General features: G+C 41.7%; 1 protein-coding gene across 1 annotated transcript; it reads right to left on the bottom strand.

Moving 5' to 3' along the window:
• Nucleotides 1-19861: 19861 nt before the first annotated feature.
• On the bottom strand, nt 19862-56043 carry LOC130848746 (pregnancy-associated glycoprotein 2-like). The gene is made up of 14 exons (XM_057727153.1): nt 55943-56043; nt 54708-54858; nt 53503-53620; nt 53286-53404; nt 51888-52081; nt 50849-50965; nt 49107-49248; nt 48922-49020; nt 24551-24668; nt 24330-24448; nt 23850-23981; nt 22933-23126; nt 20152-20293; nt 19862-20065 (listed from the first exon to the last, which is right to left on the bottom strand). The coding sequence occupies exons 1-14, from the start codon at nt 56041-56043 to the stop codon at nt 19862-19864; spliced, it is 1950 nt and encodes a 649-aa protein (XP_057583136.1).
• Between the last annotated feature and the right edge of the window lie 16046 nt (nt 56044-72089).

Here is a 72089-nt window from a genome sequence, read left to right as displayed (position 1 = left end):
AGCAAGGCTCTAATTTCTGCATGGCTCCAGGGCATGTACCTAGCACTGAGGATGGTTCACCTCCCCCATAATAGGTTTCTCCTTAAAGGGAGCTATAATCTAATCTGATATTTTATCCTCCTTTGCTGGGGAAAGGGGAGCAACAGGAGGTGGACAAGTTGGGAGAGAAAGAGAGAGACAATTCAGATAGAAGAAGATACTTGGGAGAGACAGAGTCAGAAACACAGTGCTAGCAGTCCTTCCAATTTAGAAGCTTTAGATACAAATCAAAGTAAGCATTCCACTCAGTCTGTTTCATATTAAGGTCTGTTTTTTTTTTTTTTTCCTAACAGTGGGTGCAAAATAGCAATTTTGGAATACCACAAAACACCACTAAAGTTGAGATATCCTTTAGTATAAATTCCCCACTATAGTAGGTACTTGCAAGTATAACTTTTTGAACATACATAAACCTGTCTGGATTTTAGAAAGAGGCTGGCCCTCTGGCACCCCTAATTTCTGTGAGAGGCTCTATTTCCCATTTTAAAGTTGAATTTATCTTGGATAAAACCACTAGTGAAATTGTGTGATGGGTCAGCATGCTGCTTGTGAGCTTAACTCCTCTATGCATCACCCTAGCGTCATTTCAGCTATCTTACAGGTCTCAATTTTTCCCTTCGTTAGTCTAAGAACAGAGCAGGTGCTTGGATCACTGAATGGCCAACTTTTATTGAGACCTCCAGTGAGCAAGTGTTTTAATGAGTGGGTTTCCCTGTGGGACCACTGATTGGTATGAGGACTGTGCCTCCACCACTCCCGTAAATCTCTCAGTCACTTGAGAGAAACATAGGCCCAGGAGAAGTACTTGTCCCTCATTTTCAGAGCAAAGTTCTCATGTAATGTCTACAGTTTTATCCTGAGAATTCAATTAAGGCAGCTAAATTGAGGAAAAGCATCAGATTGGCCTCTCACCTAACCATTCAGCCAAGATCACGTAGTCTCCTACAACTGCACAAACCCTAGTATCTTTGAACCAACTCCCCCCACCCCCATTATCTTTCACATAGGTGGGTATTCCCCAGTATTTTTCAACTGAGCCCCCCCCCCCGTATATTTCAACTGTATGGATATTCCCCTGATATCTTTTAAACAGGCCCCTCCAGGATCTTTCACTTGGGTGGTTTTTCCTTGGTATCTTTCTACTGAGCTCCATCCAGTAATTTTCCACTGGGTGGTTTATTTCTCTGGTATCATTCAACCAGTGTCACCCCCCTACCCCCAATATCTTTCAAGTGGGAGGAGGCAGATACCTGCTACATCACCAAATAAAACTCAGGATCATCAACCAATATGGAAGATCTGAGAACGGGGAGAGACATCCAAATTCATCTGGACTTTCTGAGGAGGTCGATGGGCAGAAGGGGTCTCTGCTGGTACCAAGGCTCCAGTTTCTCATAGAGTTCAAGTGAAGGAGAGAAGTCCACTCTGTGTCCATTCATGGTTATCAAAATGGTTGACTTAAAAAAATGCACAACATGAGAGGTGTGAATTAAGTTTTATTGGGGGCAAAATGAGGACTGCAGCCTGGGAGACAGCATCCCAGATAGCTCTGAGAAACTGTTCCAAAGAGTAGGGGGGAAGCTCATTACATATGTCATTTTAGTGAAAGGGAAAAACATTCAGTCAAGCACATATTGTTCACAGAAGGTTACTGCTAGTCATAAGGAGCAGTCATCACCATGAAGGATTTTACTGTTTTTCCTGATATGAGGAGATACAAGAATTGAGCCCATAAAGTTGGCTCCTGAAAATGTCTACCTATCTAAATACCTGTTCTGCCAGGTTTTTGTTTGTTTGTTTGTTTTGTTTTGTTTTGTTACAGAGCACACAGTGCCTCATTTCAGCTCTCTACACTGAATTCCTATCAGGGTGATTTTTAAAATCAGCAACTTCAGCAGCACATGATTTAATCCTTATAGAGGTAGATGGCAAGTGCCAATGGCAAGTGCCAATTGTAGTTGATGTGCCTGACTCAGGACTGAAATTTTGCAATGGGAACTATGAGGCTCCAGTGTTTGTTTCTTTCTGTGTACACATATGTACCTATGTGTGTTACAGATATATGGTATTGCCAAAAATTAATTGGTAAAAGAGCTCTATTTAATTGACTTAAAGGAAATTAAATGCTTATATAAATACTCAGAAATAGAAAATAATCTGGTCAGAATGAATTTCAGGTTTAGGTCATTTGGAAAATATTTAGTACTAAACTGATATGTGGTATTAAATGTGGCTTAAACTTGTTGGTTTGATTAATATATAAGTCTTTAGAGTCACCCATATTAAGTATAATACATCTGTTGTACCTAGGTTTACTAGAGGTCAAATAAAACCTTATTTTCTTTTAAATTTGTCAACAAGAAAAATAAATCAATGTGAAAAAAATAACTTTTAAGGAAAGTAAGATGTTTGTTTTCAGTAAATGAAGGTGGGAGGAATGAGAAAAAAATACTGAAAAGAGTTGTTCATGATTAGGATTTTATAAGATTGGATTAAATTTAGTTGGGTAAATGGATTTTCTTGAGAGCTGGCCTGGTGAGCACTGAGTTTACTTTCTCCCTCCAAAGTTATCTTGAAATGCTGTTTTTTTAAATTTTATTTTTATTTTTAGCTCTTTATTGGAATATACTTGCTTTACACAGTTTTGCCAGTTTTTCCTGTACAACAAAGTGAATCACCAGTATTTATACATATATCCCTATATCCCCTACCTCCCACGACTCCCATCCACACTCCCTATCCAACCCTCCTAAGTCCTAATCCATACTCAGGTTGATCTCCCTGTTTGATGCAGCAGCTTCCCACTAGCTATCTATTTTACATTTGGTAGTGTATATATGTCAATGCTACTCTCTCACTTCATCCCAGCTTTCCCTTCACACCCCACCCTGTGTCCTCAAATCCATTCTCTACATCTGCATCTTTATTCTTGCCCTATCATTGTGCTCATCATTACCATTTTTTTTTTTTTTTTTTAGATTCCATATATATGAGTCAGCATACAGTATTTGTTTTTCTCTTTATGGCTTATTTTGCTCTGCATGATAGACTCTAGGTCCATCCACCTCCCTAAAATGTCTCAAATTCAGTCCTTTTTATGGCTGAGTAATATCCCATTGTATATATTGCCACATCTTCTTTATCCATTCATCTGTTGATGGGCATTTAAGTTGCTTCCATATATTGGCTATTGTAAATAATGCTGCAATGAACATTGGTACACGTTTCTTTTTGGATGATGGTTTTCTCTGGGTATATGCCCAGTAGTGTGATTGCTTGGTCATATGATAATTCTATGTTTAGTTTTTATAAGGAACCTCCATACTGTTTCCATAGTAGCTGTACCAATTTACATTTCCAACAACAGTGTGGAGGGGTTCCCTTTTATCTGCACCCCCTCCAGCATTTACTGTTTCTAGATTTTTTGATGATGGTCATTTTGACTTATGTGAGTTGACACCTCATTGTGGCTTTGACTTGCATTTCTCTAATGATTAGTAATGTTGAGCATCTTTTCATGTGTTTGTTAGCCACCTGCATGTCTTCTTGGGAGAAATGTCTTTTTAGGTCTTCCACCCATTTTGGGATTGGGTTATTTGCTTTTTTGGTATTAAGCTGCATAAGCTGCTTGTATACTTTGGATATTAACCCTTTGTCAGTTGCTACATTGGCAAATATTTACTCCCATTCTGTGGCTTGTCTTCCTGTCTTGTTTAAGGTTTCTTTTGCTATTCAAAAGTGTTTAAGTTTCATGAGGTCTCATTTGCTTATTCTTGATTTTATTTCCATTATTCCAGGAGGTGGGCCAAAAAGATCTTGCTTTTATTTATGTCATAGGGTGTTCTGTCTATGTTTTATTCTAAGTGTTTTATAGTGTCTGGCTTTACATTCAGGTCTTTAATCCATTTGGATCTTCTTTTTGTGTATGGTGTTAGGGAGTATTCTAATTTCATTCTTTTATATGTAACTGTCCAATTTTCCCAGCACCACTTAGTGAAGAGGCTGTCTTTTTTCCATTGTATATTCTTGCCTCCATTATCAAAGATAAGGTGCCCATATGTTTATGGGTTTATCTTTGGACTTTCTATTGTGTTTCATTGATGTATATTTCTGTTTTTGTGCCAGTACCATACTGTCTTGATCACTGTAGCCTTCTCATATACTTTGAAGTCAAGGAGCCTGATTCCACCAGCTCTGTCTTTCCTTCCCAAGATTGCTTTGGCTTTTCTGGGTCTTTTGTGTTTCCATAAAAATCATAAAATTTCTTGTTATAGTTCTCTGAAAAATGCCATTGGTAATTTGATAAGGATTGCATTGAATCTGTCAGTTGCTTTGGGTACTATAGTCATTTTCACATTGTTTATTCTGTTTTTAATGAGTTTCTTTGCCTTTAAGTGATCTGTACTTCCTTTGGGAACTTTGGTAACTTTGGTTAAGGAATAAGTATTGTCTCACAGTGACCTATGATCTTATTTAACCAAGTGTTTTAAAACTTTTTGATAAGCTACCCACCTCTCAAATTTTAATTGAGTTTCTTTTGATTTCCAGCTAATTTTGGGGTACTTTAGAAGGCCCCTGAGGTATCTTAAATATAATTATTTAACTGGGATTATTTTGTATATTAAGTTAAATGTAATCATTCATAATTCTGGTTATTGTAACCAAATTTATTGGCTATACTGTGTCAAATAGAAATTGGCACCTGCCTTGGGCATGTGCCATCTACCTCTATTACAAGGGTTAAATTACACATGCTGCTGCGGTTGCTGACCTTCAATATCCCCTGAGGGAATTCAGGATGGAGACCAGGAAAGAGGTACCCTGTGATTTGGAAAATGAGTGGAACAGTTCCTCAGATAGTGAGATGTTTTTAGGAGCTTATTTTATGAGCCTAACCCTTGCATCTCCTCATATCTAGAAAAGCACTAAATCCCAACATGGTGACATCGGCTCCTTGTGACTAGCAGAAAGCCCCTACAAAAGTATGTGTTTGATTGCATGTACTTCTCCTTTACCAAGATTACATATATGCTAACCTTCCCCCCTTTCTCTTTGGAACAGTTTATCAGAGCCAGCTTGGATGCTGTCTCCCAGGCTGCAGTCCTCATTTTGCCCCAAATAAACTCAACTTTGCAACTCTCACATTGTGCATTTTTTTAGTTGACAGTTTTGGGCAACATTTCTCCCCTTCTCTCCTTTGTCTGAACTCTATGAGAAACTGGAGCCTTGGCACAAACAGAGGCCCCTGGTTCCCATCTGCTTCCTTGTACAGTCCAGGTGAATTTGGATAGGTCTTTCCTGGTTTTGAGATCTCCCATATTGGTTGATTATACTGAGATTTATTTGGTGGTGTAGCAGGTACCTGTCTCCTTCCATTTCAAATATACTGATTGAAAGATACCAGGGAAATATCCACTCAGTGGAAAGGTACTGGGTGGGGCTCAGTTGAAAGATCCAAGGAATATACACCTGGTGAAAGATCCTGGGGGGGCGGGGCTGGTTGAAAGGTAACAGGGGAATAACCACCTAGTTGAAAAATGCTGGGGGAAGCTCAGTTGAAAGATACTGGGGAATACCTAACTAGGTGAAATATCCTGGGAGTGGGTCTGTTTGAAAGATATCAGGGTTTGCTTAGTTGTAGGAGGTTGAGTGGTCTTGCCTGAGTGGTTAGGTGAGAGGCTGCTCTGATGCTTTTCCTCAATTCAGCTGCCTTAATTGAACTTGTTGGGATTAAAGTGAAGATATTACATGAGAGCTTTGCTCTGAAGACAAGGGACAAGAATTCCTCCCAGTGAGTACAGCTTTCTCAGGCAACTGAGAGATTTACAAGAATGGTGTAGGCACAGTCCTCATACCATGCAGTAGTCCCATAGGGAAACCCACTCATTAATTAAAACACTTCCTCACCAGGGCTTGCAAAATAAGAATTGGCCATTCAGTGATCCAAGCACCCACAGTGGTCTTCGACTACTAAAGGGAGGACTGAGAAATGTAAAATACCTGAAATGACTCTGGGGTGATGCCTTGAGGAGTTAAGCTCACAAGCAGCACACTGGCCCAGCACACAATTTCACTAGTGTTTGTTTGTTTGTTTGTTTTGTTGTTGTTGTTTTGTTTTTGTTTTTGTTTTATCCCAGACAAATTCAAGTTTAAAGTGGGAAATAAAGCCTCTCACAGAAACATGGGGCAACAAAGGCCAGCTTCTTTCTGATACCCAGCCAGGTTTATGTACATACAAAAACTTATACTTGCAAGTACCCATTTAATTGGCAAAGTAATAATAAGGGAGATCTTAACTTAAAATGATCAAATTGGGTTTTCTTTTTTGATAGTCCAAAGAATATTTTTGTGTGCATAGTTAAAAAAAAAAAAAAAGCCATCCATTAGATCAAACAGACTGAATAGAACGTTTACTTTGATTGGTATCTACAAGCTTCTAAAAGAAGAAATCATAGAGTAACTTCTTTTCAGGAAACAATTAATCACTTGAAACTAAAACAGACCAACTTTTCAAAACCATTAAAAAAAAGGGGGTATCTGTGAAATTTATGAACTTTCAATTATGTCAATTAAGTACACAATGCCAGTTGAAGGTTTAATTGACCCCCACTTAATTTCCAACCAGTAGAAAAAGCTAGCTTGAAGAAAAAAAAAAAAAAATATCTGCAGAATTCTGACCCTAAGGGAATAAGTCCTACTAAGGAGAACCTGATTTTTTCTCCCTCCACCTTGAGACCAGAGCTCTCAGGAACAAATATCTTATCTAAGACATATCTAATTCCTGTGACTGAAAGGGAAACAAACAAACAAAAATACATTCAAAAAACTGGAAGAAGCCCTTTAATTTTTTTTTCTTATTTGAACTGTTTATAAACTAGAGACTTTTAATATTGTGATATCTAATTCATGACTAAGACAGGTCTCTCATTTGTGTCTGTCTGGGTATATGTATGTCTAAATGTGGCTTTGTCTTCGGATATGCTTGCTGAGGTTAATTTCTAAATGAGATTTATTGAGTTAAGGGAAAACACGTGTTTACAAAGAGAACAATTGTAAGTACAAGAAAAATTAAGCTAAATAAATTTCAGGTTTACATGAACTAGGAAATATTCACTATCAAATGAATACCTGGTTTTAATTGTTCTTTGATCTAATTGTGGCTCCAAAAATAATACAAAGCCACAAAATCTTTTACTACTACCAAAACCTTCACTCTTCATCTTAAGAGACTTTTAAGTATTAAAAAAAAAAATGGGAAACGATGTCATCTTAATAGGAACTTGCTTGTACCTTTGAGATGTAAATGTCTTATCTGATCATCTTTGCTATACTTTTAAATACAAATTTGAAAAAGGAGGTAAAGTAATTTAGAACTTGACTTGTCAAGCATAAATAGAAACCTTAAGTGTCTTTTCTGTAAACAGTGGTAAAAGGGTTTAGCCATCTAGATGGGTGACCTCTAGATAGGTGACCTCTAGGTAGGTGACTTCAATATTCTGCATATACCAAAATGCAATTTGAATCCAAACCCTTGTAACTGATGCCTTTTATGTTGTACCTGACTCAGGGCTGAAATTTTGGAGTGGAAACTATGAGGCCTCTGTGTTTGTTTGTGTTTTCATATGCATCTATATGTGTGATGTAGGTGAATGACATTGGAAAACAAATTCATAAAAAAAATGCTTCTGGCCTCTAGTTAAATTTGGGATGCTTCAAAAGGCCCCTGAAACATCTCAAAGAGAGATATAAACAAGGTTAATTTGGTATATTAAGTTACATGGGAAGTATTGTAAACTGAGTGATAAATCTTAGGTTTTAGTGTATGGTAATTTTTAATAACATATATATTCTAGAAATTATATGGAGTTCCTAAAATTCTGTTATGTCCAGGTAAATGTTATCAGTCATCATTCTAGTTATCTTAAAGTGCTACATATGACATCAGTAACAGATTTCTTTGCCAATTACATTGCAACCTGATTTTAAATGTGGCTTCTTAAGCCTTATGTTATTATAGACAGTTACGGTTTTACTCTGATGTCTTTACAAAGATCTTTCCTCTTCAAGAGGATGTATTAAAAATACTTTTGGATAAACACAAGTTTCTGACTTTCAGACCATAAAGCTGAACTGGGGAAGAAGCTGAAGAATCCTAATGAGAAATGTGAAGGCTTCATAAAGCTGTTAACAAAAAGGATCAGTAACATAGGACTGAGGAAACTGGTGAATATGGTCATACATTTTATGATTTCTATCTGAAAATTTGCTGGTTTAAGTCTGCGTTTTCCAGGTGTAGGGAAAACCTTCCCCTCGACCTAACTGTGAGTTACAGTAATTTGGTAAATAATACCTTTGTAAAACAGGATTAAAACATTTATCTTTTCAATTCCTTCCTTCCAGACACTGGAGACTCTTAGGTTCCTGGCAGCTTCATCGGATACATTAGGAAGTCTACCTCACTACCAGGTATAGAAAACTCAAGGTATTTTGGAAACCTTGCAAAGGGAGGGATTCAACTACATCTGTTTGGCAAAAATCTGTGATAAGCCCAAGCCCGTGGCATGGCTTTGCTAGCCCTGAGTGGTCTTTTAAAAGCCCAGGCTGAGACTCCTTATAAGACTTTCAACAAAGCAAAAAGCCTATATATTTAATTATACTTACATAAATTATCAGGCCACATTTCTTTTGAGGCCAAAATTATTTTGCAAGCAAATTAGTCTCAATTTGGTTATATTTAGTGAAAAGGAGGGTAATTGTAGAAAGAAAAAAAATTCTGTTTCAATGAGTATTAAGTGCCAGTTTTGCTGATGGAGGTCTGTATTTACTAAGATTCACTCCCTGCATAGCTCCTTGCTGTTACGCTATGTTAAAGTCTAAATGAGTTTTCCAAAGGACACTCTAAGTATGTTTCTGAAGCTGGTCTCCGTAATCTATCTTTGGATGAAAATCAGATGCCCCATAACCTGCAACCAGGGGACTGTGCATACTGAGAAGGACATAATTTGAAGGACAATCTACAACCTAGATGGAAGGACACTTGTCAGAGGAGGAAATGCATCACATTAGGACAAGCAGAAGCCAACATCCGAAGTAGACAGCTAGCCCAAGATCCTGGACCTGACTCCTATGATCATTTATGATGTTTTCTTGACTTCTTGGATTTTTGTATATGAATCAAACGTTTTTCTATCATGGACATGATACAGTGCAACTTAAAAATAAAATCAATCCAATTGTTGGGTTTGTTGCCAATTACTTTCAACTAGTACTTCTGGGTTGCCTTGGTGTATTTCTCCCCTCCAAGGCTCTGATTGGATAACTCAGGTAATTTATTTTAGGAAAAAGAACGTTCAGTCCTGCTCAGGCTGCCCTTGGTATTACTGGATGGAATCCTCTCACCTGGCCAATTGATAATACCTGCTCTGAGCCTGGCCATAGATTTAAATTTTCTCTTAACATCACCCAAGCTCAATCAGAATGACGAGCTAAGTCTCAAACAAAAACTGTCACCTCTTGTGTATTGAAAGGAAACCTCCCCAAAATATGGGATGAATTTATGTGGTAAACAGCAGGCTATGATCACTTAAATTTAAAAACACCTGCATGTTGGAAATGATTCCATCATACTAAGGATGATTGGCCCAGTAACATCAGGAAATCAGGCCGAGTGCCTTATGAACAATGCCTATATGTTAGGAATAGTGACTGGTATGGAACTGATTGAGTCAGATGACCAGAGATTCACTGGGTTGCACCTAATGGAACTCATTGGATTTGTGGTACTAATTTATGGCCTTGGCTTTCATCTAGGATAGAAAGATGTACCCTAGGATTTCCATGGACTCAAGGTCATATATGTAACAAATTAGGCACCCCTGGCATGAGCTGATGGGGCAAGAGACCTGTATTCTGCTGGTATGACCATGCAGCAGATAGTTTTGCACCTTCTAATGGTCTGCATTGAAGGCTTAATAGAATTCACTCAACAGACCTTAAAATGATAGTAAGCAGGTTATTATCCTATTGAATTCTGAGGTCTCTATGATGAGAAAAGTAGTGCTATAAAACTGCATGGCCCTCAACATCCTTACAGCATCTCAGGGAGACACCTGTGCCATAATTCAAAACAAATGCTATGTTTTCATACCTGATGAATCCTCTAATGTAACACATTTAATGAAGTGTATGAAATATCAGATTTCTGCCTTAAGCGACCCACTTCCAAGACTTGGCAACCTCTACAGGGACTGGTTTGGCGTAGGAAGATCTTGGCTTCAATATTTACTTATAAGGCTGTTAATGTTATTCGCTATATTATTTGTATGTTTGCCTGTTTTACACAATTATTGTTTCTTGTATTACCAAATGTGTGACTGAACCGCTGACAAAATAATGATGACTAGGCTACTGGGAACAGCTGATCAAATATATAGTTCTGTATGCAATCAATGATTGTAATAGTGTAACTCTGGATATGGGAAGACGTAACATGAGGGAATTTTTCCTGGACTGTAACAGACTAGAAACACAGGTGGTCCAGAGGCTTTTGGCTTTCATTGAAAAGACCTAGTCCAGTGATAGCATATCGAGTGGCCTATCAGTGAAATCTTCACCAGACCTAGGAATGAGCCTTCCTAGAACTGTGGGATGAAACGGTCATGAAATGCCTCCCAAAGCATGGCCACATTTATGAGCATGAGGGGGTCCTGTCAACTATAAATTGGCACTTGCCATCCACCTCTACTACAGGGATTAAATCACACGTGCTGCTGTAGCTGCTGGCCTTCAACATCCCCTGAAGGGAATTCAGGGTGGAGACTAGGAAAGAGGCACTCTGTGCTTTGGAAACCAGGTAGACAGAACAGGTCCTCAGATAGCTAGATGTTTTCAGCAGCTGATTTTATGAGCCCAGCACTTTCATCTTCTCATATCTAGAAAGGCACTAAATCCCTACTTGGTGATGTCAGCTCCTTGAGACTACCAGAAACCCCCTACAAAAATACGTGTTTGCTTGCATGTGCTTCTCGTTCACCACAACTGCATATGTACTAATCTTCCCCCCTGCCTCTTTGGAACAGTTTCTCAGAGCTTTCTGGGATGCTATTTCCTGGGCAGCAGTCCTCATTTTGCCCCAAACAAACTCAACTCACAATTCTCACGTTGTACATTTTTGTAGTCAACAATTGTAATGAAATGTTTAAGCATGCCTTTTGAGTCTTTTGTAATTTATAGATACTTTTATAATCTGCTGCTGTTACAAAAAAATGCTTCATCAAGGATATTCATAGAAAAACTATGGAATAAATTACAATAATTCCACACCAAGATGATGGCTATGTGAGGATTCCAGCCTATACAGACTTAAAACAAGGAGGTTTCCTGCCCTGGGGGGCCCTAGATCAGGCATCCAGAATTTTTTTTACTCCCTGACAGGCAAGGTCAGTGCCTCTACTCATCCTTGAAGTGGTTACAGAAGATAAAATGTTGCAGAAATTGATCCCACGAGAAGCCAAGCACCACACTTGGAGGGTTGGAGAACTCAGGTTTATTGAGCTGGCAGACCCACATGAGCTAACACTCCAAAATTCTGGGCCCCGTTCCTGGTGAACTCTCTTCTCATATAGGTTAAGACACATAGCTAGAGTTGGCATTAGTTTATTGGCTACACTTGGCATTAGTTGCTTGGGCTACAGTTGGCATTAATAGATTGGATTAATTGATTGGCTACTCAGTTTCCATACGTTACAGGTGATTCCAGAGCACAGTGTTGCTAGGGGTTATATGCAAAGGGTTTGCAAACAAAGGCGAACAGGGGCAGGAACAGAGCATTCCATACTTATCGGATCATCTTTTAGGTTCCAGTTGATCAGTAAAGTATGTTGTCCTCACTCTAGTGCAGCAAGCAGGTTTTACAGAAGCAGAGCAGACATAAAGCTACTTTCAAGCTGTGTATGAACTCCAGAGTTTCCTCATCATTTCCCGCTCTTGGTGTCCCTAAAAAAATCTTTATAAGGTGTCAACTTCTTGATCATCTAGGCCCATGGGTTGATAAACTCTCAGAGCCAGAAGGGGTATGGTGGCTCTTCTACCTGCAATGGCTTCAGCCAGGCTGGAAAACACTCTCATGAAGAGTGGTCCATGTGATTCCCTGACCTGATCTAGTCATGCAGATACATGGAGTACACGAGGGGTCGATTTTGCTTTCTAATGCACTACAGCTTAGTAGGATATAAATCATTATTGCACAGAACATTTGATTCCCCTTCATTCTACTACTTTTGGGCAGGTTATAGACAAAATGACCCCTGTGCTTGGCCTATGGAGAACATCAAGGCCAGTGGTGAAACTAGTCTCTACAAGGCAGGGTGTCATCATAATCCTGATTTTCAGATGTCCCTCCTCAAACTCCTCAAGCTTCCACCACGCATAGACCAGTCAGCCCTGGAGTGACTGGAGCAGGGATGAAGACCTCCTATGGGACTTGGTTGTCTCCATAGGAAGACCCAAAGTGGCTGGTTCGGATGAGCCTTGGCAGTCCAGGGCCCTCACCCTTCTCGAGGTGCTGCTCTCTTCACCCGGGTGTGGTGGATCCACGGTGTTATTCCTTTAACTTTAACAGCAGTAGGGGTTGCCACGATGACCATATCAGGGCCTGTCCAGACTGGCTGAAGTGGTTCCTTTCTCCAGTCTCTTACCCATACCGCATCTCCTGGCTGATAGGGATGAACCCAATTGCCCCAAGGAATGGGAGTCCTTTCTAGGGCTTCTCGAGTAATATGGCAAAAGACCTTTCCCAGGGCCTGGAGATGTCAAGACATCAGCAGGTCAGCTAGTTGTTGAGGGTCTTCCTTCATTCTCCCTACCATGGGTGGGGCGGGGGGCCTCCCATGTAAGATTTCAAAGGGAGAATAGCCTGAGGACCTCATGGTGCACCGGGCTCAGAGCAAGGCTCGGGGCAGCATGTCAATCCAGGGTAATTGGACCTCCTGCCAGAGTTTAGCCCACATAGTCTTAAACTTTTGATTCATGCACTCAACTCTCCCTGAGCTTTGTGGCCTATAAGTGTCATGAAGCTTCCATTTGATTCCCAGTGCCTTAGACAAGGTCTGTACTATATCAGACACAAAGGCTGGCCCATTGTCAGACCCTATGGGGAGAGGTAGCCCGTATCTGGGGATGATGTCTCTTAGTAGGGCCTTGGCTACCTCTCTTGCTCGCTCAGTGTGCACGGGGTAGGCCTCAGCCCATCCCGAGCAGGTGCAGACTATCACGAGCAAGTACTTATAGCCCCGGCAAGGCTTAATTTGAGGAAAGTCCACCTCTAAATCTTCAAAGGGTAACATTCCAACTGTCTGTACCCCGGGGCCGGGTCTTAGACTTTGGCTGGCATTGTGGATGCACAAGTCATGCACCTAGCACTGATCTAAGCACACAGGGTTGGGAGCTCAGGAATGAAATAGTAGTGGGTCAGTAGACTTTCTAATGCAGTTTTCCCTAAGTGAGTTGTCTTGTGGTGTTGCTTTACTAGCTGAATGGTTATAGTACTAGGGACAAAAAGCCTTTGGTCTGGAAGCTTCCATCAGCCTGCCTTCCCCTTAGTTCCTCCCCCATTGGTGTTCTTCCATGGTATACCTTGGAGACGAAGGCAATTCTGGTGCCAAAAGGATTTCAGAGTTTGGTTCAAGGCTCACTGTAGGATTTGGTTGGGTTGCTGCCTCCTTGGCCGCCTGGTCTGCAAACCGATTCCCTCTGCTGACTGGGTCAGTTCCTCTTTGGTGGCCTTTGCAAAGGACGACTGCCACCTGGGAGGGCTTCCAAATTGCCTCTAATTACTGGAGGATTTCTTCTTTGTTTGTAATCTCTTTCCCCCCTGCTGTTAGTAGTCCCCCTTTCTTTGTAGATGGCTCCATGTACATGTGAAGTAGCAAAGGCATATCTTGAGTCTGTGTAGATGTCGGCTCGCTTCCCTTTGGCATGCCTTAGCACCTGGATAAGTGCCCGTAGTTCAGCCCATTGTGCTGACCACCCTTGGGGCAAGGGCTCAGCTTTCATTATTTCATCTGCTGTTGTTGTGGCATAGCCTACTCTGTGTTGTCCTTCCTGGACAAAACTGCTTCCATCAGTAAACAGTTCCAATTCTGAGTTCTGAAGGGTAGTGTCCATTAGGTCTGGTCTGCTCGAGTAGATTTCATCTACAAACTCTTCACAATGATGATCAGGGGTCCTGGCCTCCATAGATAAGAAGGTGGCAGGATTCAGTGTCCGCACAGTCTCAAGGTGGATCCAGTGGTCTTCACAGTGCAGTCCTTGATAGTGCATCATTCTAGTGTTGGTCAACCACTCATACCCCTGGCTGTTCATCCATGTAGTAATAGCATGGGGAAACTTTCCGTTTATATTTTGCCCCAGTGTAAACTTGTCTGCTTCCCTGTCCAGGGCTACTGTAGCAACTAATGCCCGGAGACATGGTGGTCATCCTGTTGCCACAGAATCCAGCCTTTTGGATAAATATGCGACTGGGTGCTTCCATGGCCCAACTGTTTGGGTAAGGATCCCTAATGCAGTATGACTTGTCTCATGAATGAAGAGATTAAAGTCCTGTGTCACATCTGGCAGCCCTAATGCTGGGGTGCTGTTCAAATTTCTTTTTATTCCTTTGAAAGCTTTTTCTTGTTTAGGTCCCCACTCTAGGGGGTCCCTTCCAGATCCTGCTGTGGCCTCATATAGCGACTTAGCAATTTCAGAGAAACCCGGTATCCAGATCCGGTAGAATCTGGCAGCCCCGACGAATTCTCAGACCTCTTTCTTAGTGCTTGGCCGAGGTATTGAGCAGGTGGTTTGCTTTCTTTCATATCTGAGCAGCTGACATTCCCATGAGATTACAAACCCAAAGTATCTGACTTCCTGTCTGCAGATCTGAGACTTTTCCAATGATACCTTGTACCCTTTGCTGGAGAGTGAGGCCAATAGGGCTTTGCTGCCTTTCCAGCAGTCCTCTCGGGTGGAACCGGCTAGCAACAGGTCTTCTACATACTGGAGCAGGGTGCAGTTCAGAGCCTCTTCGGGGAAGCCAGCAAGGTTTGCGCCCAGTGCTTCACCAAACAAGGTAGAAGAGTTTTTGAAGCCTTGTGGCAGTCAGGTCCAAGTCAGCTGTGTCTTCCTCCCATTGTGTGGGTCTTCTCACTCAAAGGCTACTTGTCAAGAGAGCCCTTCCCATCCGGGGTGTTGAAGTCCCAGTTGGGTCAGACATCTGGTGCGGCCCCCATGGCCCAGGCTGCTGGATCTACTGTACCAGCTGGTGCTTGCTCTTGGAGTTATCTCTGAGCCTCTGATAGAATCTGGCATCTTTCCTCGCTGTTGAAGAGTCAGGAGGAGATGGCAACAGTCATCCTAGGTAGGTTTGTGGGTGTGAAAAATGGACTCAAAGAGGTCAATTATTGCTCATGATTCCATGATGGCCTATATATGGTGTGGACACTTTGTGTTTAATGAACCTTGGAATGTCCCAGATTTTCAATTTTCTAAGAGGCTTTGAGGACTATATCCTTCCTTATTTAAGTTTTTGTCTGCTTTTGCTCACCACTTTAGCATAAACCTTAGAAGCAAATTTGCTGGGACAAAGGCCATACATATTTTAAGAACAAGTCATCTCCTGAAAGGTTGTACCAATATACACTCTTCTATGAAGTGTTCAAGATCTATAATTGTCCTGTTTTTTCTGTATCTATTCTCGCACTTGGCTATAAATCTCTTTGGTCTGCAGTGTGTAAAGGATAAAAGTGAAAGGTGGGAGATTGTTCCTTTGAAGGTCAGATTTTGGGACTTCCCTGGTGACCCTTTGGTTAAGACTCCAGGGTTTCAATGCAGGGGATGCCTGGATGGGTAACTAAGATAAAACATGCCATGCAGTGCAGTCAAAAATAAAATAAAATTAAATTAAATTAAAAAGTTGATGAAGATCAGATTTATCCTCATGTTGGTAGCACAGGCTACAAATACAGAGCCTGAAGAACAGTGGGCTCATTAACGGACACAGCTCCAGCCCTGGCCTTAGGCTCATCTGGAGAAAGAAAATCTGATTTTTCTGGTTGATATTATGGCAGTAAGCCCTGCTGACACCATATGTCTCCCAACATGGATGCAACAGTGTGTTCTAGTGGAAGCATCTATGAATTCATCCATTCATTTATTCAGTAGGTATTTATTGAGGGCCTACTATGTGCCTATCACCAGTACTGGGGCAAGAAGACTGGAGGAGACTTCCTTCAGCTCTACAGTGAGGGTCATACCCTGCAGGGGCTCATGGAGAGACAGGAAAATGTAATATGTAATTAACCCAAGCTATTATTATCATTCTTATTGGTGATTTCTCAAAACAGAGAGGCATTGCTTATGGTTCCATGAAGAACACTTGGAAAATGAGTTTGACAAACTGTTCACTTGAGTTTCCATTAAATCCAGATCATGATATTTGCTGTTAAAAAAAAGAAATACCAGTTCTGTTCTCACCTTTCCATCCTTTATCAGCTCTGCAACTAGTCCTCTTTCACTCACCTCAAGCTGATTGTGATCTGGCGCCATCCCAAAGGGACCAGGCTCATGTAACCACGTACATATGGCAGATCTGCACACACATGGGAACTGCAGGGCTTAGGGGTGTGTTTCAGGGTGGGGAGGCAAGACTGAAGTGAATGTCCCCCCCACCCTACCCCAGCCTTTCCCTGGCTCCCTGAAGAGGAAGCGCCTCTCTCCTTTGGCCTCCTATGCACATCTCTGTTGTTTTCTCCATCCAGCCCTCCCCATTGGGGGCTGTCTGTTTATCTATCTCCATGAGTTGATGGTGGGTTCCTAAAGTGGCCCTCTACCCCTGGAGTCCACCACAGCACCTGGCACACAGTAGGTACTCAGTAAAGTTGTACTGAATGAAAAGATGAGGAAGGAAGGGAGATGACCCTTTCACTCATGTGTCTTGCCTGAGTAAATGCCCATACTAAGTATTGCATTGGGGTGTGTTTTCCACCTTATTTACTCTTTCCTGGTCCTTTTCTCCTCTCAGTCTCCCACCACCTTTGACCTTTGCTGTCCCTAACCTGGGACTCTGCCAAGGGTTTCCAGGTGGGGAGAAGTGATGCTTCCACTCCGATTGTGCCAAATCATTGTGACTTTAACCAAATGTTTTGTCAATTTGCCCCTAGAGGAAGCTCAGAAAGGCTGAAAGCTTTCTGCACACTGGGTCCCCCTTTACATGAGTGGCATCTTCCTCCATAACCTTGGAGTTGAAGGAAAGGAACATGCTGGTCCCTGGAGGGGTGGGGCTGTCTCAGGGATCCACATGGGCCTGTCACTTCACAAGTAGGGCTAGAAAGGACAGCACATGTTTGGGTGGCTGATGACTGGGATGGGGGAGGGGGCGGAAAGGGGAATCATCTCAGCTTGAAGGACCTCAACCATGACCCCCCTGAAGGAGAAGACCACTGACAATGTTCCCTTGAGATGGGAAGAATAGAAAATATTTTTTATTACCCCACACTATCCCTCTTAATGAGGAGGTGGCAGAGTTTGTGGAGCTGTCACCAACTCTTCCATGGTCTAGAACACCCCCCTGCCACTTCTTTTGGAGCTGCCTCTCCCCAGCTTCATTCATGGGTTGTTGAAGGAAACTGTCAACATGTGGGGCAAGGCAACATGATCAAGTAAAGCCAATCATAGTACCCCATGTTCCTGCCAGGATGGATGGTCTAGGGCTGGGCACATGATGTGAGGTGGACCAATCAGAGCCCTCACTGGTACCATTATGTTTCCTGGTACCAGGAAACATCTTTCCTTTTGGGTTAGATGCCTTGGGGCATGTAGAAGCCTGATGGAAGAAAGCTATCAGACTAAGAGAATCAATGATGAGAGAAGGGAAAGAGTGAGGGAGAGAAAGAGCTAATTGCCTCTGATTTCTTCGGTCCAGTCACTAACATATTTGGATCTGTTCTGGTTTCTGCTTCCTGTATCCCCAGTGTCCTTCCAATGAGTCTCCACTTTCCTTGAAGCCAGTTTGAGTTGGTCTCCTTTCAACTGTGGTTCAGATGAGGTTCTAGATCCTGCCCGATTATGATGCACCTTCCCAACCCAAAGAGAGTCACCCATTCGTATTAGCACCATTGGAAATTGAATCCTTTATTCTTTAATGAAAATAGGGCTTTGCAGGTCACCAAACACAGTCGACCACCATCCCTGGGCAGAGGTGACCTACATGTGAGTGAGTGTGTGTTTGGAGTGGGCCTGATTGATTCCTGAAGCAGCCCCAGCATTTACACTGCAGGAGCCAGGCCAATCCTGTTGCTTCCTCGATCGTAAACTGAGAAATACAGCCTCAGGAAGACATTTCCCAGGACCCAGATCTCTGAGTTTGCCCCAATCTCTGATCCCCCTTGAAACAAGCTGAAACAGGTACCTTGAGGACCCTGAGGAGACAGAAATACACCCCAATCAGCCTGATCCATTACCTTCAACCCCCCTCAGTATCCAGAGCAGGCAGTTCTGAGTTTTATTTCCCTCCATTGGTCAGATACAAATTACTGCCTCAGCAGCTGGGGAAGTGGGGTGCTCATCCAAAAACAAGAACGGCCGACACATGTGGTTGCCCTGAGGTATGGGGGTGGAGAGGGAAGGTTTGGAGTTTGAGATTAGCAGATGCATACTACTATATAGAGAATGGATAAATAACAAGGTCCTACTAAATAGCACATGGTACTATCATAATCAATATTCATAATGGAAAAGAATAGTGTATATATATATATACACACACACACACACACACACATACATATAGACATAACTGAGTCACTTTGCTGCACAGCAACTATTAACACAACATTGTAAATCAAATATACTTCAATAAAGCCAAAAGAGAAAAGGGGGCAAGAATGGCCTATCGTTCTCCTTTTCTGTCCTTCGTACACATGTTCACTGCTTTCTCTGCAGAGAATGCCATTTCTTCTCTCTCATCATGAAAACCCATTTTTAAGGCTGTGTTCGGCCCCCCTAGGAAGACTTCCTGGACCCATGCTAATTCTTCCTGGCCACTCCAGGTTGAATTGGGTGACTTACCCTGGTGTTCCCCTTATCTTTAGCCCTCATCACCCCTAATCTGGACCTGGCAACACTTAGCACAGCCCCTGGAGGTGCCATTTGCATGGAGTCCAATGTAGATTTGTCTCCACCCAAGCAGGCCTCCTCATGCCTCCATGAGGCTGGGGCTTTCATATTACTGAAATTCCCTGTCTTCCTCAAAGCCTTCTTTGAGGCCATCAGCCTCCTCTAAATTCCCATAGGGAGGTGTCATTAAGCCTCAACCTTGTACCTGGGTTGTGCAGTCACTGTGCACCCTTTACTCACATGAGCATCCAACCTCCCCACAGAGGTCTCGTAGCCCAACTAACAGAGGAGGAACTGGGGCTTAGCAAGCAGAAGTTGCAGTTGATGATTTGGGGAACCATGTAATTGATCATCCAACCCAGACTCTTTCAAGATGGGAAGGGAGACTGTTAATCATGATGGTGGGACAACACACTGAGAGTGTCCCCAGCCAACCCCACTTGTCACTTGGCCTATTTCAGGGATTGCTAGAGGTGACTTTCCGTGTTCATGCATATTAGACCTCTGGTGGAACTGAAGCTCTTTGAGGGCAGAGGCCCTTAGTGTTCCCCTCTCCTTGTGCCTCACACCATGCTGGCACAGGGTGATGGCTCCATTTATTCCAGGATGATGGATTTCCCAAACTCCCCTTTACTCTCAAGGGGTTAGTTTTTTGGGAGGCACAAGCCCAGCCTCATGGTGTGGCTTGGCCTGCAGAGGGCTCCCTCCTCCCAGCAGGAACCCAAAGATTCCTGCAAGGCCCAGAGTTGAGGACCAGCCCCCAGGGTTGTTCCATCACCTTCCAGATGTAGGCTTCAGCGGGCACTGGATAGGCATTGCCATTGATGGTGAAGATGATTGCAGGCAGGTGTCTAATGTTGTCACATGGAACCACATACTGTTAGAGAAAGAGGAGAGAGGTTGGCCCAGCTGATGCCTGGTGTGTGGAGAGCCCCAAAGTGACCCTTTGGCCTGTCCCATCACCTGTTGACCAAAAGGACTGGCGTAGATGAGGCCATGAATGCCGAATATGTTTGCAGTCGGGCCAAGCAGCAATGGGGTCCCGGTATCCAGAATGGCCTGGCAGCCATGGAAACAACCAACAGCAAGCCCGTTCATTTTGATGCTGAGAGACAGTGGGACAAAATGGGCAGCAGAATCACTGTGAAGACTCCCCACATGGTGGCCCCTCTCCCTGACTGTCTGCAGAACAGCCCTTCAGCTCATGCTCTGGTCACCTAACCTTCTTGGATTTCCTTTGCGTTCTTGAATACAGCAGGCTTTTTTGTGTCTCATGGCATTTGCATGGGCTGGTTGCCATTTGTAGAAGACACCCATCCCCTTTGTCTAGCTAATTTCTCCTCATCTTCCAGTTTCTAGCTTAAATGTCCCTTTTTCAGGGAAGTCTTCACCCAAGACTAGATCAGGCTCCTGTCTTGGTCTCTCTCTATGAAGATTCTTCCTATTTGTAGCAAACACCGAAGTGGTAATTCATGATGTGTGTGACTTGTTTCATGTACATCTGCCTCACTAGATATAAGGGCAAGTTGTATCCTCAGTGCCTCATTCAAGTGCCCAGCACACAGTGGATGCACAATGTATCTTTGTTGAGTGAATGAATGAATGAATAAGTGAGTGAATAAAGAAACGCCTGAGGAATAACTTGTTTCTGGTGTCTGACCAATAATGGTTCAGTGCACACAATGAAGCTGGAGGTTCTCTTGAGCAGGGATATTCAGAGTGGTGGGGAGGGAAACACAGGCTACCCTGGGAGAAGTTGTTTCCCAGCATGGCCCCCACCCAGCTCAGACACTGAGGCTCCCAGCCAGGCGATGCCCGACCTAGCCCAGGGGCCTCCAAAAGACACATAAGAGTCTGTCTGAGGGTATCATACAGAATCCCATCAGTTATTTACCTTGTTCTCAGGCCACTCCTGGATACCCACTTCCTGATTCTCTCTGTCAAAGCCTCTGTTGCACTGTGTTCCCAGGATGTGGGGTTGGGTGGCAGTGGGTAGGGGGTGTGTCTCTTTGTATGAGTCCTTTCAGGTCTCAAGAATGCAGCTGACCTCTCTTCACTGCTGTTAATCTTTTCCCAAAGGAGACCAGTTTCCCACTTTGTCAAGGACTTTCCCTGTTTTTAAACTAGCATTATTGTCTACTATGAGCTCCCTTGGTCCTGTGTAGCCCTGGACATTGGTCATCTTATCTCAACCCTGTTTAGGCTGGTAAAATTCTCCCTGATGCTCTTCTCTCTGCACTTTGGGGTCCTCAAAGCACACCATCTGCCTCACAGCCCCTTGGTGCATCCCTCTCCAGGCAGCATGCACCTCTGAGGACCCTGTTTAGGATCCTGGTCAGGGCCCTGATCAGAATGCCTGGGGTGTTTGTTGAGCCCATGGGTGTTCTGTGTATCTGTGTGTTTATGTGCTTGAATGTGTGTTTGTATATGTATCTGTGTGTGTGTGTGCATGCTTGTGTGTCTCTGAGTGTGTCTGTGTACATCTGTGTGTGCGTTTGTGTGCATATCTGTGTTCCTGTTCATGTTGATATGCGTGCTAATGTGTGTATTTGTATGTGTCTCTGTGTGTGTTTATATGTGTATCTTTGTGATTGGAGCATATGTGTCTCTGTGTGACTGTGTCTGTGCATGCAGTTGTGTGTGTCTGCATGTGTCCGTTTGAAGGAGTGGGAGTGTAACTTGGGCTGGCCCTCAGAGGGAGAGGCTTACCTGGTCATGGTTATCTGCCAGAAGTAGGTTCGAGACACTGGTATCCACTTGAGCTCTCCTCTGTGGTAGCTGTGGTCCACCCCACCAAACATCACCACACTACCATTCTGTTTCTGGCTGAGGAGAGAAGGAAGAGGGAGAGCTCCTGGTCAGAAAATCATGCCACTCACTGTCTGAGGGCTGTGCTTATCCCCCCATCAGAGGCACTACTATGGTCCCCATTTTACAGATGTGGAAACTGAGGCACGGAGGGGTTGATTACCAGATCAAGGTCCATCACCTAGCAATGGATGGCACAGAAGAGGTTCAAAGCTGGGCAGCCTGGCCAGGGTCTTACAACCACCCTTCTGAAGAGAGCCTTTTCCCCTCCAGCTACCAGAGTGCTCAGATATACCCTCAGAGGACAGCATACTTGAGGTGTCTGGCTCCTTCTTTGTGTAGACTGCTATTTTTCAGACAATCTGAGGCCTAAGGGCACTAAGGGTGTGAGTTCATGCTCATTCAGGGTTGGCTTCATCAGCCTGTGAACCATCCATGGGGTGTCATGCTCAGCAGGGCCCCAGACCTCTGCTCTCCCTGTCTTGAAATTCCTAATACTTTTTGAACAGGGGATCACACATTTTCATTTTGCACTGGCTCCTCCCAATTGTGTAGTTGGTCCTGAGCTCCTGGTAAAATGTTAGTGAGGAAGAAAACATTCCTGCCACTCCCTCTCCTTCTTTCCATGTCAAGTCCATCAGCAAATCCTGTTGCCCTTTCCTCCAACCTGTAGCCTGACACCTTCTACTGCTCTCCCTCTTCCCTGGACCCCCCTTGACCAAGCAGCTGCCCTTGAGCCCAGGAGCATGTTTGTGTTCCAATAAAACTTAATTTAGAGGAACCAGGGGTGGGGCAAAAGGTGGACCTGTGGCTCCAGCTATGCTGGTCTAAACAGTCTCTCAGGAAAGTTCTGAATCAGGAGGTATATAAATTTTCATGTATCTGAAAGCATCTTATGGCTGATTTAGAGAGAGTGCTTCTCCAGCTTGGACTTACGTGCTAAAGTAGAAGGCAAAGACAGGCTGAGAAATGAGGCCGTGTGCCCTCAGGTTGTCGAAGAAGGGGGTGAAATTTTTTGTGCTCTGCCTGGGGTAGGCCAGGCCCAGGATACCATCAGCGATTGCATGATTCAATCCACTCTCTTTCATGCTCAACCCAAATTCCTGGCCCAGTTTGAAAATATTCATGATCTGTGGGAGAGAAGAGTGTTCCCACAGAAAGGTTTGCAATGTGGAGCTGGCACTGGGATGGGGTGGAGATGTTATTAGCATGTAAGAGGAGACCTGAGGCCTGGCTGTGCCCTGGGTTGACCTCAGATGGTTAGACCAATCAGGGACAGGAAACCTGGTTCCATTTGTGCAGAGCTATGGATTTTAACCAGCACCTGCTCCTCCTGCACACACCAGGTGAAAGGAGTCACGTTGGCCTCATGCCTTCTGTAAGGGTGGGGAAATGGAGACTCAGGACAAGACCAAATGTTTCCCACTTGCAAACAAAATGAGTAGAGAGCAGGGTAGTCTTCTCTTTGGCATCACTATGATCAAATGACAGAAATGGACTGAATTCATTGAAATGCATTTGGATTCTTCATCTGCCCAGGAAGACAGAAGCCCTTTATAAAATGTCAATCCCAGGGTTCTTATGAAAATTCTGTCTGGGAAACATGCTTTTGGAGTTGTCTGTGGGTAAGAGAGACAAAGAGAAAGAGAGAGAGAGAGAGAGAGTACTCAGGCCCTAATGTGAGGCAGGCCATAGATTTTACTAGACTCTCAAAGGCTCCCTACAGTGAAAACCTATTTATCAGGCCCTTCCCACATCTGTGGACCCCTGCTTTCCTTGCCCAGATACCTAAAGCCCTTGGCTGACTCCAAGAGCCCAACATCAGTTTTATCCTCTCCCCAAATATCTCATACCTGCATGAATCCTGACTGGCCACCCCAGATCCACCGCTTACTAAATGTTTGACTTTTACAAGGCCCTGGCTCTTTGCACCTCAGTTCCATCCTCTGTATAATGAAGCTCATCATAGCACTTGCTGTGTAGGGCTGTTGCAGGATTAAACATGTTATTACCATGAAAGTGCCCAGAACAGTCCAAGAATAGAAAAATGAGTGCTTTTTTCCCCTCTCCCTGTTCGCAGTGAAGTGAAACTTGAGCTGTTCATGGGCAAAGGAACTGCAAATCCACACCCTGAGTCACACTTGGGCTTAGCCATTCTGGGAGTTTGTGTGTCAACAGGGGCACTGTGTCCCCAGGGACGCTCCTGTGGGGAGGGCAGCCAGCTACTAGGGGATGTTGGGAAAGAGAGGCCCTCCCAGTTGGTCCTGCATCTGTTTTGTAAGCAGTGGTTGTTCCCAGGGCCAGCCCAGATACAGCTTCTGGTTTCCACTTACCCGAACGGTGTCATAGCCAACAATTCCAGAAACGTTCCCAGTGCCATATTTGACACTGAAGGAGTTGCTGGCAATCCGGAAGGTGGTGGACGAGCGAGGGTTGAAGAGATTGTATGTACCTGCAGACACAAGTAATGAGTGTCCCTCAGGTGCCAAGGAAGCAGTAATGGGTGGGAGGGGAGTATAAGATGGGCAGGGGTGGGGGTGGGGCAGGTACTCACGGCAGGAAGGACTGGAGCAGTAGATGGAGGGCACCCACATGAAAGGCGAGGAAGTGTCAAAGATGACCCTGAACGCCTGAGGGGGCGTTCCAATGGTGATATTGCCAACATAGGCCAGCTACAGGGAAGTGGGGATGGGAGGTGGGGACAGATGGTTAGGGCAGGTCCGGCTGCCCTGGGCACCCTTGACTCCAGGAGTGATACCTTCCTTGAGTTGCCCCATGTATCCTGAAATCACTTTCCAATCACCACACCTCACAGCCTCCTCTCAGAATGGTGCCTTCATTTGATTTTTTTTTTTTTTGGTCTGTTAGAGATCTTGTTTAACCAACCAGGGATTGAACCTGTGTCAGTGCAGTATTAGCAAAGACTCTTTCTTGGAAGTTTTTCATTTGAGAAGCTTTCCAATCCCCTCTTTAAGGCCCAGCTTCAGTGTTTTCTTTTCCAGGTGGCCCTCCTAGGTCAGCCCTGGCCACTTCCTCTAAACTTGGACCATGTGCTATCAACACCACACACTTGGCTCTCTTATTGGACATGCATTTACTCTTTGCCTATCATTCAGGCTGGCCTCTGCATTCTTGAAGGAGAGATGAGACCTTTTTAAAATCAATAACAAGATTGGGATTGCCAAATATACATTACTAATAAGAAAAAAAAATCAAAATGTACAACTTAAATATATATAGTTTCTTCTATGTGAATTGCATCCCAATAGAAGTTCTTAAAAAATTAAAAACAATAAAATAAAATCAATAACAATAACCAGAGTGTTAGATTTTTATGGAGTCACAGGCCATAGGGCTATAGGGCTCAGTAACATTTTTCTGCTATCCTTCTTGAATCTACTGCAGCTAAACTTCCTCTGCCTGGGATTTGAAACTTGGTGTGCAGTTGGCTTTATCTCTTGCTCAGACATGGCTCAACTTTCACCTGTAACTCTATGACTTGCTTAGTTCAGAAAGAACAATCTCCCTCAAACTAATGACATATCTTTGGCACAGAAATGCATGTTTACCTGCCTCCTGGTCATTGCTGGGCCCAGTCACCACAGACCAAGAGCTGAGGTTGAGAGTGCCTTCTCCTCTGGGAATGGGGTCCCTGTTCCCCAGTGTTTCTGCTTCCTGCAGGAGCCCCAGCCCCAACATCCAGCCTAGCACCTCCAGATGAACCCCTGTGCTAGAGCAGAGCACCAAGGGGTGTTGGGGAGCAGCATCCTCCCATCAAACTCACATCCTGTTGATTTCTCAGGGGTTGAAGAGGAATATTTGGGTCATCAGTAGCATTCTGCCACCTGTGGTCAGTGTTCTTCTCCAGGAAATTTCTCAGAAGGTTTTTTTCTCTGAAGGTTTGTCTCATGGTCTTGATCTCCATTAGAGGGATTCTTTCACCAAACATTGGGAAAAGGAAACAAAGAAGGGGCAACAATCAGCTGTCCAAGTTATTGTATGACTGACATACTTTGCATTGTAACAGCACTGTGTATTTTCCCAGCATTTTTATGAGTGTTTTGTTATTATCAGAATGCCATGCAAAGACCAGGGCAAAGACCTTGGTTTGAATACAGGGTCTGTTGTGGACTCTTGGCTAAATCATATGACCATTTGGAGAATCAGTTTCCCCACTGGTAATAAGGTGAATATACTAACCCCCAACCCACATATAAAATGGTGGGTATTAAGAGAGATGATGGATATAAAGTACTTGATATGTAGGAGGTCTCTATAATGACAGCCATTACCATTCCTTTGCCATTCCACTGTTTCTTTTTCAAAGAATCTCAGGAAAACAAGTAGAAGTTGGATCATTATCTTCTTTTTACAGGGGAGGAATTTGAAATGCAGGCAGTTTGTGACTTAGTTGTTTGTTAGAGGTAAAACAGCCTAGAAGTAGCCTTTCAGATCTTTCTCTAGGCTCCAGAAGAAGAGTGGGATGAGAGAAGAAGCCAGGAGATGGGGAAAGATTTAGGGAAATTAAGAGGCTAGAGAAGCAAGAAAGAGTCAAAACAGAAAACAAACAATCAAACAAACAAAACTCAGAGAGTTCTGCATGCACAATGACATCCAGAATGATGGAAGAGATGAAAGAGAGAGATACAGAGGTGAAGGCACAGACACATTCACACTGGGATTGAGAGAGAGCAGAGAGAAGACCTAGAAGCACATACAGGAGAAATGAAATGCTGTTCCATAGGACCACACTTACAGTTGCGGAGGCTATGCACTGAACAATTCCAAAGAGTGCCATTTTCACATAAGGCATGATGTGACTGCTACCCACAGAGTTGTGCAATGCTGCAGGGCCAGCCACCCCAAGACACTTGTTTCCATGGGAAGGTACTAATCAATGTGTGTGAGTTGAACTTTAAGACTGTCAGGGAATCATTATATTTCCTTCTAACCCTGATAGATGGAAGAATAAGAGGACAAGAAAAAACCCAGAAAGGGAGATGATTCCACTTACAATCCCCATACTTACATGACTAGGCACTCTGAGAGGGCTACCAGCCCGAGGATCCCAAGCCAGTTCATGCCTCTTTCCAGGGCTCAACTACTCAAGAAAGAGCGAGTTATGAGCATGCCATAGTGGCCAAGAGCTCCTAGTTATATATGCTCTGACCTGCCCTAATTGCTCCCCTTAGGCCACTCATGTATCAGAAAAGAAATATGAACCTATTGATAAAATCTTTACCTCCAACAATGTCTCTGGGGAGTGGACTTAGAAAATACTCATAATACAGAGATTTCAACTATAAGGTCTTCCTTGGGGCTTGATTGCAAAACCAAAACTGAGCCATGTGGACTAAGAAGGGGGAGACTCTTACCAACTTGGACACAAAATGCAGTACTAACATGATAAAAGTAAATGCTACGGGCCATGCTTGATATTCATGATCTCATGTGATCTTCCAAATAACTTCATGAGAAGTGCATTGCTGTCCTCAAAAGAAAGGAGATAGCTAGGAAGGAAAGAGGTCAAATGGCAAAGTGAAGACTTGAGTGGCAGCCCAGTGACATATGAATGAGGGGCTTTAGGTGGTGGGACAGATGGCACAGATCAAGGGCACTTATGATGCCAATCTGCTTCAAAAATCTAGGCTAGAGTAGTATTACAATTGCAGAGTTTCACTGTTGCAAGAAATGTGATGCATGCATCCACAGGATACTTTATATCATCCAACAAACATATATGGATCACCCTGTGTGCTTGGGTCTGGATTAGATGCTGAAAAGTCAAAGTCAGGTAAGAGATAGGGGGTCCTTATCTTCAGGAAGCTAGCAGTCTAGCGCAGTTCTCACAAACTCATGGCCTATCTGGCAAGTGAAAGGGATTGGTGGGCATCATGGACATGGGACAGTAAGAATATGCCCTACCACTGGGGACAGCCTCTTTTCAGCTCCAACCAGCCTCTGCCATGCTTGAAAGCAGCCTGGTTGGCCAAGTTTCAAAGGACGTCAGAAGTCTGGAAATTTATGAAAAATCCCCTGATTTTAAATGTTAGCAAATAATTATTTTTTCTTCACAAAACTTCATGTGAGCAAGACCTGAAACAACTCTGTGCTGAATTCAGCCTGCAGGCTGTGCAGATTTTTCTTTCTGGCCTAGAGGTGAGAGTAGAGAGGGAAAAGAGAGGGGGTTCAATTCATGTTGGTCAAATGAATAAGAGACTGAATGCATCTTAACAGTGTTAATTTTCCTTCCAATTGTAAGGGAAAATCACTAGGGTCTTAGAAATCAATAAAGTTAATAATATCCACTTGTTGGCATCTGATATAATTCCCTAATAGGATCCATGCCTTGAAATATTTTGTCTACCAAAACAAACATAGAAATAAATAAATTTTAAGTATATTATCTCTCAAAGAAGACAGAAAAAGCTACTCAGAGCTCCTACTCAGCCTGAGATAAATAGGCTGTATGTCAAACCATTATTCCAGCCAAAGTAAAGACAATGGAGTTTAATGTCTCTTTCCAGGATTCTCAGTGCCCCAGTGTTACTGTTTGAGATCTATTGAGGCCTTTCCTTTGGGTAGAACAAAGGAAGTCTGCCCTGGACACAAGGGATAGATGGGGTGCTGAGTCTTCTTACTTACTTTGGCCCATTGTTAAAATTCAGATTTGGTTGTTCAATCCTTATGGAGATTATTTGACAGCATCTAGCAAATGACACACACAAATACCATTTAGCTCAGCAATTCTACTTTTAGGGATTTATCACAAACATACCCTTGCAAAAATACAAAAAGACATATGAAAAAGCTAATCACTGCAACACTCTTCATAAAAGCAAAAGATTAGAAACATACCTGAAGTGACCATCCAGGGGGGAGTTTTGAATAAGGCATAGGGCATCCAAATAATTGGGTACAAAGGGGATGCAGGGACACATGATATGGGTGTGGTTTTCAGGCTATATTATTTATATTTTTCAAAAGAGGGATCACAAAATTGTTGACAGTTTGTTGTTTTTCCATACATACATATGTATATTTTCAATAACAAAGAGTGGAAGAATAAACCAAAAGCTAATAAAAATTGTAATTTATAGGGGAGGGACAGGACAGAAATGAGGTGTTTCTTGTTTTATATTTTGACTTTTCAACTATGTAAATGTGTTACAGAATCAAAAAATAGATGAATGCATCTGTCAAAATTGAGAAGTAAGACAAATGAACCTAATTCTATCAAGTTGGTGACACTGCTCCACAGAACAAAACACTACTTAAGTAGCTTTAAAATGCAGTCTTGACTCTGCATTCAGAGTGGGATATCTTCTAAGGAGAAAGACAAACAAACATACAAAACAATCTTTCCTCCAAAACAAAACAAAAGCCAAAGAATTCTTAAACTATACACAACACTTTACTGTTGGTGATATTGCTACTATGATTTTGAAGATATCATATGTATGTACATACAAGTTAAAGCAAGTAAGTAATTAATGCTGATATTGTTGTGAATCAAGAGTTTCCATGGAAGAGAGAAAAGAGATTTAAGGCTACAACCAAAAAGCTTAAGTAAAACCCTGTGGTCTTAAACCTTGAATTGTAAGTATGTTTGTAACAATGAATTATTTTCCTTCTATTTTAAATAAAATATGTATTTATTGGCTCTGACCACTGAAAAGCCTAGATGCAATGGCAACTTGATAACAGTGAGTATCCTGAGGCCTAGCTTGTGACCTCTAAATATCATTTCCCACCAGAGGATCCAGAGATTCTTGAGGAGATGGCTGATTTCAGGGCTGGACAAGAAATGCACAAGATAAGCCTGGGAATCTTGAAGGACCAGATAGTTGAACATCTTCAAAGACCACTGGGGGCCAGATAAGAAGTTTAGGAATCCATATGAAGAGGCCAAAATGGGACAATTTTGAAACAAGAGGGAAGGGGGCAGGGCACAACCTTTAAAAGAATGATATAGACTAAGAGCATGACAAACTGAGTAGAACCAAATCAGTCCAAGATGATGGACAATTTAACTTTCACTAGACCTTGAGCTTCAGTAATATAAGCATATGTATCAAAAGTGGGCTGTGGCAAAGTTCCTGTAAATCTCCATACCTTCCTGAAATAGCTGGAATCCTCTTCCCACTCATTAGCCTAAGGAAGTACCCACCCCTATAAATCCTGACAACCCTATACCCTGATGCCTTTCTCACTTTCTGAGATGGCCCACAGTCTGTCTTTGGAGTGTGTTTCTCTCTAAATAAATCCATTCCTTATCTTTCAGTTTGTCTCTCAGTGAATTCCTTCTGGGATGAGTCATCAAAAACCTGAGCTTCCATACATCCTGAAAGGAGGTGTGTGATCTCAGTTGAAAGACTTTGGGTTTTGGCTGCTTTGGAGTTTCAGCAATGTGGGTTTAAGTCCCAATCAGGGTTTTGTCTGGGTCTGAGTCCCAGTCACATGGGTTTGAGTCTCAGTCTGAGTTTTGGCTTGGTTTGATTCCCAGCTGTGTGGGTTCATATTTCAATCTGGGTTTTGCCGGGGTTTGAGTCCCATCTGACAGGGTTCCAATCCCAATGTGAGGTGCAAGTTTTCTATTTTAGCAACCCATCAAACTGATTGAAACAAATTAAATACATAAAAGGCCATGACTGGGACTTCACTGGTAGCACAATGGAGAAAACTCTATGCTCCCAATGAAGGAGGCTTGCTTTCAATCAATGGTCAGTATATTTCACATGCCGCAACTATTAGTTCATGTTCCACAACTTATTTCCTACATGTCGCAAATAAGATCTGGTGAAACCCAAAAAATAAATACACCTTTTTTTAAAATTCTGAATTATATTCCATTGTATGTCTCCACCACATTTTCTTTTTCCATTCATCTCTTGACAGATCCAACTTTTTTCTACATCTTGGCTATTGTGAATGATCCTGTGATGTACATTACAGTGATCTCAGAGAGACAGCAGTGAGCAGTCCTGAAGAGAGAGATTAAATTCCTTCCCAGGAATTGTACCTGAGTAGCCTGGATGAAAATCTGGGAATTCTAATCTCCAGATAAGTTGGGGTAGAGGCTAGAAGCAAAGTGGCCCTAGCTCTTTACATCATTTGAAACCAAGAATGTTTCAAGGAGGCAAAAACTGTAAAAACAGGTACAAAGTTTATTATTAGAGACAGCACAATGTATTGGAAAGCAAACAGAAGCAGTTTATTTATTTAAGACAGAAGCAAGGCAGAAATGCACACCCAGAGACAAAGGGCATGGGCTTCCTTTCTAATGAAGAGCAGCACATTGTCAGAAACTAGTTAGAGATACACACCAGAGAGAAGTGTGTGCATTTTGAACAAGGAATGTGATAAGTCAGAAACTAGGCAGAAATACTAGGCAGAAATACACAAGTGGAGGAGAGCGGGTGTCCTAAACAAGGGGTATAAGAAAGAAGTGATTTAATTTACTTATATAGGGTAGACTTTCCCTGTGTTTGTTTACATGTGGCCAAATATCTTGTTTCTGTTTTCACACCTGACCATTCCTAAGACTATCCCCAAGATGCGTGCACAATATTTTGCTAAGATGGATCCCTCTGCAGAGGCCTATGGGTGCATGTCCACACTTACTATGTGCAGACAGAGGAGTTTTCCATGATCTCAGGTGTGGGCACCTTACCTCTTTACTTCAGCAGAGCTCAGCTTCTGCCACTAGCTTTGTCCTTGGAGTGTCTGGCTAAGAACAAAGCTTCAGTTTCACTCCACTTGACAAACACCAGCTCTCCAGCCCAGAAGCACACGTATCTCCTATCTCAAATACTCCCTGAGAGACATGAACCCCAAAAAATCTTTAATGGGAGGATGAAGGGTGATGGTCTGTCTTCTGTAGTTTCTTCAGGCTGGCAAGGGCCTTGAAGACACTACCTAGATGGGGTCATTGTCTCTCACACTGTCTTATTAAGGGGCCTCAGGGTGACTTTTGTTGTTACTTCAACAGGATCTGTACTGAGCAGTGGATGGAATTTCTGTATCAGCATCATCTTGATGTGAAACTGTCGCAATCTGACAGAGACAAGTTTAGCAAGAAATTTCAAAAAGGTAGGGGCCAAAGATCAGTAAAAGAATTATTGAAACCAGGGTCTAAAGCAGGAATAAGAATCAAGTTACATTTGATAGCAATTTTTGGTCCTGGTCCAGATAGAGTCAGTGCTTGGGTTATCCTGTCCAATGGAACAGAGCCATTTAAAATGGCCATATATATTTTTATGTCTTTTTTTATTGGCCCATTGTGATTGATCTAGGTGTAACAGACTCAATTAGAGGTAGTTTGAAGATTGACTACCTGAAGTTTAATAGATAAAGAGATCTCATTTTGTCTACACCTGGAACTTTGAGGAGACCTGTAGCCACATAACCACTTGTCTAGTTTTATAAAAAGTAGGTTTTAACTTTTGATGTGTCATTAACACACAAACCAAAGCAGTTGTCACTGTTAATGTTTTTGGTGTTTCTCTAGGTTTGAGAACATGCAAGAAATTGGGCTCATAAAAATCCTTACCCAGAAATATCTAACTATCTGAAAGTCTGTTCTCTCAGTTTTTCCCAGAGTACAGAGTGCCTTATTTCTGATCTCCACCCTGAACTCCTTTCAAGGGGTATTGTGAATCAGCAGCTGCAGGGGCTCCTAATTTAATCTTTGTAGAGGCAGAGAGCAAGTGCCAGTTTCCAGTTGGCAGGAAACTTCATGGCCATAAATTCAATCTTGACTTGCAGCCATTTCATGTCCATTTTGTCCCACGGTGCTAGGAATGCTCCTTCCCAGGTCCAGCAAAGATTCCACTGATAGCCCACTCAATGTATTATTACTGGACTAGGCCTTGCTAATAGCCTAAAAGCTCTGGACCACATGCCTAAGTAGTTTCTTATGGCCCAGGAAAATATTCTGAATTTTTTCTTCTTCCCTTATCTAGAGTTACACTATTACAATCATTGATCTCATATGGGACCATATATCATCATTTTATCAGAGGCTCAGCCACACATTTGCTAAAGAAAGAAATAACAATTGTCTAGTCTATGGCCATACCACCCTAAATGTGCCTGATCTCATCTGATCTCAGAAGGTAAGCAGGGTCAGGCCTGGTTAGTACTTGGATGGGAGAAATAACAATTTTCTAAAATAGGAAAAAAGAAATTAAGAACTTTGATTAGGTGCAAACGCAGTATATCACCAGGCTGTCTGGCTTAGTATGTTTTCTACTAATCCTTATCTTTAAGGAAAATTGCATACACTGGCATTTTCCATGAGGCATTTAGGAATTTTCCTAGTGTGACTAGACTAGTTCACCTTGGCATAGTCTAATTGTTTATTTACACTTAAATGCATATAGCTTGGTGTTATTCTCCTGATTGTAGATCATGGTGCATCTGATCTTTATCAAAAGATTGACTACAAAGTTAGACTTCAGAAACAAATATAGTGTCCCTTTAAGGACTCAAATTCTGTAACAGTAAAATATAACAAAGAACTACCTGGGAAGTGAATCTTAGTAAATACAGTCGTTAATTAATGAAACAAGGATAATATTTAGTGAAACACAATTTTTAAAACATTACCCCATTTTTATCAAACACAGCCAAGACTAATTTGTTTTTAAAATAAGTTTGGTTTGTTGACTACTTAGGCTCCTCCACACTGACTCAGGAGTAATTAATCAGAAGCAATCTCACACTAAATTTCTAAAGTCCTCTCAAAGTGAAAAAACCATGAGAAAGGTCTGAATCAGATTTTGCTTAAGTGAATTTTTCTCTTCTAGAGGTCCCCTGGGGGGGACCTGAAAAGCCCCTGAAAAAGCCTGCCCATAACCCAGGTGTCTCCAGTTTCTGGAGGGCCCAGGCAGAAAGAAAAGAAAAAATAATAACAATTTTACCCACACATAAATTACCAAATTGTTGTAAACCACAAGCAGCTTAAGGAGAAGAGCTTCCCTATGTCTGAAAAACAAAGAATAGAAGTCAGTAATATGTCAGAGAAAAAGTCATAAAAATATAAACATATTTAGCAGTTCATTGAAACCCATGTAATGAATTTTTGTGCTGAGTGCAGTTTTTCCCATTACTTTTGTTGACCTTCCCTGATGATTGTTTGATAGAGACAGTGATAATCTTAAGACGTTTGTGAAGTTTTTGTTAAGGCTGTATGATTTCTCAAGAAATGGGTGTCTTGATCACAGGAGGCTGTAGAAAGTATACTCCAAGTGGAAGACACATTTTTAGTCTTTTTTTTTTTTTTTTCATTGTGAGGGCATCAGCCATACAGCTGGGAAAGGCTTTAACTCATCAAATAAAAATGAGTTTTTCCAGGGAGTGAGGAAAAGCCAAGTGGCTGTCTTGGATTTTCCATGGCCCTGCCTGTTTAATTTACAGTTATTCTTGATGCATTTGAATTTTCCTGATTTAGGAAAAGACAGCTGTTATGCTACAAGGATATAAGGTTGGCAAAAGTCTGACAATGAGGGGTTAATCCTGTAGAAACAGAATGAATTTTATTTACATGTGCCATTATCTTTATAGATCATTGTGAAAAAAATATTTACTTAACCACAGTAAAAAAAACATTTCAAAATGAAATATAAATCACCTAAAGGCAAATAAATTACACCATCTTTTATCAAAAACAGCATTTCAAGAATAGTTTGTTCTCTAAGTCAAAACAATCAAGAAAAAGATAAATGGTGGGAAAAAAAAGAGAAAACATTGTTCTCTTAACAGAGAGAGAAAACCAGATTTCAGTCTGGTATCAGTTCTCTATTAATAACAAAATTTATTTAGCAAATTAATTTTAGTCTAGTCCCAATCAGTCTTAATAGCATACAAAATTATTTTCACGAAGTTACTTTTCCACAAAACTTTTATCACTTTCTTGATCCATATGAACTTGTCCCGTTTTCCCCATCTATAAACAATTAACTGTAGGATAAATTTTATATCATCACTTTCCTCAACAACATCTCCAGCCTTTATATCTTCTCTCACTGACAACATATATCTTACTTGCTTCACACACCGAAATGCTTCTCTTGTCACTTTAGTAGTTTTGATTACATAACATAAATTTTAACCCTAAAAAAACCTTAACCTCTAGTGAAAACCAAGAAGACAGCAATTGTGAACTCTTTGTCACAAAGGCATTTTAAACTGATTAGTAAACTCAAGAACACATTTCATACACTTTAAAAATATGTATTTTTCTAAAGCTCAATTTCTTTTTACAATTTGGTATGAGCCATGTGTCTAATAATCCCAAAGATCTTTAGTTAATTTCTGGTATGTAGAGCTGTTTGATTTGCAAGTACTTACTTTTTTAAAGTGAATTAAAAATATCTCATTTACAAATTAACCTCGGCAATATTATCAAACAGCAAAGACACATACTAAGATATATATGTCCAGAGAGACACAGAACTCATACTTTCTCATTGAGGTTTACAATGTCTATTTATGACTTGTTTTTTTTTGTTTGTTTTTGTTTTTGTTTTTTGACTTGAAATTTCATTAAGTAACCCAAGGCTGAAGACTCAGGAAATTGGACTGTGTTTATATCCCAAGGACATATAAGGGTTAACTTCAAGCTTTCTCCTAGGTATATTTTGGTTCTTTCAGGGTCAGAATTTTGAGAAAGAAAAAAAAAATAATTAAGAAGCTAGCTTTCTCTAATTTCACATACAAAATGAACCAGTCTGTTAATTAAAAAAAAAACAAAAAACAAAAACAAAAACAAAAAAGCTTTATCTTAACCAATTTTCTCCAAAGTCTAAAGAAGATTGTGGCTATCCAGTGTCAACAAAAAAAAAAAATTTCATTTTTGTAGTCATAGTTTCATAGCTAAAATATAGACCAAATAGTGTGCAAGATGGCTCTAATAACAGAGGCAGACTGGCTGACAAAATGCTGTCCAATAGAGATTGTTCCTCTGGGGAGGTAGGGTCTGTGTTTGATCAGAAGAATCTAGAGGTGTAAGGGAACTTGCAGGAGTGGTGGAAACTTGGTTGCCCCTTGAGAGGTGGGAAAAAAAAGGGGATCATTTAGAGTGTTAGGAGAGTTGCTCTGTTTCCTCAGGCTTTTGATTATGGAGCCACATAGAGCAGGATTCTGAGAAACACATTCAACTCTTGAATATAAGGAAACCTCAGAGCATTTTCCCATCCTGTGGCAATAAAGATCTAATAATGAGACACATTTGCAGGCCATTTCCCATCTCCCAACTTAAATAAAGCCAAGTGCTGTTACAGTAAAAGTTTCCACTTCTTAAAGATATACTCCACAGTGTTTCTTTTGTCTTAGAAAAGCAATTTCCCATGTTGAGTAACCTGCAACCAAGAACAAAGAGTGCTCCTAGAAATGTAATGCAGTGTCCTGGAAGTACTTAGTAAGCACTTGAAGGGGATTCAGTGTGTCCCCCAAATTCTTTTCAATCTTACTGCTTGATGGAGTTTTGAGTATCCTCTACTCCCCCACCGATTTACAACCAGAGGCCTCAGTTTGTTCTTGGTATTGTACACATTGTGTCCTCATATCATACCTGGAGAGGACATTCAGACCAGTGCAGAGAGGTTGGCAGGTTTTTCCTTAAGCTTTGCAGGCAACAGATAAAGCCTGCGATGCAGGCTGCATGGAAGTGGCCAGCCCAATAAGTAGTCCATTACAGTTGATGGGCTGCCAAGGCCTGGAGTCAATGAGGGAACTCCTGGAGCAATTGGAATTGTCCAAAATTTAAAATGCCACAGGGGTCAGGGCCTGAGGATTTTACTTGACACTGAAAACAATGGGCTTGGCAGCAGAGAGACTGCAGTTACTCCTTCCCAAAGAGGGTGCTAAAATGTTAGGTTAAAAGAAAAGTTGCCATGCAAGTAATATGGGGAAAAAAAAAATCTTAGATCTATGGGAGAGGGTGTGAAAGTCAGCGGTCTTGAGCGAGAGGTTTGGGCAAGACTGGTAGATTACCTTGAACTCCCAGGTTTTGGCACCAAATGATGTCAGAGAGAGAGCACAGAGTGGTCCTGAGGAGAGATCTTCATTTCCTGCCCAGGAATTGACCCTGGGTAGCCTGGATGTCAAGCCAGAAATTCTAACCAGTAGACCATTAGGGGCTAGAAGCTAGAAGCAAAGTGACCCTAATTCTTTATAGCATTTGAAAGCAAGAATATTCAAGGAGGCAAAAACTGTAAAAAGTTACACAGTTTATTATTAGAGACAGCACAATGTATGAAGAGCACTCAGAGAAGCAGTTTATTTGTTTAAGACAGAAGCAAGGCAGAAATACACACCCAGAGAGAAAGGGTACGTGCATCCTCTCTAATGAGGAGGAGCACAGTACGTCAGAAACTAAATAGAGATACGCTCCCAGGGAGAAGTGTGAGCATTCTGAATGAAGAGTGTAGGAATTGGTAATTTAAATTATTTTCATAGGAGTGTCCTTCTGGGTCTTTGTTTCCATTTGGACACATATCTTGTTTCTTTTTCACACCTGACAGGTGCTAGGACTCTCCCTAAGATTCGTGGGCAATGTTTTGTTAAGAAGAATCCCACTGCAGAGGCCTATGTGTACATGCCCACCTTTATTGTGGAGTGGTGCCCCCACCCTTTTTGACTCCCATGGAGCCTTCCTTTGAATGTGCAGACAGGGAAAATTTATTGGACCTCAGGAGTGGGCCCCTTATCTCTTTACTTCAGCAGAGCTCACCTTTGCCACGACATTTGTCCTTGGAGTGTCTGGGTGAGAACAAAGCTTCAGCTTGACTCCACTTGAGAAACATCAACTGTCCAGCCCAGGAGTCTATCTATCTCATAACTCAACATGGCAAATATCCCTTTGAGATGATGATTTAAGGTTCTGGAAAAAAATACCCACATGTGGGATTGCTGGATCAAATAGAAATTACCTTTTTAAATTTTTGAGGAACCTCCATTATGTTTTGCAGCAGCTACACCATCTTACATCCCACCATCAGTGCACAGGGTCCACATTCTCATCAACATTTGTTATAATTTGCTTTTATTTCTTTTTAAGCTCTTTATTGGAATAGAATTGCTTTACACTCTTGTACCAGTTTTTGAGGTACTCCAAAGTGAATCAGCTGTATTTATACATATATCCCCATATCCCCTCCCTCCTGCAACTCCCTCCCACCCTCCCTGTCCTGGCCCTGTAAAGCATCACCCATCGCCGAGTTGATCTCCCATTGCTATACAGCAACTTCCCACTAGCTACCTATTTTACACCTGGTAGTGTATATATGTCAATGCTCCTCTCTCACTTCATCCCAGCTTCCCCTTCATTCCCCACCCCAGTCCCTTGTCCTTAAGTCCATTCTCTACATCTGTATCTCCACTCTTGCCCTGTCACTGAGTTCATCAGTACCATTTATTCAGATTCCATATATATGAGTTAACATACAGTATTTGGTTTTCTCTTTCTGGCTTACTTCACTCTGTATGACAGTCTCTAGGTCTTTCCACCTCATTACATGTAGTTCAATTTCATTCCTTTTTATGGCTAAGTAATACTCCATTGAATATATGTGCCACATCTTCTTTATCCTTTCATCTGTTGATGGGCATTTAGGTTGCTTCCATGCCCTGGGTATTGTAAATAGTGTTGCAATGAACATTATGGTACATGTTTCTTTATGGATTATGGTTTTCTCTGGGTATATGCCCAGTAGTGGGATTGCTGGGTCATATGGTAGTTCTATTTTTAGATTTTTAAGGAACCTCCAAACTGTTTTCCATAGTGGCTGTACCGACTTACATTCCCTTTTCTCCACACCCTCTCCAACTTTTATTGTTTCTAGATGTTTTTTATGATGGCCATTCTGACTGGTGTGTGGTGATACCTAATTGTCACTTTGAGTTGCATTTCTTTCATGATTAGTGATGTTGAACATCTTTTCATGTGTTTGTTAGTCATCTGCTTGTCTTCTTTGAAGAAATGTCTATTTAGGCCTTCCACCCATTTGTGGATTGGGTTATTTGCTTTTTTGGTATTAAGGTGCATGAGCTGCTTATATATTTTGAAGATTACTCCTTTGTCATTTGCTTCTTTCGCAAGTATTTTCTCCCAATCTGAGGGTTGTCTTCTTGTCTTATTTATGGTTTCTTTCACTGTGCAAAAGATTTTAAGTTTCATTAGGTCTCCTTTGCTTATTCTTGATTTTATATGCTTTTTTCTAGGAGGTGGGTCAAAAAGGATCTTGCTTTGGTGGATGTCATAGAGTGTTCTGCCTATGTTTTCCTCTAGGAGTTTTATAGAGTCTGGCCTTACATGTAGGTTTTTAATCCATTTGGAGTTTATTTTTGTGTATGGTGTTAGGAAGTGTTCTAATTTCATTCTTTTACATGTTGCTGTCCAATTTTCCCAGAACCATTTATTGAAGAGGCTGTCTTTTTTCCATGGTAAATTTTTGCCTCCTTTTCAAAGATAAGCTGCCCACATGTGCTTGTGTTTATCTTTGAGTTCTCTATTCTGTTCCATTGATCTACCTTCCTATTTTTGTGCCAATACCATACTGTCTTGGTCACGGTGGCCTTGTAGTATAGTTTGAAGTCAGGAAGGCTAATTGCACCAACTCCATCTTTCCTTCTCAAGATTGCTTAACTATTTGGGGTCTTTTGTGTTTCCATACAAATCCTAAGATTTCTTGTTCTTGTTCTGTGAAAAATGCCATTGGTAATTTGATAGGGATTGCATTGAACCTGTAAATTGCTTTGGGTAAGGTAGTCATTTTCACAATATTGATTCTTCCAATCCAAGAACATGGTATGTCTCTCCATCTGTTTGTATCATCTTTGATTTCTTTCCTCAGTGTCTTATAGTTTTATGCATGCAGGTCTTTTGCCTCCTTATGCAGCTTTATTCCTAGGTATTTTATTCTTTTTGTTGCAATGGTAAATGGGAGAGTTTCCTTAATTTCTCTTTCTGCTCTTTTGTTGTTAGCGTATAGGAATGCAAGAGATATCTGTACATAAATTTTATATCCTGCTACTTTACTAAATTCATCAATTAGTTCTAGGAGTTTTCTGCTAGAAACTTTAGGGTTTTCTATGTATAATAGCATGTCATCTGCAAAAACGGATGATTTTACTTCTTTTCCAATTTGCATTCTTTTTATTTCATTTTCTTCTCTGAATGCTGTGGCTAAAACTTCCAAAACTCTGTTGAATAATAATGGTGAGAGTTGGCAACCTTGTCTTGTTCCTGTTCATAGATGGAATGCTTTCAGTTATTCACCACATAAAACAATGATGGCTGTTGTTTTGTCATATATGGTTTCTATTATGTTGCATAATTTCATTCAATGCCAATTTTCTGGAGAGTTTTTATCAGAAATGGATGTTGAATTTTGTCAAAAGCTTTTTCTGTATGATTTGAGATGATCATGTGGTTTTGATCCTTCAATTTGTTAATATGGTGTATCACATTGATTGTTTTGCATATATTGAAGATTTCTTGCATTCCAAGGATAAACCCACTTTATCACAGTGTGTGGTCTTCTTAATGTGCTGTTGGATTCCGTTAGCTAGTGTTTTGTTGAGGATTTTGGCATCTATATTCATCAGTGATATTGGCCTGTAATTTTCTTTTTTTGTGGCATCTTTACCTGGTTTTGGTATCAGGGTGATAGAGGCCTTGTAAAATGAGTTTGGGAGTGTTCCTCCTTCTGCTATATTTTAGAAGAGTTTGAGAAGTATGGGTGTTAGCTCTTCTCTAAATGTTTGATAGAATTTGCCTGTGAAGCCATCTGGCCCAGGGCTTTAGTTTATTGGGAGATTTTTAATCACAACCTCAATTTCAGTGCTTGTGATTGGTCTGTTCATATTTTCAATTTCTTCCTGGTTCAGTCTTGGAGGATTGTACTTTTCTAAGAATGTATCCGCTTCTTTCAGGTTATCCAATTTATTGGCATATAGTAGCTTGTAGTAGTCTGTCATGACTTTTTCTATTTCTGCCATGTCTGTTGTTACCTCTCCTTTCTCATTTCTAATTCATTTGATTTGTGTCTGCTCCCTTTTTTTCCTGATGAGTCTGGCTAATGGTTTATCAATTTTATTTATCTTCTCAAAGAACCAGATTTAGTTTTATGTATTGTTTGCTATTGTTTCCTTCCTTCCATTCTTTCTTTTTCTTTTTCTTTCTTTCTTTCTTTCTTTCTTTCTTTCTTTCTTTCTTTCTTTCTTTCTTTCTTTTTCACTTCCATTTGCATGGAATATCTTTTTCTATCCCCTTACTTTCAGTCTGTATGTGTCTCTAGGCCTGAAGTGGGTTTCTTGTAGATAGCATATATAAGGGGTTGTTTTTGTAGCCATTCAGGCAGTCTGTGTCTCTTGGTTGGATCATTGAATCCATTTACATTTAAGGTAATTATTGACATGTACATTCCTATTATGATTTTGCTATTTGTTTTGGGTTTCTTTTTGTAGGTCTTTTCCTTCCCTTGCATTTCCTGCCTAGGCACTTTCCTTTAGCAATTGTTGTAAGGCTGGTTTTGGTGGTGGTGAATTCTCTTAACTTTTGCTTCTCTGTAAAATTTTTGACTTCTCCATCAAATCTGAATGAGACTTTTGATATATAGGGTATTCTTAGCTGTAAGGTTTTCTCTTTGAAGACTTTAAGTATATCCTACCACTCCCTTCCAGCCTGCATAGTTTCTGCAGAAAGATTAGCTGTTATCCTTATGGGTTTTCCCTTATATCCTATTTTCTCCTCTTCTCTTGCTGCTTTTAATATTTCTTCTTTGTATTTAAATTGCATTAATTTAATATGTGCCTCCCTGTGTTTCTCCTTGGGTTTATTCTTTATGGGACTGTCTGTGCTTCTTTGACTTGATTAACTGTTTGCTTTCCCATGTTTGGGAAGTTTTCCACTATAATCACCACAAATATTTTATCAGATTCTTTCCTTTCCATTTTTCTGAGATGCCTATGATTTGAATGTGGGTGTGCTTAATGTTGTCACCGAGGTCTCTGAGATTGTCTTCCAACCTTTTTTATTCTTTGTCCTTTTTCCTGCTCACTGATAGTTATTTCCACCATTCTCTCTTCCAACTAACTTTCTCATTCTTCTGCCTCAGTTATTCTGCTCTTTATGCCATCTAGAGTATTTTTAATTTTCATTATTGTGCTGTTCACTACTGTTTGCTCTTTAGTTCTTCTATGTCCTTATTAAATGTTTCCTGTATTTTCTCTATTTTGTTTTCTAGATTTTGGATCATCTTTACTATCATTGCTCTGAATTCTGTTTCAGGCAATTTGCTCATTCTGTTTTCATTTATTTGGTCTTGTGGATTTTTATCTTGCTCCTTTCACAAACTTTCTTATCACTTACTATATCTATTATTTATTTTCCATTCAAAAACAGCCTCCTGTAAATCAGACCTACTTTTTTTTCCCTAAAATGTAACTCCATTTCTCATCCCCTCTAGATAATGCACATCTTACTTTGCTTAAGCACTTATGAACTGTCCTTTATGATATCATTCTGTAGATTGGTGAACATAAATACCAGTGATAATTTCTATGATATTTGCTTACTTTAGAGCACATGACATCAAACATATTTATTAATAGTCCAAATCACCTTTTCTTTCTTTGAAAGAGGAAACAGTGTATGTGTTTATTTGCCTTTAAGTGATCTGTATTTGTTTTTTAGAACTTCTGTAACATTGGTTAATAAATAAGTAACATCTCACAGTGACCTTTGATCTTATTTGACCAAGTGTTTTAAAACTTTTTGACAATCTTACCAAGTATCAAATTTTAATTGTTTCTTTTGACTTCCAGCTAATTCTGGGGTACTTTAGAGGACCCCTGAGATATCTTAAAAATAAATATTTAACTAGAATTATTTGGTGTATTTAGTTAAATGTAATCATACATAATTCTGCTTATTGTAACTAAGTTTATTGACTATACTGTAATGAAATGTTTAACCTTGACTTCTAAGTCTTCTGTCATATATATGAGTCATATATATATATATATATATATATATATATATGGTACTCTGATGCTATTGTAAAAAGTGTTTCCTCATCAAGGAAAGTCATTGAAAAATGATGGAAGCAATTAAAACAATTCCACACCAAGATGATGGCTATATGCGGATTCTAGCCTATACTGACGTAAAACACGGGGGTTTCCTATCCAGGGAGCCCTACATCACACATCCAGAGATTATTACTCCCTGAGAGGCAGGTCAAAACCGCTACTAAGCCTTAAAGTTGTTACAGAAGATAGACCATTCTCCTTCTTCATCCCCTAAGAAAATGGGATTAAAATCTCTGAGGAGGGGAATGAAAAAGAAGGGAAGATGGCAGGGCACAACATTTGAAAGGATGAAATAGGCTGAGGACATGACATAAACTGAGTAGAGCTGAAAGTGTCCAAGATGGCAGACAACTCGACTTCCACTAGAGCTTGGGCCCCAGCATTAAAACCATAAGGGTCAAAAAGTGGGTGGTGGTTCAATTCCTGGAATCCTCACACCTTGCTGAAATAGCTGGAATTCTCCTTCCACTCATTAGCTTAAGAAATATCCCACCCCAGTAAAAACTGATAACCCCATACCCTGGTGCCTTTCTCACCTTTTGAGATGGCAAACAGTCTGTCTTTGGAGTGTGTTTCTCTCTAAATAAATCATTTCTTACCTATCAGTTGGTCTCTCACTGAATTCTTTATGTGATTAGACATCAAGAACCCAAGCTTCTTTAAATCCTGAAATCAGGAATGTGATCTCATTTGGAAGACTTTGGGTTTTAGCCTGGTTCGAGTCTCAGCAGCATGGCTTCAAGTCCTAATCAGTGTTTTGGCCAGGTTAGCAACCCGACCACGTGAGTCAAGTCCCAGTCCGAGATTCTGCTGGGTTTAAGTACTGGCTGCCAGGGTTCAGATCTCAATCTGAGGTGCAAAGTTTCAAGGTTAGCATCACAGGATATCCACTGAAACAAATTAAATATATAAACAGCCATGACTGGAACTTCCCTGGTGGCACAGTGAAGAACATTCCATGCTCCCAATGCAGGAGTCTGAGTTTGATGCCTAGTTTGAGAACTAGATGCCACATGCCACAACTAATTGTTCACATGCCTGAACTAAAGACCTTGCATGCCCCAACTGAAGATTCCGCGTGCTGCAACTCAGAGACGGCAAAGCCAAATAGTGGAATATTAAAAAAAAAAAAATAGCCCAGATGGTATTCCACTGTATGTCTCTACCATATTTTCTTTATCCTTTCAAGTATTGATGGATATATGTTGTTTCTACATCTTGTCTATTGTGATGATACTGCAATGTACATGACAGCGCCAATATCCCTTTGATACCATGATTTTCATTTTTTGGGATAAATACCCAGATTTGAGATTGCTGGATCAAAGAGGAATTCTCTTTTTAGTTTTTTGAGGAATCTCCATTATGTTTGCCAGTGGCAACACCAGTTTACACCCACACCAACAGTGTACAGGGTTCCACATCCTCATTAACACTTGTTATAATTTGTTTTTGATAATGACCATCTAATGGATGTGAGATGGTATCTTATTGTCATTTAATTTGCATTTTCCTGTAAATTAGTGAGGGAGGAACTATTTTTATCCCAAATTTATACAATAGGAAATCAATGTCCAGAAATGAACTTATCTAGGTCCCATAATTGATAGGACGCAGAGGTTGGATTTGAACCCAGGCAGATAAGCTCCAGGATGTACATGCCAGCAGGTGCGCAACACTGTCTTCCATGTGCTTAGCAAATGTGGGATCATGTTGTTTTGTATTCCGTTCTTTTCTCTCAATGTCATATTGGAATGATTTCTCATAACACTAAATATTCTCCTAAAACACAATTTTAAAGTGGATGATTGTATGATGGCCTATCTATGCTGTGGACTATCTATGTTTAATGAGTTTTGGAATGTCCCAGACTTTCCATTTTGTAAGAGGCTCCCAGGAATATATCCTAGCTATTTAAGTTTCTGGGTGCTTCTGCTCATTGCTTTTGCATAAACCATAGAAGCAAAATTGCTGGAAGGAATGCCATACACATTTTAAGAACAAGTTATCTCCAGAAAGATTGTACCAACTTACACTCTTTTAAGAAGGGTTCAATATATATCATTTTCTATTTTTCTCTACATTTATTCTCACCAGTGGCTATAAATATTTTTGGTCCACGGTGGGTAAAGCATAAAGTGGAAGGTGGGGGAAGATTGTTGCCTTGAAGATCAGACTTTGGGACTTCGTGGTAATCCTGTGCTAATATTCCAGTATTTCAATGTAGGGGATGTGGGTCTGATCACAGGATGGGGAAATAATATACAACATGTCATGCAGTGCAGCCAAAAATACAAACAGACAAACAAACAAAGAAACAAATGTTGATGAAGAGCAGAATTTATCCTCATGTTGGTAGCACAGGCTACAAATACAGAGCCTGAAGAACCCTAAGCTGATTAACAGACACAGCTCCAGCCCCAGCCTTAGGCTCATCTAGCGAAACAAAGCCAGAATTTTCCTGGTTCATATTATGGCAGTAAGCCCTGATGACAGTATATTTTTCCCAATATAGACACAGCAGTGTGTTCTAGTGGAAGCACATAAAATTCATCTATTCATTTATTCAACATGTATTTATTGAGGGCCTACTATGTACCTTTCACCAGTACTAGGGCCAGAAGGTTGCAGAAGACTTCCTTCATCTGTACTGTGGTGATAATGCACTGCAGAGGCTCATGGAGAGACAGGGAAATGGCATATGCAATTAACCAGAGCTACTATTATTATTCTTATTGGTGGCTTCTCAAAACATTGAGGCTTTACCTATGGTTTCTTGGAGAACACTTGGAAAATGAGTTAGACAAACTGTTGACTTAAATCTCCATTAAGCCCAGACCATGATATTTGCTGTTAAAAAAAAAAAATACCATTTTGACTCTCACCTTCCCCCCGTTTGTCAGCTCTACAACTGGCCCTATTACACTCCCCTCAAGTTGATCATAATACAGTTTCATTTTAAATTGATCAGGCATACACAACACTGGACATACAGCAGATCTACACACACATGATAACTGCAGGGCTTAAGGTTATGTTTCAAGGTGGGGCACAAATCTGATCTTAATGACCTCACTCTTGCCTACATCAGCCATTACCTGCAACCTTGAAGAGGAAGCCCCTCACTCCTCTGCTCTCTTACCCACACATCTGTTGTTTTCTCCACCTGGCCCTCCCTATTGGGAGTTGTCTCCTTATCTGTCTCCCTGAACTGGTGGTGGGTTCCTAACATAGCCCTCTGTCTCTGGGGTCCAGCACAGCACATGGCACACAGTAGGTGCTCAGTAAACTTGTACTGAATGAAAAGATGAGGAAGGAAGCAAGACATCCCTTTCACTAACGTTTGTCTTCCCTGAGTAAAGGTACATGCAATGCATTCCACTGGGGTGTGTTTTTCACCTTATTTATTCTTTTTTGCTTCTTTTCTCCTCTCAGTCTCCCTCCACTTCTAGCCCTTGCTGTCCCCAGGCTAGGCCTCTGCAAAGGATCTCCAACTGGGAAGAATAGCTGCTTCCACTCTAATTGTGCCAAACCATGGCAACATGAACTAAGTGTGTTGTCGATCTGCCCCGGAGGAAGCTCAGAAAGGCTGAAGGATTTGTGCACCCTGGGTACCCCTTTACATGAGTGACAACTTCCTCAGCAACTTTGGAGGCCAAGGGAAGGAACATGCTGGGCCCAGGAGGGGTGGGTCTGGCTAGGGTTCCACAGGGGCCAATATTTGGCAAGTGGGGCTAGAAAGGACACCCACTGTGTGCGTGGCAGAGAGCTTGTGACTGGGGTGAAGGGACAAAGGGGGACCATCTCAGCTTCAAGGCCTCACCCAGAACCCCCGAGGAGGAGAAGACCAGTGCCAAAGTTCCACTGAGACTGGGAGAAAAGACTCTATTTTATTACCCTTTACTATCCTTCTGAATGAGGACGTGGTAGAGTTTTTGGAGCTGTTGCCAATTTGTTATGGTCTAGACCAACCCACCGCCACTTCCTTTGGGGCTGCCTCTCCCCAGCTGCAGTTGCAGGTTGTTGAAGAAACCGTCAATCATATGGAACAGGGCAATGTGACCAAGTAAAGCCAATCATAGCACCCCATGTGCCTGCAAGGACGGATGGTCAAGGGCTGGACACATGATCTGAGCTGGACCAATCAGAGCCCTCTCTGGCACCACACTGTTTCCTGAGGTTGTTTCCTTATGGATTAGACACCTAGGAGACATACATGTAGAAGCCTGAGGGAAGAAAGCTGGCAGGCTAAGAGAATGAAAGATGAGAGAATGGAAAGAGCTAGGGAGAAGAAAGAGTAAGCTGATGGCTTCTGACTTCTTGGGTCCAGTCACTGAGATGTTTGAATCTGCTCTGATTCCTGTGTCCCATATCCCCAGTATCCTTCCAGTAAGTCTCCTGTTTCCTTGGAGCTAATTGGAGTTGGGCTCCTCTCACATTCAGGAAAGTTTCTAGATCCTGCCCAATTATGATGCAACTCCCCAACCCAAAGAGGGACACCCATTCATATTAGCACCATTGGGTTGGAATCTTTTATTCTTTCCTGAGCATAGGGCTTTGCAGACCAGCAAACGCAGTCCACCACCATCCCTGGGCAGGACTGACCTATGTGTGAGTGAATGTCTGCTTCGAGTGGGCCTGACTGTTTCCTGACGCAGTTCCAGGATTTATACGGTGGGAGCCAGGCCAACCCTGTTGTTTCCTCGATCATAAACAGAGAAATATAGCCTGAGGAAACCATCACCCAGGACTCAGACTGGTTCCAGGTCTCAGTGCCCCCGTAAAACAAGCTGATACAAGTGCCATGAGGACCCTGGGGAAGACAGAAATACACTGCAGTCAGCCAGATCCCTTACCTGCCACCCCCCTCAGTATCCAGCGCTGTTGGCTTCTCAGTATTATTTCCCTATTTTAGTAAGAGCCAAATTACTGTCTCAGCAGCTGGGGAAGTGAGGTGCCCATCCAAAAGCAAGAACGGCCAACGCATGTGGTTGCCCTGAGGAACGGGGGTGGGAGAATGAAGGTTTGGAGTTTGGGATTAGCAGATGCATACTACTATATACAGAATGGATAAATAACAAGTCCTACTGTATAGCACAGATTTCAGTATCCTGTGACAAATGGTAATGCAGAGACTAGAAAAAATATATATATATATGCAAAACTGAGTCAGTTTCCTGTAAAGCAGATATTAACACTACATTGTAAATCAAATGTACTTAAATACAACCAAAAAAACAAAAACAAAAACAAAAACAAAAGGGACAAGAATGGCCCATATATTCCCTGTTCTTTCCCTCTGATCCAGGCCCACTCTTTTCTCCACAGAGAATGCCTTTTCTTCTCCCTCTTCCCCACATCCTGTTCTTTAAGACTGTGCTCAGCCCCTCTAGGAAGACTTCCTGGACCCAGCTTCACCCTCCCTGGTCACTCCAGCTCTCCAGACTGGGTTGGGTGACTTACCTTTTTGCTCCTCTTGTCCTTAGACCTCATCACTCCTAATGCAGACATGGCAACACTTGGCACAACCCCTGGGGGTGTCATTTGCATGGAGTCCAGTATAGATTTGCCTCACCCCAAGCAGGCCTCCTCATGCCTCCATGAGGTTGGGGCTTTCATATTACTGAAGATCCCTCTCTTTCTCAAAGCCTTCTTTGAGTCCATCAAGTGATTAATTTTGCAGGAGGCACTGGCCTAGCCTCTGGGGCTCAGCAGCATCTGCAGTGGTTTGACTTGGCCTCCAGAGGGCGCCCTCCTCCCAGCGGCAGCCCAAGGGTTCCTGCAAGGCCCAGAGTTGAGAACAAGCCCCCAGGGTTAGCCCCTCACCTTATAGATATAGGCTTCAGCAGGCACTGGATAGTCAATGTGATTGATGGTGAAGATGATTTTAGGCAGTTTTCTAATGTTGCCACATGGAACCAGGTACTGTTAGATAAAGAGGAGAGAGGTTGACCCAGCTGATCCCTCAAGTGTGGAGAGCCCCACAGTGACCCTGTGGCATGTCCCTTCACCTGTTGACCATAAGGCATGGCATCAATAAGCTTCTGGATGACGCTGATCTGTTTAGTTGGGCCAACCAGCAACACAGTCCCAGTATCCAGAATGGCCTGGCATCCATGGTAACAAGCAAAAGCCATCTTGTTCATGGTGATGCTGAGAGACAGTGAGAAAAAGTGGGCACCAGGATCACTCTGAAGTCTCCACGATTAACTGCCCCTCTCCCTGACTGTCTCCAGAAGAGCCCTTCAGCTCATGCTCTGACTGTTTCCCTTTGCTCTGGTCACCTAAACTTCTTTGACTTCCATTCAGTTCTTGAATGCACCAGGCTCTTGTGTGCCTCAGGGCATTGGCATGTGCTGGTTGCCTTTCCTAGAAGACTCACATCCCCTTTGACTAGCTAATTTCTCCTCATCTTCCAGTTTATAGTGTAAATGACCCTGTTTCAGGAAAGACTCCCCCACCCCCCCAAACTAGATCAGGCTTCTGTCTTGGTCACTCTCTCTGAAGACTCTTCCTCATTTGCAGCAAATACAGAAGTGCTAATTCCTTATGGGTATTACTAGTTTCATGTATGTCTACCTCACTAGATGTAAGCAAATTGTATCCTCAGTGCCTCATTCAAGTGCCCAGCACAGAGTGGATGCGCAATGTATCTCTTTTGAGAGAATTAATGAATGAATAAGTGAGTGAGTGAGACAATGCATGAGGAATAACCAGAGACTTGTGCCTGGTGTCCAACCAGCAATGTGTCATCCAACACAGTGAAACTGGAGGCTCTCTGGGGCAGCAGATGCTCAGAGTGGTGGGGAGGGAGACACAGGCTGCCCTGGGAGAGGTTGTTTCCCAGCATGGGCTCCTACCCGGCTCAGACACTAAGGCCACTGGCCAGGGGATGCCCAAGCTAGCACAATGCCTCCCAAAGGACCCATATGTTTCTCTCTAAGGGTATCACATAGATTCCCATCAGTTATTTAACCTTGTTCTCAGGCCACTGCTCTATCCCAGCATCCTGATGCTTTCTGCCATAGCCTCTGCCCCACTGTTTTCCTGGGACGTGGGGTTGGGTAGCAATGGGTAGGGGGCGTGTCTCTTTGTATGGGTACTCTCAATTGTCAAGAATGCAGCCAACCTCTCTCCACTGCTGTTAATCTTTTCCCTAAGGAGACCAGTTTTCCTAGTTTGTCAAGGACTTTCTCTGTTTGTAAACTAGCATTATTGAGTACTAAGAATTCCATTGGTCCTGGGTAGCCCTGGAGAGCTGGTCACCTTATCTCAACCCTGTTCAGGCTGGTGGAATTCTCTCTGACCCTCTTTTCATTGCTCTTTATGTTCCTAAAAGCCTGCCATCTGCCTCACAGTCCAGAAGGTGCAGCCCTCTCTGGGCTGCACACACCTCTCAAAACCCTGTCCAAGTTCCTGGTCAGGGCCCTCCTCAGGAGGCCTGGTGTGATTTTGAGCCAATAGGTGGTGCATGTATATGTGTGTTTCTGTGTTTCTTTGGATGTGTGTTTGTATATATATCTGTATGTGTGTGCGTTCGTGTGTGTATCTGAGTTCCTGTGCGTGTTTATATGTGTGCCGATGTGTGTGTTTATATATGTCTCTGTGTGTGTTTATATATGTGTCTTTGTGATTGGAGCATATATGTCTGTGTGTGACTGTGTGTCTATGTAAGCATTTGTGTGTGTCTGCATGTGTCTGTGTGTACCTGTGAGAGCGTCACTAGGGGTGGCCCTCAGAGGGAGAGGCTTACCTGGTCATGGTTATCTGCCAGGAGTGGGTTTGGGACACTGGTATCCACTTGAGCTGCCCTTTGTGGTAGCTGTGGTCCACACCGCCAAGCATCACTGCACTGCCATTCTCCTTCTGGCTGAGAAGAGAAGGAAGAGATAGGCCTGCTTGGTGGAGAATAGCGCCACTCACTATCTGAGGGCTCTGCTTATCTAACCCATCAGAGACACTAACAGGGTCTTCATTTTACAGATGGGGAAATTGAGACGTGGAGGGATTGATTACATGACCATGGTGGGTCACCAAATAATGAGTGGCACAGAAGAGGTTCAAACCTGGGCAGCCTGTTGCGCTCCGACCAGCACCCTTCTGAAGAGGGCAAATTCCCCTCCAGCAACCAGAGTGCTCAGAAATACCTTTAGAGGACACTGAACTCGAGGGGTCTGGCGTCTTCTTCATGTAGGCTGTGATTTTTCAGAAAAGCTGAGGCCCTAGTGCACTAAGTGCATGAGTTCAGGCTCACCCACGGTTGGCTTCACCAGCCTGTGACCTGTGCCATCCATGGGGTCCCATTCTCAGCAGGGCACCACACCTCTGCTATCCCTGTCTTGAAATTCCTAATACCTTTTTAGCAAGAGATTGTGCATTTTCATTTTGTATTGACTCCTGCCAATCGTGTAGCTGGTCCCGGTCTCCCAGTAAAATGTTCATCAAGAAGAAAACATTCCTGCCATGCCTCTCCTTCCTTTCATAGCAAATCCTTCAGCAAATCCTGCTGCCTTTTCCTCCAGCCTGTACCCTGACACCTTCCATTGCTCTCCCTCTTCCCTCAGCCCCCCTGGACTAAGCAGCCATCCTTAAGCCCATGAGCATGGTTGTGTTCCAGTAAAACTTAACTTAGAGGAATCAGTGGTAGGGCCAGTGGTGGCTCTGGTACCATAGTTACACTGGGCTAAAGAGTCTCTCAGGAAACATCTGGATTAAGTGGTCTATAATTTTTCATGCCTCTGAAAGCATCTTACATTTGATTTAGAGAGAGGTCTTGCCAGGCTCAGACTTACGTGCTCAAGTAGAAGGCAAAGACCGGCTGAGAAATGAGGCCTCGTGTCTTCAGCTTGTCAAAGACAGGGGTGATCCCTTTGGGGGCGAGGCTGGGGTAGCCCAGGCCCAGGACACCATCAGAGATTGAATTACTGAACCCAATCTCTTTTACAAACAGCCCAAATTCTTGGCGCGTGTTGACAAGGTTCATGATCTGTGGGAGAGAAGAGTGTTTGCAGAGAAAGGTTTGCAATGTGGATCTGGGACTGGACTGTGATAAAGAAGCTATTAACACCTCAGAGGAGACCTGAGACCTGGCTGTGCCCTGGTTGACCTCAGATGGATAGACCAAGCAGGGACAGGAAACCTGGTTCCATTTGTGCAGTGCTATGGACTTTAAACAACACCTGCTCCGCCTGTACACACCATCTGAAGTGGGTCACATTGGCCTCATGCCTTCTGTGCAGGTGGGGAAACATGGACTCAGGGCAGGACCAAATGGTTCCCACTTGAGGACAAAATAAGTAGAGAGCAGGGTAGACTTCTCTTTGGCATCACTATGACCCGATGACAAAAATGGACTGAATTCACTGCAAGGTACTGTGGATCCTGTATCTGCTCAGGAAGATATAAGCCTTTGTGCAGTGTCGGTGCCAGGGTTCTCATGAAAATTCTGCCTGGGCAAATGCTTTTGGGGTTGTGTGTGTGTTAGAGATAGAGAGAGACAGAGAGAGAGAGAGAGAGAGAGTACTCAGGCCCTTTGCGGGAGGAAGGTCATAGATTTTATTGATCTCTCCAAGGCCCCCTACAGTTAAAACCCATTCATCAGGCCCTTCCCACATTTGTGGTCCCCTGCTTTCCATGCCCAGATGCCTGAAGCCTTTGGCTGACCCCAGGGGCCCAACATCAGTTTTATCCTCTCCCCAAATATCTCATACCTGCATGAATCCTGACTTCAGGCCAGCTCCACCACTTACTAAATGTGTGGCCTTTACAAGGCCCTGGCTCTCTGCACCTTAGTTCCCTCTTCTGTATAATTGAGCTAATCGTAGTACTTGATGTGTGCAGCTGTTGCAGGATTAAACATGTTATTACCATGAAAGTGCCCAGTACACTTTGTGAATAGAAAAGTGGGTGCTTTGTTCTGCTCTCTCCCTGCTCCCAGAAAATGAACCTTGAGCTGCTCATGGGCAAAGGAAGTGCAAATCCACAGCGCAGGCCACTCTCTGGGTCAGCTGTTCTGGCAGTCTGTGTGTCAGCAGGGGAGCTGTATCCCCAGAGACATTCCCTGTGGGGACAGTGGACAGCCACTAGGGGATGTTGGGAAAGACAGGCCCTCCCAGTTGGTCCTGCTTCTCTTTCGGAAGCAGCAGTTGCTCCCAGGGCCAGCCCTGACTCACCTTCTCCTTTCCACTTACCCGAACAGTGTCAAAGCCAAAAAATCCAACAATCCTCCCAACGCCATAGTTGATGTTGAAGGTCTGGCCTATGAGCTGGAAGGTGGTGGACAAATGAGGGTTGAAGTGATTGTGTGTACCTGCAGACACAAGTGATGAGTTTCCCTCAGGTGGCAAGGAAGAAGTAATTGGGGAGAGAGGAGTATAAGATGCAGTGAGGGTTGGGGCAGGTACTCACAGCAGGAGGGACTTGAGCACTGGATGGAGGGCACCCATGTGTAAGCTGTGCTGGTGTCAAATACGACCCTGAACTCCTGAGGGGGTGTTCCAATGGTGATGTTGCCAGCATAGACCACCTACGGGTGTTGGGGATGGATGGTTAGGGCAGGACTGGCTGTGCTGACCACCCTTGATTACTAGAATGCTGCTTTCCTCGAGTTGTCTCAAGTGTCCTGAATTCATTTCCCAACCACTGCACCTCACATCCTTTGCTCAGAATGGAACCTTCCTTTGATTTTTTTTACCTGTTTGTGATCACTTTTAACTGACCAGTGATGGAAGCTGCATCATTGCAGCATTAGCACAGAGTCTTAACCACTATACATTCAGGGAAGTCCTCATGCCTTCATTTAAGATCCTCTCCAGTCTCTCCTTCAAGGCCCCGCTTTAGTGTTTTCTTCTCCAGGTGGCCCTCCTAGGTCACCCCAGACCATGTCCTCTAAACTTGGACCATGTGCTATCAATACTGCACAGTTGGCCCTTTTATTGGACATGTATTTACTCTTTGTCTATCATTCAGGCTGGCCTATGCATTGTGGAAGGAGAGATGAGACCTTTTTAAAATCAATAATAATTTTGAGATTGCTATATATACATCACCAATAAAAAATATCAAATTGTACACTTTAAATATAGACAGTTTGTTGTATGTCAATTGAATGTCAATAAAAATTCTTAAAACAAGAAAAAAATAAATAAAACAAAATCAATAACAATCACCAGAGTGTTAGACCTTTATAGTATTACAGGCCATAGGGCTCAATAATTTTTTTCTGGTATCTTGGATATAAAGGTGCTGAACTGCCTGGGGTTTCAAACTAGATGTGCAGTTGGATTATCTTTTGATCAGACAAGGCTCACGTCTCACCTGTCTCTCTGTGGCTCAGTTCTGAAAGAACAATCTCCCTTGAACTAATGATATATCTTTGACACAGAAATGGAGGTTTACCTGCCATCTGGTTATGACTGGGCCCAGTCACCACTGGCCAAGAGCTGAGGATGAGAGTGCCTCCTCCTCTGGAAATGGGGTCCTTTTTCCTCAATATTTCTGCTTTCTGCAGGAGCCCCAGCCCCCAAATCCAGCCTGACCCCTCCAGATGAACCCTAGTGCTAGGCCAGCGCACCAGGGGGCACTGGGGAGCACCATCCTCCCAACACACTCACATCCAGGCAGTTCCTCAGGGGTAGAAGAGTGATATTCGGGTCATCAGTGGCATTCTGGGAGCTGCTGTTCGTGTTCTCCTCCAGGAAATTTGTCCGCAGGTTTTTTACTCTGAGGGTTTCACGCATGGTCTTGATCTTCGTTAGAGGGATTCTTAAACCAAACATTGGATAAAGGAAGCAAAGGAGGGACAACAATCAACTGTCCATGCTATGATCTGACTGTCATACTTTGCATTGTAATGGCACTGTGTATTTTCCCAGCATTTGTATGAGTGTTTTGTTACTATCAGGACACCATGCAAAGACCAGGACAAAGACCTTGGTTTGAATACAAGTTCTGTTGTGGAGTCTTTGGTGAGTCGTAGGACCATTTGGAGAAATCATTTCCACATCGGTAAAAAGATGGAATATAATAACCCCCATCCCCCATATAGGATGTGTTGAGTATTAAGTGAGATGATGGATATAATGTACCTGATATGCAGGAAGTCTCAACAATGACAGACATTACCATTGTTATTGCCATCCCATGCTATCTGTTTCAAAGTAGCTCCAGGAAGCAAGTGGAAGGAGAATCATTTTCTTCTTTTTACAGGTGAGGAATTTGACATTCAGGGAGTTTGTGACTTAGCTATGGTCACACTGCTGAGTAGAGGTAAAACAGCCTAGAAGTTGCCATCCTGATCTTTCTCGAGGGCTGAAGAAGAAGAGAGGAATGAGAAAAGAAGCCAGGGGATGCCAGGAAATGAAGATGCTAGAGAAGCAAGAAACAGTCAAAACAGAAAACAATCAAACACATAAAAACTCCGAGTGCTGCATGCACAAAGACATCCAACGTGATGGAAGAGATAAAAGAAAGAGATACAGAGATCAAGACACAGACATATTCACACTGAAATTGAGAGAGAGCAGAGAGAAGACCTAGAAGCAAATACAAGAGAAATACTGCTCCATAGGAGCACATTAAGAGTTGCAGAGGTTGTGCACTGAACAATTCCTAGGAGTGCCATTTTCACATAGATCATGACGTGACTGGCATCCCGGAGTTGTGCAACCCTGCTCTCCCTCCCCAAGACATTTTGTTTCTATGGGAAGGTACACATCAATTAGTGGGAGTTGAACTTTAAGACTGCCGGGGAATAATTATATATCCTTCTAACCCTGATGACAGGAAGAATGAGGAGAAGAAAAAAACCACAAAGGGAGATGATGCCACTTACAGTCCCCATACTTACATGACTAGGCACTCTGAGAGGGCCACCAGCCTGAGGATTCCAAGCCACTTCATGTTTCTTTCCTGGGCCCAAGAACTCAAGAAAGAGTGAGTTCTGAGCATGCCATGGTGGTCAAGATCTCCTAGTTATATATGCTGTGACATGCCCTAATTGTTCCCTTTAGGCCACTAATAGATCAGATAAGAAATATCAACCTCTCGATAAAATCTTTACCTCAATCAATGTCTCTGAGGAGTGGACTTAGAAAATTTTCAGAATACAAAAATTTCTACTATAATCTCTTCCTTGGAGCTTGGCTGCAAAACCAATACTGAACCTTGTGGACTAAGAGGAGGGAGACTCTTGCCCACTTGGTGACAAATCACTGGTACTAACCTGACAAAAGTAAACACTTGCTGCCATGCTTGCTATGTGCGATCTCATGTGGTCTTCCATACAACTTCATGAGGTGTGCATTGGTGTCCTCAAAAGAGAGGAGATAGCTAGGAGAGAAAGAGGTCAAATGGCAAAGTGAAGACTTGCACGGCAGCCCAGTGACATACGAGTGAGTTTTGTGAAGAGAAAAAAACTAGTCGCTAACATTTTAGGTAGTGGGACAGATGGCACAGATCAGGGCACTTATGATGCCAATCTGCTTCAAAATCTAGGTTAGAGTAATATTGCAATTGTAGAGTTTCACTATTGGGAGAAATGTGATGCATACATCCACAAGATACTTAATATCATCCAACAAATGTATACGGAGCACCCTGTATGCTGGGGTCTAGATTAGATGCCGGAATTTCAAAGTTGAGGAAGAGACAGGTGGTCCTTATCTTTAGGGAGCTGGCAGTCTATTCTCACAAACTCATGGCCTATCGGGCAAGATGAATAATCGGAAGGGCTAGGTGGGCATCATGGTCAAGGGGCAGGCAGCAAATGCCCTACCATTGGGAGCAGCCTCTCCTCAGCTCCAACCAACCATGGTTGAAAACAGCCTGGTTGGACAAGTTTCAAGAGAAGTCAGAAGTCTGGATATTTATGTAAAATCCCCTGATTTTAAATGTTAGCAACTAATTCATTTCTCTTCACAAAATTTTGTGTGAGCTAAACCTGAAACAACTCTGTGCTGAATTCAGCCTGTAGGGTGTGCAGTTCTTTCTTTCTGAATTGAGGTGCCAGTAGAGAGGGAAAAGAGAGGGGTTCAATTCATGTTGGGTGAATGAGTAAGAGACTGACTGCATCTTAACCATGTTAATTTTCCTTCCATTTGTAAGGAAAGATCACCAGGGTCCTATAAACCAGCAAATTTAATAGTGTCTACGTGCTGGCATCTGATATAATTCCCTAGTAGGATCCATGCCTTGAAACATTTTCTCTCCCAACACATAGAAAGACATAATTTTTAAGCCTCTTATCTCTCAGAAAAGACCCCTCAGAGCTCCTGCTCAGCCTGAGATGAATAGGCTATCTGTAAAACTGTTATTCCAGCCAAAGTAAAGACAATGGAGTTTAATGGCTCGTTACAGGAATCCTGGTGCTCCATCCTTCCCATTTGAGGTCTATGGAGACCTGTCTCTTTGGAAGAACAAAGGGAGTCTGCCCTGTACTTGAGGTGAGAGGTAGATGGAATGCTGAGTCTTCTTATGCATTTTGGCACATTGTTAAAATTCAGGTTTGCTTGTTCAATCGCTCTGGAGGGGATTTGACCGCATCTAGCAAATGACACACACAAACACCATTTAGCTCAGCAATTCTACTTCCAGGGATCTATCTCAAAGGTGCCCTGGGAAAAATACAAAAAGACATATGCACAAGCTATTCATTCCAAACTTGCTTGTAAAAACAAAAGATTAGAAACATACCTGAAATGAACATCCAGGGTGGAGTTTTGAATAAGACATATGGCATATGAACAACTGGGTAAAATGGGGATGCAGGGAGGCATGGAATGGAATGGGTGTGATTTTCAGGCTATACTATTTAGATTTTTCAAAATTGGGAAAAGAAAATTGCTTATAGTTTCTTGTTTTATATATATATATATATATATATATACACAGACACACACACATATGCAATAAGCAAAAGTAGAAGAATAAACCAAAAGCTGATAAAAATTATAATTTATGGGGGAAGGACAGGGACAGAAGTGAAATGTTGCCTATTTTATACTTTGACTTTGCGACCATGCAAATGTGTTACAGAATGAAAAAATAGATAAATAAAAACATCTGTCAAAATTGAGAACTAAGACAAATGAGCCTAATTCTATGCAGTTGGTTACATTGCCCCAGAGAAGAAAACATTACTTAAGTAGCATGAAAATGCAGACTTTTGACTCTACATTCAGAGTGGGATATCTGTGAAGGACAATGACAAACATACATACAAAACCACCTTCCCTCTAAAACAAAACCAAAAACAAAAGCCAAAGAAATCTGAAAGTATATGGAACTGCTTAAGTTGGTGATATTGCTACTGTGATTTTGAAGGTATCATATACATTTTCAGACAAGTTAAAGCAAATAAGTAATTAATGCTGATGTTGTTATGAAGCAACACTTTCAGTGAAGGAGAAAAAAGAGATTTAAGATTATTACCAAAATCTAAAGTAGAACCCTGCTGTCCTAATCCTTGAATTGAATGTGTAAGTTGTACCAATGAATTCTTTCCTTTTATTTTAAAAGAAAATCTGTACTTTTTGGCTCTGACCACTGAAAACTCTAGAAGCAGTGGCAGCTTGATAACAGTGACTATCCTGAGGCATAGCTTGTGGCTCTAAATACCATTTTCTACCAGAGGATGTTGAGATTCTTGAAGAGATAGCTGATTTCAGGGCTGGACCAGGAAATGCACAAGATAAGCATAGGAATCTTGAAAGACCACATAATTGAACACCTTCAAAGCCCAACAGGGGCAGACAAAAAGTTGAGGAATCCATTTGAAGAGACCAAAAGTGGGACACTTTTGAAACAGGAAGGAAGGAGGCAGGGCACAAATTTGAAAGAATGGCATAGCTTGAGGAATTGACATAAACTAAGTAGAACCGAATGGGTTCAAGAAGGCAGACAAGTTGACTTCCACTAGACCTTGAGCTTCAGTAACATAAGCATAATGATCAAAAAGTGGGTAGTGGCCCATTTCCTATGAATAGTATGCCTTCCTGAAATAGCTGGAATACTCTTCCCACTCATTAGCCTATGGAAGTACCCGACCCTATAAAAACTGACAGCCCTATACCCTGGTACCTTTCTCCCTTTCTGTGTTGGCACAGTCTGTCTTTGCAGTGTGTTTCTCTCTAAATAAATCCACTTCTTACCTTTCAGTTTGTCTCTCACTGTATTCTTTCTGGGATGAGACACCAAGCACCTGAGCCTCCTTAAGTCCTGAAACCAGATGTGTGATCTCAGTTGGAAGAATTTGGGTTTTGGCTGGGGTGGAGTCTCGGCAATGTGGGTTCAAGTCCTAATCATGCTTTTGGCTGGGTTTGAGTCCCAGTCACATGGGTTCAAGTCTCAGCCTGAGTTTTGGCTGCGTTTGATTCTCAGCCACCTGGGTTTATATCTCAATCAGGATTTGGCAGGGTTTGAGTCCCAGCCAACAGGCTTCAAATCCCAATGTGAAGTGCAAGGTTGCTATTTTAGCATCATATCAAATCAATTGAAACAAATTAAATATATAAACAGCCATGACTGGGACTTCACTGGTCATGTAGTAGAGAAAGCTCTGCTCCCAAGGCAGGGAGCCTTGAGTCAATCAATGGTCAGTATACTATATTTCATATTCCACAACTAATAGTTCACATTCTGCAACTAAATCTCCTGCATGTCACAACAGAGGATCCTGCATGGTGCAAATGCCACCCAGGGCAGCTAAAAGAATATATGTATTTTGTAACTTAAATCTGGAATTACATTCCATTGTATGTCTCCACCACATTTTCTTTTTCCATTCAACTGTTGATGGATCTAAGTTTTTATCTACATTTTGGTTATTGTGAATGATCCAGCAATGTACATGACAGTGATCTTGGAGAGACAGCAGTGAGCAGTCCTGAAGTTAGATCTTCATTTCCTTCCCAGGAATTGTTCCTGGGTAGACTGGATCAAAAACCAGGAATTCTAATCTCTAGATAACTTGAGTTAGAGACTACTAGGAACGTTGCCCTAGCTCTTTCCCCCATTTGAAAGCAAGAATGTTTCAAGGAGGCAAAAACTGTAAAAACAGGTACAAAGTTTATTATTAGAGGCACAGCACAATGTACCAAAGAGCACATAGAGAAGTGGTTTATTTATTTAAGGCAAAAGCAGGGCAGAAATACACACCCAGAGACAAAGGGTATGGGATTCCTCTCTAATGAACAGGAGCACATTAAGTCAGAAACTAGTTCGAGAAACACACCAGAGAGGAATGTATGCATTTTGCACAAGGAATGTAAGAAGTCAGAAACTGGGCAGAAATACACACCCAGAGGAGAGTGGGGGCCCCAAACAAGGAGTGCAGAAATGAGGGGATTTAAATTACTTACATAGAATAGTGTTTCCCTCTGTTTACATGTGGCAAAATATCTTGTTTCCTTTTCAATACCTGACCATTCCTAAGACTATCCCCAAGATGCATGTGAAATATTTTGCTAAGATAGATCCCTCTGCAGAGGCCTCTGGGTGCATGTCCACACATTATGGAGTGGAGTTCCCTCCTTGTTTGACCACCAAGAAGCCTTTCTAAGTATGTACAGATGGGGAAGTTTTCCTTGATCGAAGGTGTGGGCACCTTACCTCTTTACATAAGCAGAGCTCAATTTTGCCACTAGCTCTGTCTTTGGAATGTTTGGGTAAGAACAAAGCTTCAGTTTGACTCCCCTTGACAAACACCAGCTGTCCAGTGCAGGGGCCCATCTACCTCCTATCTCAAATACCCTCCGAGAGACATGAACCCCAACAAATCTTTATTGGGAGTATGAAGGGTGATGATCCACCTTCTGTACTTCCTTCAGGCTGGCAACGGCCTCATAGACCCTACCTTGCTGGGGTCATTGTCTCTCACCCTTTCTTATTAAGGGGCCTCAGGGTGCTTTCTGTTGTTAGTTTGACAGGACCTGTACTGAGCAGTGGCTGGAGTTTCGGTACTAGCATCATATTGATAGGAAACTGTTGCAATTTGACAGAGAAAAGCTTAGGAAGGAATTTTGAAAAGGAAGGGGCCAAAGATCAGTAAAAGAATTATTGAAACCAGGGTCCAAAGCAAGAGTAAGAACCAAGTTACCTTTGGTAACAATTTTTGATCCTGGTCCAGATGGAGTCAGTGCTTCGGTTATCCTGTCCAGAGGAAAGGAGCCATTGGGCATGGTCATGTATATATTTGATATCTTTTTTTATTGGCCCATTGGGGTTGATGTAGGTTTAAAAGACTCATTTAGAAATAGATGGGGGAGGACAACCTGAGGAATAATAGAGAAAGAGATCTCATTTTGTTTTTCAGGAAAATAGGCCTGAATCCCAGTTGACACCTGGCGCTTCGAGGAGACCTGTGGCCAGATAAGTACTTGTCTAGTTTTATAGAAGTAGGTTTTAACATTTTTAATTTTTATTGCAGTATAATTGCTTTACAATGTTGTGTTAATTTCTTCTGTACAACAAAATGAATCAGCTATATATATATATACATGAATCCCCTCCCTCTCAGACCTCCCTCCCATTCCTTCCCATCCCACCCATCTAGGTCATCACAGAACACCAAGCTGAGCTCCCTATGCTATTTAGCAAGTTCCAACTCACTATCTATTTTACACGTGGTAGTGTATATATGTCAATCCTAATCTCCCAATTCATCTTACCCTCCCTTTCCCCCCATGTGTTCACATGGCTGTTCTTAGATCTGTGTCTCTATTTCTGGAAATAGGTTCATCTGTACCATTTTGCTAGACACCACTTATATATGTTAATATAGGATATTTATGTTTCTCTTTCTGACTTACTTCACTTGATATGACAGACGCTAGGTCCATTCACTTCTCTACAAATGAGCCAATGTTGTTCCTCTTTATGGCTGTGTAATATTCCACTGTATATGTGTGCCATGTCTTCTTTATCCATTCATCTGTTGATGCGCATGCAGGTTGCTTCCATGTCCTGGCTATCATAAATAGTGCTGCAATGAACATTGGGGTACGTGTGTCTTTTTGAATTATGGTTTTCTCTGGGTATATGCCCTGTAGTGGGATTGCTGGGTGGTATGCTATTTCTATTTTTAGCTATTCAAGAAACTTCCATACTGTTCTCCATAGTGGCTGTGTCACTTTACATTCCCACCAACAGTGCAAGAGAGTTCCTTTTCTCTGTACCCTCTCCAGCATTTACTGTTTATAGAGTTTTTTGATGGTGGCCTTTTGGACCAGTGTGAGGTGATGCCTTACTGTAATTTTGATTTGCTTTTGTCTAATTAGTGATGTTGAGCATCTTTTCATGTGCTTCTTTGGTATCTGTATCTCGTCTTTGGTCAAATGTCTATTTAGGCCTTCTGCCCATTTTTTGATTGGGTTGTTTGGGTTTTTGATGTTGAGCTGCATGAACAGTTTGTATATTTTGGAAATTAATCCACTATCCATTGCTTTGTTTACAAATAATTCCCCCCTTTCTGAGGGTTGTCTTTTTTTCCTGTTTATAGTTTCCTTTCCTGTGCAAAGCTTTTAAGTTTCATTAGATCCCATTTTTTTATTTTTGTTTTATTTGCATGACTCTACAGGGTGGACCAAAAACCTTGCTGTGATGTATGACAAAAACTCTTTTTCCTATGTTTTCCTCTAAGAGTTTCACAGTGTCCAGTTTCACATTTAGGTCTTTAATGCATTTTGAGTTTATTTTTGTGAATAGTGTTAGGGAGTGTTGTAATTCCACTGTTTTAAGTGTTGCTGTCCAGTTTTCCAGCACAATTTGTTAAAGAGACTGTCTTTTCTCCATTGTTTATTCTTGTCTCCCTTGTCATAGATTAGGTGACCATACATTTGTGGGTTAATCTCTAGGCTTTCTATCCTGTACCATTGTCCTCTATTTCTATTTTTTGCCAGTAACATACTGTCTTGATTACTGTGTCTTTGTAATATAGTCTGAAGTCAGGAATCCTGATTCCTCCAGCTCCACGTTTTTTTCTCAGGATATCTATGGCCACTTGGGGACTTCTGTTTCCATAGAAATTCTAAATGTTTTTGTTCAAATTCTGTGAAAAATGCCATTGATAGTTTGATAAGTATTGCATTGAATCTGTAGATTGGTATGGGTAGTATAGCAATTTTCACAATATTGAATCTTCCAATCAAAGAATATGGCATGTCTCTCCGTCTGTTTGTTTCATCTTTGATTTCTTTCATCAGTGTTTTATAGTTTTCTCTTTTTTTTCACATTTTAAAGCTCTTTATTGGAATATAGTTGCTTTACATTGTGCCATTTTTTGCTATGCAACAAAGTGAATATCTGTATTTACACACACATATATATATATATCTCCAAACCCACTCCTTCCAGTGACTCTCTTCCACCCTCTATATCCCATCCCCTCAACTAGTCACATCATCATCAAGTTGATATCCCTTTAATGCAACAGTTTCCCACTAACTATCTGTTTCATATATGATAATGTATATATGTCAATACTATTCTCTCCCTTCATCCCAGCTTCTCTTTTGTCCCCCACCCTGTGTCCTCAGGTCTGTTCTCTACAGCTGCATTTTTATTCCTGCCCTGTTACTGGGTTCATCAGTACCTTTTTTTTTTTGTATTCCATATATAAGAGTTAGCCTATGGTATTTGTTTTTCTCTTTCTGGCTTACTTTTCACTGTATGAATGATGCTAGGTCCATCCACCTCACTACAAATTACTCAATTCATACCTTTTCATAGCTGAGTAATATTCCAATGAATATATGAACTCTGGAGACCAACCCACATGCGAAAAAGGGACCAAAACCAAAACTGATCACTGAGGACTGAAGGACCAAAGATGAGAAGGGGAAACAGCTGCAGGAGGAGCAGATTTAATACCCACAGCAGTCTTGAGAGAAGCTGAAGCTGTGGATCACCTGAATAGATGAGTGTTTCTACAACAGAGAGTGTAGACATAGGGGCTACTGGGGACTAGGGGACAAATACACACAGGAGAAATTCCAAGTCACATTCTGAGCTCTCCACAGTCTTCTCTACAGCAGGTGCAGAGCCCTACCTAGAAGTATTGGAGGACTTCTTGGTATGTCTGTCTTGTTTCTGGTTTCAGGTATTTGTTAGTTAAACCTTTACTGTATATATCTGAATGTAGATTTGCTTATAATTGGTATGAGTACTCCCTTTTTTCTTTTTCTTTTCTCTCTCTTTTCTTCTTCTCTTTGGTTTCTTTCCCTTTTCTGTTTTTGCAAGTGCAAGTGTGCACATCTCCTTGTGTGATTTTCACTGGTTAAAGTTGCTTTTACCACCAATATTGGGGCTCTGTCTGTCCTTTGTCATTCTTTCCTTTTTTTCTTCCTTTTTTCCTGTGCTCTCCTTCTACCTCCTTTTTATCCATCCTGTGCAGCTTCTAGGTTCTTGGTGTGCTGGCAGAGGGTCAAACCAGGATCTATGGACAGCAGAGCAGTGTCCAGGACGTTGGGCCCCTGAGAACTCCTGACACCATGGACCATTAATTATCAAGAGCTCCCCCAGAGTTCTCATTCTCTTCACCAAACCCCAAATCAAACCAAAGGCCAGCAAGCTCTTGCATGTTAACTTGTGATGTGGTATTAACACATAAACCAAAGCAGTTGTCACTCTTAATGATTTTAGTGTTTCTCTAGGTATGAGAACAGGCAAGAATTTGGGCTCATGAAAATCCCTACCCAGAAATATCTAACTATCTGAAGGCCTGTTCTTTCAGTTTTCCTGGTGCACAGAATGCCATATTTCTGATCTTTGCCCTGAACTCCTTTCAGGACGTGTTGAGGGTCAGCAGCTGCAGTGGCTCCCTATGTATTCTTTGTAGAGGCAGACAGCAAGTGCCAGTTTCCAGGTGGCAGGAAACTTCATGGCCATACATTCGACCTTGACTTGGGGCCATTTCATGTCCATTTTGCCCCATGGTGTCAGGAATGCTCCTTCCCAGGTCCAGTGAAGAGTCCACGGATAGGTCACTCAATGAACTATTACTGGACTAGGCCTTGTGCGTAGCCTAAAGTCTCTGAACCTCCTGCCTAACTAGTGTCTTATTGTCTAGGGAAATATTCCCAATTGCTTCTTCTTCCCTTATATAGAGTTACATTGTTAAAGTTATTGATCTCATATGGGACTGTATATCATCATTTTATCAGAAGCTCAGTCACACATTTTGTAATGTAAGAAACAACGATTTTCTACAACAGGCAAAAAAGAAAAAAAAAAAACAATCCTTAGCTAGTAGTGTTAGTAAAGTCCTAACCAAGAATTTAAGGACTTTGACTATGTGCAAACCCAGTACATTGCCAGGTTGTCTGGCTTAGTGTGTTTTCTCCTAAGCCTTATCTTTAAGGGAATTTGCACACATTGGCATTGTCCATAAGGCATTTAGCCAATTTCCTAGTATGACTAGGCTAGTTCACCATGGCATAGTCTAATTGTTTCTTTACACTTGAATGAGTACAGCTTGGTGTTATTCTCCAGGTTGTAGATCATGGAGCAGCATATCTTTATCAAAGGATTGACTACAAAGTTAGGCTTCAGAAAGAAACATAGAGTACCCCTTTAATAACTCAATTAAATTTTCTAACACTATGACATAAACCGGAAAGAGCTACCTGAGAAGTGAGTCTTAGTAAACACAGACCTTAATTAATGAAACTACGATAATATTTAGTGAAGCAGAATTAAAAAAAAATTTTATCAAACAAACAAGACTAATTTGTTTTTACAACAAGTTTAGTCTGTTGACTACATAGGCCCCTCCATACTGTCTCTGGACTAACTCCTCAGAAGTAGTCTCACACTAAATTTCCCAAGTCCTCTGAAGGCCAAGAAAAGCATGCCAAAGACCTGAACCACATTTTTCTAAGTGAATTTTTATCTTCTAGAGTTCCCCCAAATATTTTATGATTTCTGTACATCTCAGGAGTCAGTTTTTTATTTATTTATGTGAAATGGCTGGCCATAACCCAGTGGTCTCCATTTTCTAGAGGGACCAGGCCAACAGAAAAGAAAAAAAAATTAATTTACCCCACATATAAATTACTGAATTGTTGTAAACCATAAGTAGCTTGATGAGAAGAGCTTCCCTATATCTGAAAAAAAAAAGATAGGAAGTTAGTAATAAGTCAGAGAACAAGTCATAAAAATATAATCATATTTAGCAGTTCATTTAATCGCATGTAATAATTTTTGTGCTGAGTGCAATTTTTTTCCCATTCATTCTGTTGACCTTGCCTGATGATTCAGGATGATAGAGACAGTGATAATTTTAAGAAGTTTTTGAAGTCTTTTTCGAGGGTGTATGATTTGTTGAGAAGCAGGTGCCTTAATCACTGAAGGATGTAGAAAGTATGCTCCAAGTGGAAGGCAATTTTTGGTCATTTTTTTCACTGTGAGAGCATCAGTCATATAGCTGGGAAAGATATTATCCCATCAACTAAACATGAGTTTTGCCAGGGAGCCAGGAATAGCCAAGTGGCCGTCTTCTCTGGCAATGAGGGGTGAGTCCAGTAAAAGCAAAATGAATTTTACTTAAATGTGCCATAATCTTTATAGGTCATTGTAAAAAAAAAAATAATACTTATTTCATTAAGCAAAGTAATAAAAAATTTCAAAATGAAATATAAATCACTTAATGGCAAAAAATTCACACCGTTTGTTATCAAAAGCAACATTTCAAGAAAAGTTTGTTCTCTAAGTGAAAACAATCAAGAAAAAGATAAACGGTGTGTGGGGGGAAGAGACAGAGAGAAAAAAACTTGTTCTCTTAACAGAGAGAGAAAACCAGATTTCAGTCTGGTATCAGTTCACAATTAATAATAAAATTTATTTACCTGATTAATGTTAATCTAGTCTCAATCAGTTTTAAGAATGTACTAAATTCTTTTCACTATTACTTTTCCACAAAACTTTATCACTTTCTGGATCCATATGAACTTGTCCTATTTTTTCCCAACTACAAACAATTAACCATAGGATAAATTTTCTATCATCACTTTCTTCAGCAACATTTCCGGCCTTTATGTCTTCTCTCATTGACAACATATAGCCTACTTGATTTACACACTGAAATGCTTCCCTTGTAACTTTACTTGCTTTGATTGTATAGCATACATATTACCCCTTAAAAAACCTTAACCTCTAGTGAAAATCAAGAAGACAGCAGTTGTGCACTTTTTGTCACATAGGCATTTTCTGATTAGTAAGCTCAAGAACACATTTCATAAACTCTAAAAATATATGGTTTCCCAAAGCTCAATTTCTTTTTACAATTTGATATGAGCCATGTGTCTAATTATCACAAACATCTTTAGTTACTCCTCTGGCATTTAGAATTGTTTGATTTGCAAGTGCTTACTTTTTTTTAAAGTGAATGAAATAGAGTTCATTTACAAATTAACCTCAGCAATATTATCAAACAACAAAGACACATACTGAGAAATATATATTCAGAGAAACAGATATGTTATATTTTCTCACATGATGTGTAAAATGTCTCTTTAGCTCTTTCTCTTTTCTTTCTTTCTTTCTTTGTTTTTTTTTTTTTTTTTTGAAGTTTCATTAAGTAACCCAAGGCTGAAGACTCAGGCAAGTGGACTGTGTTTGTATCCCAAGGACATGATAAGAGTTACTTTCAAGCTTTCTCCTAGGCATAATTTTGTTACTTCAGGGTCAGAATTTTGAAAAAAAAAAAAAAAAACATCTTAACAAGCTAGCTTTCTCTAATTTCACATACAAAATGGTCTGACCATAAAACACAACCAAACAAAACGTTAAACAAACAAAAAAATCAAGAAAACATAAACAGCTTTATTTTAACCAAATTTCTCCAGAGTCTGAAGAAGACTGTGGCCATCCCGTGTCAAAAAGATAAACTTTCCTTTTAACAGTCATAGTTTCATAGCTAAAAGATAGACCAAATAGTGTGCAGATTGACCTTATAACAGAGGTAGACTGGCTGATAAAAGGTTGTCCAGTAGAGATTGTTCCTCTGGGGAGGTGGTGTCTATATTTGATCAGAAGAATTTGGAGGAGTAAGGGAACTTGCAGGAGTGGTAGAAGCTTGGTGGCTCCTGAGAGTTTGGAGAAGTTAGAAGGGATCATTTAGAAGGTTAGGAGAGTTGTTCTGATTCCTCAGGCTGTTGATTTTGGAGCCACATAGAGCAGAATTCTGATAAAATGACCTCAAGTCTTAAACATAAGGGGACCTCAAGGCATTTTCCCATCCTGTGGCAATAAAGATCTTGTTACTAACAAGAGGCATATTTTCATGCCAATTTCCATCCCCCAATTTAAATAAAGCCAGGTAGTGTTACATTAAGAAGTTTCTGGCTCTTAAGGATACACTCCAGAGGTGTTTCTTCTGGCTTAGACAGGCATTTTCCCATGTTGAGTAACCTGCAACTGAGAACAAAGTGTGTTCCTAGAAATGTAAGCCAGCATCCTGGATATATTAAGGAGTCACCTGAAGGGGATTCAGAGCATCCCCCGAATTCCCTTGGATTTTACTGCTTGATGGGGATTTGAGGTCCTCTACTCCCCCCACCAATTTCTAACCAGAGGTCTCAGGTTGTTCTTGGTACCATGTGCATGGTGTCCTCATTTCATACCTGGATAGGTCATCCAGACCAGTGCAGAGCAGTCACCAGGCTTTTCCTTAAGGTCTGTAGACAACAGATAAAGCCTGGGATGCTGGCTGCATGGAAGTGGCCAGCCCAATAAATAGTCCTTTACAGTTGATGGGCTGCCAAGGTCTGGAGTGAAGGAGGGAACTCTGGGAGGAATTGGAGTTGACCACAAGGGAAAGTTTTATGGGGGTCAGGACCTGAGCATTGTACTTGACACTGAAAACAATGGGCTTGGCTGCAGAGAGGGTGCTGTTACTCCTTCCTATATGCTGTTAAAGTATTAGGTAAAAAGAAAAGTTATTGTGCAAGTAATATGGGGAAAAGAAAAACACAGAGGTGTGGGAGAGAGTGTGAAAGTGAGGAGTCTTGAGTGAGAGGGTGTGGGTGAGACTGGTAGATTACCTTGAACTCCCAGGTTTTGGCACCAAATGACCTGAGAGAGACAGCCATGAGTGGTTCTGATGAGAGGTCTTAATTTCCTGCCCAGGAATTGACCCTGGGTAGCCTGGATGACAAACCAGGAATTGTAACCTGTAGACCAATAGGGGTTAGAGGCTAGAAACAAAGTCTCCCTATCTCTTTACAGCATGTGAAAGCAAAAATGTTACAAAGAAGCAAAAACTGAACAAGGAGTTACAAAGTTTACTATTAGAGACAGCACCATGTAAGGAAGAGCACTCAGAGAAGTAGTTTATTTATTTAAGACACAAGCAAGGCAGAAATCCACACCAAGAGAGAAAGTGTATGGGCATCCTCTTTAATGAGAAGGAGCACAGTAGGTCAGAAGCTAGGCAGAGAGACACACCCAGGGAGGAGTTTGGGCTTTCTGAACAAGGAGTGCAGGAAATTTTTGATTTAAATTACATTTATAGGAAAGTCCTTCTGGGTCTTTGCCTGTCTTTGGCTACATATCTTTGTTTTCCACACCTGACTGGTCCAGGATTCTCTCCAAGTTGGGCACACAATATTTTGTTAAGATATATCCCACTGAAGAGTCCTATGGGTTCATGTCCAGCTTATTGTGGGGTTGTGTTGCCTCTCTTTTTAACCCCCAAGAAGCCTTCCTATGCATGTGTAGACAGGGAAAATTTCCTTGAACTCCGGAGTGGGCACGTGATCTCTATACTTCAGCAGAGCTCACCTTTGCCGCTAGATTTCTCCTTGGAGTGTCTGGGTGAGAACACAGTTACAATTTGACTCCACTTGATAAACACCAGCTGTCCAGCCCAGGGCCCATCTATCGCCTACCTCAACAGTGTAAATATCCCTTTGAGATCATGATTTAAGTTTCTGGAAAAAATACCCATATATGGGAATGCTGGATCAAATAGGAATTCTCTTTTTACCTTTTTGAAGAACCTCCATTATGTTCTTCAGTGGCTACACCATTTTACATCCCCACCACCATTTCACAGGGCTCCACACCCTAGTCAACACTTGTTATCTTTTGGTTTTGATAACAACCATCCTAATGGACATCCTTATTGTCATTTGACTTGCATTTTCTTGATGATTAGTGAAGGAGAAGCTATCCTTATCCCAAATTTACAGAATAGGAAAATGATGTCCAGAAATGAACTTATCAAGGTCACATGCCTGGTCAATGTCACAGGTGGAATTTGAACTGAGGCAGAAAACCTCTAGGATGTACATGCCTGTTGAGTACATTGCCCTATCTTCCATGTGCTTAGCCAATGTGGGATCATGCTGTTTTGTATTCTGTTCTTTTCTCTCAATGACATATTGGAATGATGTCTTATAACACTAAATATTCTCAAAAAAATACAATTTCCAGGCAATTGTTTGCATGATGACCTATTCATGATGTGGACACTTTATATTTATTGGGACATTGGATGTCCCAGATTTTGCCTTTTGTAAGAGAGTCTGAGGCCTAATTCTTTGCTTATTTAAATGTTTGGGTGTTTTTGATCATCACTTTAGCATAGACCTTAGAAGCACAATTCCTAGGACAAAGACCATACACAATCTAAGAAACTGTCATCTGCAAATGTGTGTAACAATTTACAATCTTTCAAGAAGTGTTCAAGAACTGACATAATCTGTTTTTTTTCAAACTTTTCTCTCACTGATGGCTATAAATCTCTCTGGTCTTCAATGTTTAATGGATAAAAATGGAAGCTGGGGAATATTTGTTTCTTTAAAGATCAGACATTGGACCTCCCCTGGCAGTCCAGAGGTAAAGATTCTGTGCCTTCATTGCAGGAGATGTTGGTTTGATCCTTGGTCTGGAAACTAAGATTCCACATACAGTGTGGTGTGGCCAAAAAAAAATAAATAAATAAAAAGAGGAAAGAAAAAGGTTGATGAAGATCAGAATTTGTCCTTATGTTTGTAGCACAGGCTATGAACATACACAGCCTGAAGAACAGTGGGCTCATTAACAGACACAGGTCCAGTTCCAGCCTTAGGCTCATCTAGGGAAGCAAAGCCTGAGTTTCGCTGATTGATATAATGGCAGTTAGCCCTGCTGACAACATATGTGTCCTAACATGGATGCAGCAGTATGTTCTAGTGGAAACATCTACCAATTCATCCATTCAATTATTCAACATGTATTTATTGAGGGCCTACACTGTGCCTGTAACCACTACTGGGGCCAGAAGATAGGTGGAGACTTCCTTCATCTGTACAATGGGTGTCATGCCCTGTAGGGGCTCATGGAGAGAGAGTGAAATGGCATATGTAATTAACCAGAGCTATTATTCTTACTCTTTTTGGTGGCTTCTCACCAACACAGAGATATGCTTTTGTTTTCTTAAAGAAAACTTGGAAAGTGAGTTGGAAAAAACTGTTTGCTTGACAGTCCTTTAAACCCAGATCATAATATTTGCTGTTAAAAAAATACTGCTTCTGTTCCCACCCTTCCTCCCTTTATCAGCTCTGCAACTGGTCCTCTCTCACTCTCTAAAAGCCAGTCATAATCCATTGTCATCTTAAAGGGACCAGGCTCAAGTCACCATGGACATAGAGCACATCTGCACACACGTGGTACCTGTAGGGCTTAGCAATATGTTTCATGGTGGGGTGGCAAGACTGAAGTCAATGTCCTCTACTTGCCCTACCCCACCCTTTCCCTGAATCCCTGAATAGGAAGCCCCTCACTCCTCTGACCTCCGACCCACACCTCTCCTGTTTTCTCCATCTGGCCCTCCCCATTAAGGGGTGTGTGTCTTTATCTGTCCCCATGAATCAATAGTGTTTTCCTCACAGAGCCCTCTATTCCTAGGGTCTGCCACCACAGCTTTTACACAGTAGGGGCTCAGTAAATTTGTACTGAATGAAAAGGTGAGGAAGGAATCGAGACATCCCTTTTGCTGATGTTTGTCTTGCCTGAGT

Source organism: Hippopotamus amphibius, chromosome 3 (assembly GCF_030028045.1).
Source record: "Hippopotamus amphibius kiboko isolate mHipAmp2 chromosome 3, mHipAmp2.hap2, whole genome shotgun sequence".
NCBI classification, from domain to species: domain Eukaryota; kingdom Metazoa; phylum Chordata; class Mammalia; order Artiodactyla; family Hippopotamidae; genus Hippopotamus; species Hippopotamus amphibius.
Note: the sequence above shows the minus strand (reverse complement) of the source record. Positions and strands in the feature narration are given on the sequence as shown.

What these genes read in the sequence shown, in the direction of transcription:
- LOC130848746 (XM_057727153.1), bottom strand. Translation starts at nt 56,043, where the DNA reads ATGCTCAGAACTCACTCTTTCTTGAGTTCTTGGGCCCAGGAAAGAAAC. An exon ending in CTCTCAGAGTGCCTAGTCAT is followed by an intron (nt 54,859 to 55,942) that starts GTAAGTATGGGG and finishes GTTTGGTTTAAG; the next exon opens with AATCCCTCTAACGAAGATCA. An exon ending in GTGCTCAAGTCCCTCCTGCT is followed by an intron (nt 53,405 to 53,502) that starts GTGAGTACCTGC and finishes TTGTGTCTGCAG; the next exon opens with GTACACACAATCACTTCAAC.